Below are 72089 nucleotides of genomic sequence, written 5' to 3' on the forward strand. Positions count from 1 at the left end.
TCTCCCACACTGTTAAAATTATTAGAGCCCTCTAGACATGAAATGACACCCTTTAGTCAAAAGTTTAAACTGTGCTCCATGACAAGACTGAGATGGCGGTTCTTTCTCACAATTAGAATGCAAACATATCTTCTCTTCAAATGAGCAGAGAATGTCAGAGAGAGCGCTCGCTAAGAAAAGCAAACAATCAAAAAATCAATACGTGCTTTTAAGTATGCAGAAGCACCACGATAAAGCGGCATTTTGTAGAAGAGCGTCCGTATCTTCTAGGCAAACAGCCTCTGTGTAAACAGCCCCTCTGCTCACACCCCCCCTCCGTCAAGCAGAGAGAGTGAGAGAGATAGAGAGAAGCAAACAATCAAGCACCACGCGGGAAGCATATCTTATATCATTGAGGAGTTTTAGTTAATATGTAATACATGCTCTGATTGGGTAGCTTCTAAGCCATCCAATAGCGTCCCTTGTATGAAATCAACTGGGCAAACAAACTGAGGAAGCATGTACCATAAATTAAAAGACCCATTGTCCACAGAAAGCCGCGAACCAGCGAAAAATCTGTGATATATATTTAGATGTGCTTACATTTAAAATCGCGATGGAGTGAAGCCGCGAAAGTCGAAGCGCGATATAGCGAGGGATTACTGTATACATATGATTGGCGGATGACTTAGAAGCTACCCAATCAGAGCATGTATTACATATTAACTAAAACTCCTCAATGCTATAAGATATGATTCCCGCGCGGTGCTTGATTGTTTGCTTGTCTCTGCCTCTATCTCACCCTCTCTGACATTCTCTGCGCCTGACGGAGGGGGGTGTGAGCAGAGGTGCTGTTTGCACAAAAGCTGTTTGCCTAGTGGATGCGGACGCACCTCTAAGAAACGCCGCTTTATCGTGGTGCTTCCAAAAGCACACTTATTGATTTTTTGATTGTTTGCTTTAATCTCGCTCTCTCTCTCTCTCTGACGTTCTCTGCGCCTGACGGAGGAGATGTGAGCACAGGGGCTGTTTGCACAGAGGCTGTTTGCTTAGAAGATACTGACACTCCTCTAAAAAATGCCGCTTTATTGCAGGGCTTTGGAATACTTAAAAGCACACGTATTGATTTTTTGATTGTTTGCTTTTCTCTGCGAGCGCTCTCTCTCTCTCTCTCTCTCTCTGACATTCTCTGCTCCTGAAGAGAAGAAGATATATTTACATTTCTTTAATATTGAGAAAGAACTTTCATCTCTGTCTTGTCATGGAGCACAGTTTAAACTTTTGACTAAAGGGTGTTATTTCATGTCTAGAGGGCTCTAATAACATTTACAGTGTGGGAGAGTTTATAAGGGCTTAAAATGTATAAAAATAACTATACAAACATATGGTTTCTACTTCGCTGATTTTCATCTATCGCGGGGGGTTCTGGAACGCAACCCCCGCGATCGAGGAGGGATTACTGTATATACATATATAAATACATATATTGTGGACTAGGACCCGGACACAGGCAGACGGATATCGTTGTTGCATCCAACACACTTTTATTTACAACTATATTTACAATTTTTGTGCACTCAGAAACCCCAGTGCCTCCAGCACCGATTCCCCCAATGTCCAGGCCTCACAGTCTTTGTGCCTCTCTCTCCTGGCCGCCTCCAGTCCTCACTCTAGCTCCGTCCTCTTCCACCCGACATCCGCCGATGACTGGAGGGAGGCGGCCCCTTAAATAGGAACCCGGATGGGCTCCAGCTGCTTCCTGGCATTCCTCTGTAGCCACGCCCCAGTGTGGCAGAAGTGCCGGCTGCGCACCCGGAAGACGTCCGTGTGTCCCCTGTCATCTTCCCCCCAGCACTTCCTGATGTGGCGGAAGTGCTAGGCTCCCGGGATATTCAGGCACTGGGGCGCCACCTAGCGGTGGCCACGGGTCCCTACAGGGCTGGGCTTCCAAGCCCTTTACCCGAGGCCCCCAACATAACCAGAACGAACGCCCCCTCGCGGTCTGGAGGAGGCACAAGCCCTCCTCCGGTCCTCCTGGGCGTCCCGGCCGGGCTCCAGCCCAAGCCGGGGACCACAATATATATACATATATTGCTGGGGGTGCCAGAATCCATCAAGGAAGAAAAATGAAAAACATTATTTGTACAAAATCTTAATTTATTTATCCATTCCTAAGTAATTAAATGGGCAGGCTATTTCGTATCAGTGCAATACGCTGTTTGTTAAAACATATGACTCCCGCTCTTACATGCAAGTCTGCGTAGATATTATGAACTATCGTATCTGTTCAAGTTCTATTTAAATTTTAAATAGAAGGAATTTTTATCTATCAAATCTAAAGAGTAAATTCGCCTTACATTCCAACCAAAGATATTTGTGTCGACTAAATAGAACTTGAAGATATATTTTTTCGAATGTGATCGCGCAATTCAGATCGAGTTGACGCGCACCGACGCATCGAGCCCGTGTCCTATTGTGGTTTCGCCTGCGTGCCTCAATAAGTCACCCTCCCCTCGCTCTTACTTTTTTACCGTTCATCTAATGAATACACTGAGTATGGCTTTACCAAAACAATCATTGATGGCAAATAAAGTATCCATTATTCATAAAGCTTCAATTGGTGATCTGTCTTTCTGCGTTAACAGCATATTTTTTCATACGTCTCAAACCAAGGGGATGCGAGGGTAAAATGAATTGGGAAGCGCGCGTACATACTCAGTGCACCCCCACATCGAACCTCGGACGTCAGTGCTAGAGGCGAAGCCTCTACCATTACGCCACGGCATGTGGTTTGTCTATTTGAGAGTATGTAGATCGGAGTATATATATACTGTGGTCCCCGGCCGGGCTAGAGGAGGGCTTGTGCCTCCTCCAGACCGCGAGGGGGCATCCGTCCTGGTTATGCTGGGGGCCAGGCGGCGCCCAGGTGCCTGAGGAACCCTGGAGCCCAGCACTTCCGCCACAGGGGGCACCCGGACGGCTTCCGTGTGCGCAGCCGGCACTTCCGCCACACTGGGGTGTGGCTAGGACTGATTGCTGGAAAGCAGCTGGAGCCCATCCGGGCCCATAAAAGGGGCCGCCTCCCTCCAGTCAAGGCGGAAGTCGGGTGGAAGATGGACGGAGCTGGAGAGTGGACTGGAGGCGGCCAGAAAGGCATTGTTTGACTGTAAGGCCTGGACTTTGGGGAATCGGTGCTGGAGGCACTGGGGATTGGAGTGCATGGTAAATTTGTATATAGTGTAAATAAACAGTGTGTTGGGTGAACTATGTTGTCCGTCTGTCTGTGTCCGGGCCAGAGTCTACAATACATATATATATATACCCGCGCTTCGCAGCGGAGAAGTAGTGTTTTAAAAAAGTTATGAAAAAGAAAAGGGAATGTTTAAAAATAACGTAACATGATTGTCAATATATTGTCAAATTGTTTTGTGAGTGTTATGAGTGTTGCTGTCATCAAGGATTTGATTATCATTATTTCTTTCAATCAGGTTCGTATTTGTAGGATGTGTTGTGTTCAAGTTACATTCCGTGTTTGTCAATCGTTATAAAGATAACAGGTTTCATTCATCGATTTGTTTCTTACTGCATCAATAAACAGCTCTTCTTCTTCTTTATCTGAGATGTGACACACTGCATGCACGGGTTTTTTTTAGCGGGACATTGACTTTTTCCACCGTGTGCTTTGTTTCCGCAGTAGCTGCACTTATGAATATGCTTGTATATATCACACGCTTCATATTTTTTTGCTGCCTTCTCAATTGTGTAATTCGGTTTTTGTTCAGCACTCTTTGGAACTGTTGCTTTTTGTCTGTGCACTACGTCATTTCACGTGAGCCGTTCGGTGTACATGCATCGAAGGTTCCCAGCTGTGCTGGTGCCATCTCGTGCGATGTCCACGGCTGTATTTAATGTTAGCTAAGACCCGGCACTTAAAAGTTTCTCTCGCAGTTTCGCCGAGTTTGTGCCAAACACCACCCTGACCATCTCATCTTCCTCTGTATAAGCACAGTCCTTCACCCGTGAATATTTAGCGGCAGTGTTTCTATTGGATTGCCGCTGACGGACGGCCTTATATGGGCAGGCACTAAATTACGTGGGAGGCATAACTCCGCCTCCCACGGTCATCAAGCAGAAGTCTATTATAGTATATGGACGAAAAAATAGGTTCCAGTTATGACTATTACGAGTAGAATTTCAAAATGAAACCTGCCCAATTTTTGTAAGTAAGCTATAAGGAATGAGCCTACCAAATTTCAGCCTTCTACCTACACGGGAAGTTGGAGAATTAGTAGTGAGTGAGTGAGTGAGTGAGTGAGTGAGTGAGTGAGTGAGTGAGTGAGGGCTTTGCCTTTTATTAGTATAGATAAGTACAAAGTAGAATAAAACTTGTGCACTTCTTTTGCCATTCTGCCACTCAACATATATTTCACTCTCTATATAACAAATGCAAAATAACAACACAGACTGTAACAGATGAAGAGTAGGCTCCATTTAGTAAAAAAATATTGACTTGAGTGTGTACATCTGTTATTACATTCCATGGCAGAACATAACTGCTGAATAAACAGAATTGAAAAAGTAAAAGCAGAAAAAAAAGTAGAATATAGGTGGATAAAGTTGGGTGGGGTGTATGGTGAGATTTGTCATAATTTCACTCACGGTGCAGACTGCGAATAGATAAGCAAGCAGAAAAAGCAAAAAAAAAAAAAAAGAAAACAGTACCAAGAATTAGTAATAAAATGTATTTTTCCAGTTTACTTTTGTTCTCACAACATCACATAATTCTGGACATTACTCTTCTAGATCAAAGAGGGCATTGCCTAATTCTGAGGCCACTGTGGCATTACCTGGAGCGGTGTGGAGGTTTGGAAGACTGTGTAGTTGATGTGGTTTACCATATTGTACTATTCCACTAATTACCATAATGCTTTATTTCAACCAGCAATTAATGGGAAATTCTTACCTCCTTTACTCGAGTCTTAAACTCAAAATGGGATAAGGTTTTGATTATTGGCAACAACAGTTAACAAACTCAAACATAATCCCTTTGAAAGGAAAAACTCACATGTCATAATTTCTTGGTATGACTGACAGAGAATCTGTTTAAAAGTCATAACCAAAGACAAATAGGTCAGAAATATTCCACTATCACACTATAGTATCTGGAATTAATTTATGGAATTTGTGGTTATTTAACATGGTGATTTTTGAAAAGCTGCTACATTGAATAAGGATCCCAAGTCAAGGTAGTTTTCTTTAGTGCCACCACTGTGAACCTGTCACCGATTGAAATTTTTTCCACCTTTGAAGAAGAGCTGTTTATGCTTAATTTGTTGCACTTTCTTCAGTTCAAAACAGCCTTTGCATGCAGTGACGTTTTGCTGATTTCATTGACACAAACACAAGGTTTCCTATCAGTTGTGTTTAATTTTACATAGTTTTTTGATCATTCTGTGAGGGGGGGGGCTATATATATGTTTTTTAAAGTTGCACCTCCCAGCTATACCCAAAAGTATCGTCACTTTTAGCGAACACATTTGCCCACCAAGACATTAAGTCTGTGAAGTCTTCTTGCTGATCTGCCATCAACTCAGGCTCAGCTATAGAGGAGCTGGAGAAGGCAGGGGTTGCCTCTAAAGTGTCTAAAGTGGCACATACTACTGCTAGATGAACCACCTCCTCACTTTCCTGTGCCAGGATGATATCACAAGCCCCTTGCACATCTGCTTCCTTGATAGCATACAGCTTGGCAATCTTTTAATGGCGTTGTATCCAAACATCATAAAGATGGGGATTAAACAGCTGCAGGGGATCCCGTGGGTCCCACATTAACACGGCCCATGTTACTATCTCACTCTGGGGTGGAATACAGTGGAACCTTGGTTTGCGAGCATAATTCGTTCCGGAAACGTGCTTGCAGTCCAAAGCACTCGTATATCAAAGTGAATTTCCCCATAAGAAATAATGGAAACTCAGATGATTCTTTCCACAACCCAAAACTATTTATATAAAAATGATTAATACAAAATATAAAGTAAAAATACATAAAACAAATTAACCTGCACTTTACGTTTGAAAAGAATCATGGCTGGTGTGAGTGAGTTTCTAAACTCCTGTGGGATTCCACCCAACAGGACGACATGCAGAAGAGCGTCCCAAAGCAATCGCAGTCTCCCAGCGCTATAGCAGTTTGCCGTAAAAGCGAATCTGAAAAGATTGTGAACATGCTACAAGCGCCTGCTGTCGATGGGTGATACAAGGAACATTATAAATGCATAGGGCATAGTACTACTTTGCAACAAATCTACCTGACTACTGTGTCTGTGTATAGGAGAGGGGCAGATTCTGCTACAATAAATAACCGTGCTTTTGCGGTTTCAAGCTGAGTAAAGCTGGTGTTGTTAAAGTACTGAGACTGCTAAGATAGTATTTTTACAGGAAACCCACTTACTAAGCAAGGATCAGTTCCGGTTGCAAAAAGACTGGACTGGTCAAATGTTCCATTCTAGTTTTACGAAGAAAACTAGAAGTGTGGGAATTCTCATACATAGAACAGTACCATTTGTAGCATCAGATGTAGTATTGGATCATGAAGGGAGATATGTAATGGTCATGGGAGACTTATTTAACTGTAAAATGATTTTGATAAATGTTTATGCACCTAATATTGATGATAAGGAATTTATACAAAATTTATTTGCATCCATTCCCAATCTGAACACTCATAAAGTTATAATGGCTGGGGACTTTAATTGTGTTTTAAATCCACTTTTAGATAGGACTTCCTCCACAGGGGGAACGGCAACTAACACTGCAAAGATAATTACAAAGTTTATAACTGATCACAACTTATCAGATCCCTGGAGGTTTTTAAACCCAAATTCAAGAACATATTCTTTCTACTCACCAGTACATCATTGCTACTCAAGGATTGATTACTTCTTTATAGATAATAACTTCTTGCCTAAGATTAAATCTTGTAAATACGATGCTATTGTTATTTCAGACCATGCACCTATGATCTTGGAGCTGAAATTACTAAGCCCCATACACTCACCCCAGATGGCCTCAACCCGCTTCTATTAGCTGGCGAGAATTGTACTGAATTTATATCCAAACAAATCAAATTCTTTCTAGAGACAAATACATCCCCCGAGATCTCTGCAGGAATACTCTGGGAAACTCTTAAGGCCTTCTTAAGAGGACAGATTATCTCATATCTTTCCCACAGAAATAAATCCGAAGCAAAGAAAGTAGCAGAGATAAAAAGCGAAATTACTAAAATAGATGAAGAACATGCCAGACTACCAAGCGAGACTCTACATAGAGGAGGCAGGCTCTACATTCAGAATTAAACCTCTTGACAACTAAAGAAACTGAACAACTAATTTACAAATCCAGACATCATTATTATGAACATGGAGAAAGCTAATAAGCTTTTAGCTCAACAAATTCACAAGCAAGAAGTGCATAGCGCAATCTCGGTAATCACTAACACAACGGAGATAAAATCATCGAACACAAAAATATAATGCACACTTTCAGAGACTACTATAAATCCCTATATACTACTGAGTTTAAAGAAGACAATATACAATCTAATGCATTTCTGGATACATTACAGATACCACAAATTGACGCTTTTAGTGTGGAGGAACTTGATAAACCTCTGTCATTTTCAGAATTACTAGATGCTCTAAAGTCACTCCAAGGTGGAAAAGCAGCAGGCCCTGATGGCTACCCTGCAGAGTTTTACAAGAAATTCTCCGCTCAGCTAGCTCCCTCCTATTAGCAACATTTACAGAAGCCAGAGATAACCAATCTCTTCCACAAACTTTTTGCCAAGCACTAATCACTGTCTTTCCAAAACAAAATAAGGACTTATTACAATGTGCATCATACAGACCAATTTCACTTCTGAATAACGACGTTAAAATACTCTCTAAAATCATAGCTAGAAGGATGGAGAAAGTGCTCCCTCGTAATATCACAAGACCAAACTGGATTTATTAGGGGCCGACACTTATCTTCAAATCTTCGACGCCTGTTTAATGTAATATACTCACCAACTAAATCAAACACCCCAGAAATATTATTATCATTGGATGCAGAAAAAGCATTCGACATGATTGAATGGAAATACCTTTTACTATTTGGAGAAGTTTGGGTTTGGCCCAACATTTGTGCATGGATTAAATTACTGTATACTAACCCAGAAGCTTCAGTTTGCATCAATAACATTTGCTCAGACTACTTTAAACTAGAGCGTGGCACAAGACAAGGATGCCCTTGTCACCGCTGCTGTTTGCAATTGCCATTGATCCACTGGCAATACATTGTCGAAATACTGATCAGATAAAGGGGATTAGCAGAGAAGGACTGGAACAGAAAATCTCATTATATGCAGATGACATGGTACTGTATATATCGGACCCAGAAAATTCTGTGCCTGCAGTCTTAGCAGCACTCACAGAATTTCAAAAGATCTCTGGTCTCAGAATTAATCTGAATAAAAGTGTACTCTTTCCAGTGAATTCTCAAGCATATAATATTAGATTAGATACCCATTTAAATACCTAGGGTAAACATCACAAGTAAACATAAAGCTCTTTATCAACAAAATTTCGCGTCTGCATGGAAAAAATTAAACAAGACTTGCATAGATGGTCAACCCTTCATCTCACACTAGCTGGAAGAATTAACACTGTTAAGATGAATATTCTTCCTAAGCTCCTTTTTATTTCAAAACATCCCAATATACATTAATAAATCATTCTTTAAGCAATTAGATTCAACAATAACCTCATTTATTTGGAATTCAAAACATCCACGCATCAAAAGAGCGACCCTACAAAGACAAAAGGCAGAAGTTCACTGGCTCTACCTAACTTCCAGTTTTATTACTGGGCAAATATACAGGCGATAAGAACCTGGACACAAATAGAAGAACATACACAGGCATGGACCACAATAGAAGTAAAATCCTGCAGTACTTCTTTGTATTCCTTGCTCTGTGCTCCAATAAACACACGTTATCGGCAATACACTAATAACCCAATTGTGCTCCACTCACTTAGAATCTGGAACCAATGTAGAAAGCATTTTAAGACGGAGAAGCTTCTATCTGTGGCACCTGCAAGAGAACCACCTCTTTCAACCTTCACAAACATATGCAGTTTTAATATCTGGAAAAATTTGGAATTAACTTGCTTAGAGATCTTTATATAGACAACGTCTTTGCATCCTATGAACAATTACATTCCAAATTTAACATTCCAGCTACACATTTCTTTCACTATCTTCAAATCAGGAACTTTGTTAAACAGAACCTTCCAGATTTTCCTCATCTTGCACCCTCATCCACGCTGGAAAAATATTGCTCAATTTCAAGGATTAGACTCCATCTCTACAATATATAAAATCATTTTACAATCCCTTCCTTTCAAAGATCCAAGAGGACACTGGGAAAAGATCTCTCAATTAATATATCAGAAAAGGAGTGGAAGGTAGCAATGCAGAGAATTCACTTGAGCTCCATATGCGTAAAGCATACAATTATACAACTCAAAATTATATATCGATCACATCTGTCTCGACTAAAACTCTCCAAAATGTTTCCAGGGCATGATCCAACCTGCGAACGTTGCAACCAAGCCCCAGCCTCACTGGGTCACATGTTCTGGGCCTGCACCAAATTAACATTATTCTGGACAAAAATTTTTAATTACCTCTCAGACAGCCTTGGACTCACAATCCCTCCTAACCCATTAACAGCTGTGTTTGGGGTTCTTCCAGAGGGCTTAAAGTGGAGAAGACAAACAAATTGTGATTGCATTCACTACACTGTTGGCACGCAGACTTATTCTGATAAACTGGAAGAACCCAAACTCTCCTCTTTTAAGTCAGTGGGAAACCGATGTGTTATATTATTTGAAATTGGAAAAAATCAAATACTCAGTTAGGGGATCTGTACAGACTTTTTTCAAAACATGGCAGGATCTAATCAGTAATATTTTAAAATAAGTTTATAAAGCACAGAGAATTTACTAATTTAGGTATGTTTACAAGCCTTAAATTTTACACCGTTTGGCTTGCTCTGTCTCTCAGGGTGGGGATCGATCTGTTCTTAACTAATTCTTCTTTTTGTAAAAACTTGTTTGCTTTGTATGGATTGTAATAAAATTAATAAAAAATAAAAATATAAAGTACTGAGACTCAGTTTCGTGTTTTGGGGCGCAAGACGGGGACTTGCACATCACAGCACACAGCACATACACACACACACACACACACACACACACACACACACACACACACACACACACACACACAGTCACAATGCTGTAGTAAACAGTATACACGTGTACAGATGTTGACTATATGAGTGAGGCACGCCGACTCAGACGATTGCCCATGAGAGAGAGAGACACAAACACACGTGTGCGTGCCCGAGAAAGAGACACACACACATGCGTGAGAGAAACACACACGCACACATTCGTGCGCGAGGAGAGAAGAACCATCAGCTCAGTTGTGATCACATGACGCTCAGCAGACAAAGCGTATCCATACTATTCATATTGCAAGACCTCGCTCGTTTATCAAGTCAAAATTTATTAAAAATTTTAGCTTGTCTTGCAAAACACTCGTAAACCAAGTTACTTGCAAACCGAGGTTCCACGGTATGGGTCTTTGACAGAGTGGTACCCCAAAATCCATCTTCATTAACATGGGCAATCATCTGACTTCCTTGGAGTGACTCCAGCGTTGACAAGGACTGTCCTTCTGCCAACCAACGATACCCAGCACTGTGAAATAACTTTCATGCCAATAATTAAAAGCACAATTGAAACATTCTGGCTTGGTAAGCACAATACCTCATCCAGGAACCCATACACCAGCCACCTCAAAATCCAACACAGCATAACCAATGTAGGGGATAACGGCAAAATGAGCATCTTGCAAAATTGTCTTCCATGCCTCTAGAACCGGTATTTAACAGTCCTTTACATTCCTGCCCCTCAATATAAACAGTCACCATTGGGCACTCCTTCACAAAAACTCTTCTGGTCCTTTCTCCCAAATCCCCAGCTGGGTCCACTGCCTGGTTCTCGGTTGAGGAGTTTAGGCGTTTAAAGATGACTGGGGAATAGAAGGCCCCCAGCACCATCCTGCCACATGTCCTGGCCGGTTACATTGATAACAAATAGGCCGCCTTCCTTCATCCCATTGGTACTGCGAAGCCAGGGGTCTACCTTGGTGTGTTTCAGCTGGTACATTCAAACTAGGTCGAGACTCTGCTACTCCCGGGGAACCCAACTGTCAAACAAATTGTTATAATTCTTGCAGAACTTCCTGTGTCAGCTCACATACCTGATTGGCCACCTCCCCCAAAATTTCTTTCTTCAGCTCCTCCTTCCAACCAGCACTAGGGGCAACCACAGGACACACCTTCTCCCAAACAGTCGCACAGTTTGATTCATACCTATCAAAGCAGTGTTCTTCTTCCAATAGCCACACTTCTTGTTGAAGGTCTGCAAATAATCCTTCTGTACGATGGCAAGAGAAGGTCTTCAGAGCTCGCACTAAGGGGACATCTTCCATTACCAACAGCATCTTTTCCTTCAATAACTCTTCAAAGAGAGTCCGTTCTGGGTCTAGCCTCTGGAACCTACAGTACAACTTCCTCAACCGCAAGACATACAAAGTAAAAGGTTCCCCAGACCTCTGTCTACAACCATAAAACTGTTGTCAATACTGGTAGTGAGAGATCAATGAAATACAGAAAATCCAAAAATTCAAACACATCATTTACCTTCGCTCTTACCTTCTTCTAGTACCCCAATTTCCATTTTAGCCTCTCCACCTAATGCTCCCAACAAAATCTGTACCCGTCTTACTTCAGATATTTCTTGGGTTTCTAGAAGCCCTTGGATCTGTTCTTTCCACTCTACATACTGTAACTAGTCTCATTTCCCAACCCTTTAAACGTGGGGATCCAAGGAGCCACTGAGAAAACAGGCATGATGATGATCATCATCATCATCTAAAAACAGGTTCACAGGTAGCAAAAACACCACTTAAATAAAAATATAAATTAAAAACGTAGTGTTTACCTGTATCCAGCCAACTTGCACCAAAGGTTAGGGATGTGAGGGGGGGCTATATATACTCAGCAAAAAAGAAACGTCCCTTTTTCAGGACTGTGTATTTCAACAATAATGTTTTAAAAATCCAAATAACTTTACAGATCTTCATTGTAAAGGGTTTAAACAATGTTTTCCATGCATGTTCAATTAACCATAATCAATTAATTAACATGCACCTGTGGAATGGTCGTTAAGACCTTAACAGCTTACAGAAAGTAGGCATTTAATGTCACAGTTCTAAAAACGCAGGACACTAAAGAGACATGTCTACTGACTGTGAAAAATACCCAAAGAAAGATGCCCAAGGACTGTGAGGCCTGAACATTGGGGGAACGGTGCAAGAGGCACTGGGGAGTGCACTGTAAATATTGTAAAATAAACGTGTGTGTGGTGAACTTAAGATGTCCGTCTGTCTGTGTCCGGGTTCAAGTCCACAATATATATATATATATATATATATATATATATATATATATATATATATATTATATATATTTACCCAGCAGGGGGGCCTGGATGCCTAACTCCTCTGAATTCCACCCCACTCAATGCCACAAAAAATAACTGACCTACTACACCACGTAGTTAAAGGAGGTAACTGGGACCAAAGTTAAGGTAATTTTCAGACCTGTGGCGTACAGAGGGAGGGGCCGAGGGGGCGATGGCCCCAGGCCTCCATATCTGGGTGTCATCAAATCCAAAGAGTGTTGCTCTCTAGGAAAGTCATGTTTTGAAAATAGTCATTTATCCAGACAATTGTTGCAGAAAAGTGTTTTTTCTGAAATAGAGTTTACCTCACTTATTTCATCTCTCGTCTTCTTTTTCTAGCTAGTCCAGTAAGGTAAGTCGGAGAAATAAGTAGTCTGTGTAGCCGGAGCAAATCTGGTTTATATTATAATTCTCGCATGTACAGGAGTTCGGTTGGGTTTTTGACCTTTCAGTTCTTCCATGTCACAACAGTGTCTGACCAACCTGGCTTTAATCAGCATTGAAAAAGAATTCCTCACAAATAATGTAAAAATGAAGCAGTACAATTGTTTTCAGAGAGGAGATCTAATTTGGGGAAACAAACTTAAATGTATATTTAATTTGAATAAAATCTTTATTTCTTATTTAATATGCCTTTCTTTATCATATTCATATGCCTTCTTTACCATTCACCTTGACAGCACCTTACCTTAGGGGCCATACAATCAAGGAGTTTGCCCTGGGCATCTTCTAGCCTCTGCACAACACTGCTCCAGACTGCTACTAAACACATGTTCTTTTCTATCTACAGGGATGAGAACCACAACATCGAAGAAGCAAAAAAATTAAAAATTTAATAACTTGATTTTAAAAAGAGAAACATCTTCCGGGCCTCGACTATGTTGAAACCCAGGCAACATGAAGTCAATTGGGAACACAAGCTAGTCGGTTCCCCAATCTCTTATCTCTCTTGCTGCGTCTCTCTCTCCTTCACTCTAGTCTTATCATCCTTCCTGGATTCTGCCAAATCAAGGTGAAGCACCCACTGCACATATCCTGTGTAAAGCAATCTCCTCCAGTTGTCCATACTCCTTTGGAAAGGTCAAAAGCAGCACTTGCTGTCAGGGTACCGCACACAACATCCTCAAGTTCAACCTAGTGTTCCGTGCCACACAAACCCTTCTTGCCAACCCTTAAAAAGTAGAAGTCCCGCCTCCCAATTGGTCCTAATTTGGCATACATGACACAGGCTACATTTTCCAAAGTGACGGTGATGAACATCACTTCAGGGAGAATATAAAACCCACAAAAAAAAAAACAAAAAAAAACAATAGTGATAAAATCTCAAAACACAGTTAAGTAATAAGAACAATTCCAGTAACAAAATAAATGCCGCACAAATCCTTAAAATTTCCACAGGGTCACAATTCCAACTTCTCAGTTTCAATTGATTGTTGTGTTGCTAGTCTTGTGTCTTGACACACATAAGTTTGAAAGAGAAATAATTAAACAGAGGCAACATGAAGCTGTCAGATGTACCTAATTTTACTTAAAATAGCTACACAATATGTGTGGAGAAGAGACTATTAGAAAAGTGATAAAAGGTTTGCTGCTGAGATATTAAAATGCAATACTCATATCCCAGTGAAATATTTTTTCTCTGAATGGTGTCAATTGATATTCTTTATACACTGAATTTCGTGAGAATATTTAATATCTGTGAAAACCAGATTATGCTCTTTATGGCTCATAAAATAGTCAGTCTTTGGAGGATAGTGGTATAATTTATCTATATCTGAATTTTAATCTTTGCATCTAATGTTTAAACACATCCTCATACAACCACTTTTCTCCTATATTGTATCTTTATAAAGTGTGTGATCATACTTCATTCAGGTATTAACTGCTGGAAATGGAAGAGGTGGCCTGCTATTTTTTTGGAGGGGAAAACACATGAGAAAGAATATTAATCCTTTCTTGAAAAATCCAAGCATGATCAATTTTCAGTTTTTGTATGTATGGAAGCTGAGAATCATACAATAGCAGAGGTTCATGAAGATCACAAGGGTAATCAGTAACACTAATACACTTAGACAGTTGTCTCATACCAGTTCCAAAGGACTGTCTCCAAATTAGTCTTTTTAAAAACATATTTTGTGCAGATGAAGTACAAATCAGCAAAACTAAATGAAGTTATGCAGAACTTGCAAATAACATATTAATACAAAATCCCAAATTATACCTCTGACAAAAATTGCAAAGTCTACTTCCAAAAATGTCTTGGAAGCAGTAAGTGGACTTCAATATGTGACCAATAGCCTGCAAACAGAACACTATACTTTAGATACTATAAAAATGCAACTATTGCACATTTACTCTTATGCAATAGGAACTTAACAAATGTTTCTTTTCATAAAAGCTTCAGTAAAATGGTTATGCATCTCTACATTGTTGTCTACTAAAACAACGTCACTTTGGAACATTAAGGAGTGTCTTTAGTGAGACATGTCTCTCTAAATATTGTATAATGCCTGTGAATCCTTTATATTTATAACTAATTTACCAGCAAATAAAAGGCTCTTAATATGCTACTTTACTAATGTTTTGTACATGTAACTAAGATCCAAAGACGCATTTATTAAGGTTTTTTTACATGAATGTAAATTATGGATTTTTTCAGTAGTGTTACCTGTATCCCATACTTGCTCAGAGTGACACTATCAGAATAGCACTGTTTGCCTGTTCTTCTTGTGGATAACTAGATAATATCAATAGTTCATTGTAGTACTCTTGTATTAGAAATTTGTTACATTTAAGTAAAAAGGTGTACTTCCATCTCAGGACACAATGATGCACTTACAACAGGCTCAACTGAAGATGCCAGCTAACTTGATCTGCATGTCTGTAGGGTGGGCAGGACACCAGAGTAACCACAGAAAATAAAATTGGAAAACTCCACACAGGCATTACTTGGGTGAAAATAAAATGCTAAAGTTATAAACACTGTACCACTATGTTGCCAAAGGTAAATGATTTACATTTAAATCAAAGGAGAGCACCATAAAGGGACTCTCTATCCTTGAATATTTCCAATGAAGTCAAACAATTAATCCAAATAACAGAAAAGAAAACAAAAATTCTTAGCTTCATCAGTACAAGATGGTTGCTTTATAGAGCATTTGGGTGACTCCCCACGTATCTCCATTTAATTTTAAGTTTCAGACATCTATGCTGCCACTGGCATAACTGCTTACAGAACTCAGTTGTTTTTAGATGTCATTCTCTTATAATTTACATGCACAGTTTTATTCATTTTATTTTTTTGTTTTTGTATATTATGTCAGAATCTTAAGTACTAAAATATATGTGCTTCTCACTATTATCTGAGGAAATAGCTATTATCACTGAACCTTGCTTATGGAGAAAGAGAGCTTCTACATGCTTTGGTCCCACCAGGGAACATGATTATACTTCCTTGACCAGGCTGGCCTTGAACATCAAGGTACAAAGAAAGGGAGAGAATTTAGTTAGATATCAGTAAAGACATTATTTTCTTTAGACTCCTTGAAAATTGCACAGTGGGAACAATGCCAACATCTGGTTGTATCAAACACAATTTGCTCCCTGTGCTTATTTGTTGCTGCTGGCCCTGTGAAGGAGTGTTCATTCAATAAATTGTAGCCAATCAGAATGCATGCCACTATCCTTATGAGCTGCTCTGCTCTGCTGCAGAGTGTGCCTGACTCTGCCTCCATTGCTCATCCTCTCATGATGCTTTGGCAGCTACCTTAAAAATGGGTGCTTAATTTCTCCAGGATTTTTGTGCATCTGTAGAAATCATTTGATACTTTATATTCTTTGGTTAGATAAACTATGCGAACTGTGCTATCACAGTTTGTCTATGCTTTGTTATTAGATCTTAACTGGCAGTAACATCTACTGTAAGTCAATACTAAGAGACTGCTGAATGACTTACATTTATTTATTACTCTACAGGATGTAGTCATTAATGTTTTACTGTTATTGTGAAATACAGTTTGCACTGTTTTATATACAGAATATATTACAAGCTGTGTTTACTTGTTCATTAAGGGTAGGTGCAAGTTGGTATTTCAATGTTCTAGACACTTAGCAAAATGGAAATCATTTATTTGTTGCCTCCCACTAAGGAGGATTTTATTGCTTCCTCCCTAGAGCTTCACCACTAGTTTCCTCAGATAATCTTTTGCATGTCTTTCTCTTTTTCACTGGATAAATAATTTAATGGCACTGTTTATAACAAGGGATTACTAACCATTGTCAACTCCTGCATATTCACATTCACTAGTCACCAGTTTGGGTTTTCTGTCTAACCAAGCTCCTGTCCAATTTCCATCATTACTACTAATGCCTCTGGCCTTCTATCATTCAGTTTGAAATCTGAACATAAGACTTGATTACATCTTGGTCTCTATGAGTACCCTGTAAGACAGTCATGTACAAAATATTACATGGAATCTGCATTTTTAAATTCTGCTCTCTACATTTTTTTTATCCTTTTTTCAGTAAAAATAGCAAATATGCTTTTATCAAAATAAATGCAAATTGCAGAAGATACATTTACAGGCTAAGGGACAACCCTAGTGTATTATTACACAAATTGATGTATACACACAGTAATTGAAAGCCATATATGAAATACAGAATATATGTATGGTAAAAGCCTTGATGAGAAATTAAATTCAGTTAAATGCTTATATTTCTATTTTCTTTTGCATAAAAGCAAATTAAATACCAGAAAAAAGAAAAAGCAGGAAGTAAAGCAAATTTTGATTTAACACTTTACCATATAATGCTTCTTTCAACCACAGCAATTTATGTGTTAGAAGATGTAAACCCTGGCTATGTTGTACATTTTGAAAACACATCATCGTAATTTCTTAAATGCTATACTTTCTAATGCTATGTTCATGTCAAGTCTGGGAAGGATGTACCAACATGCATGACAGAAAGTTTATGTGGATTATAGCAAATCTTTGATATTTAGAACTTTCAGGATATGATTTAAAGTGGACAACACAACATTCGTTAGTTGGAACATCTAGCTGGAACCGCTGTCAGACATCCACATAACCCCCATAAGACAAGTGTGATTTATTGAACCAAAGGGCCCTAACTAGACTTTCACAACACCAACCACAAAAATATTTTTAATTTCTGAGGAAGCAAAAAAATATTTTGTGCACTTTTAGGCTAAGCGAAACAATATAAAATGATGTGTTGTGTTGAGTGACGTTACAGGCAAAATATGGGCAAGTGCAATAAAACCTGTATCATTTAACTAGTAAAAAAGAAGAGATCCATCAAGATAAGAAAAATAAAGTAACTAAGCACTGCTCAGAGCAAGAAAATGGCACAACAAGCCATTGCGAAACTACACCTAAGATAACATGTATACTGAAAGCCAGTGAATGTTAGAAAAAGTGAAGTAGAAATGCTCCCTTTATTAGCCGATGCAGACTGAAAAGAAAAATTAATAGAGCCAAACCACATGGCCATATGAACAAACAAGAAGCAACACACTCATCCACGTGAAATCTCCACAATACCCTAATTTGTTATTTAAACACATTATTTTAGCTAAAATAACTCTAAACAGATTAAGTTAAAAAGAAAGCATTCTAAATATGAAAGTAAATGTAGTCTAAAGTGTCTACAAAGAGACAAGTGTAGACCTAGTATAAATCATCCTACAGTCAAGCAGTTCTTGCTAAACACAGCTGAATGAAAGAGAAGGCATCTCCAAAAACAAGAAAATGTGAAGTAGTAATGGGATTTTTTGAAGGAAGGATTGAAGAAAGGAGGGACTCAACATTAGACCATAAGGCTGCCAACAATGGGGCATTCCATAAACATACAGTATGTAAAAATAATAACAGTGTGTGGGCTTATGCCTATAATAAATTGTTTTGGGGGAGGGGATAAAATATGGTCTATTTGCAAATATGAATGAAATACACTTAACATTTGGGATTCATTTTGAGGATTGCCACAAAATTCAGAATTTAAAAATCTCAGAATAGTGGCACTTTATTTTAAGTCCTAGCCAAGTCTTGTAGGTTAAGACATTCACAGCTGTTTTCTCCAGTCTGCTACTTTTGTGCCTCTGTTCAGCGTGTAGGTCCACTCTGTGACAAGGGTGTCTCCCTTACATAGTAACTCTCATGATGAGTTTCTTCTTTTCCTCTCAAAAGCGAGCTTTTATTCTTTAGTTCTATGGTCATGTGACTGGAAGCAGTATGGGCAGTACTTGGTTTTGTTGCCCTTTTTGGCCAATTCTTGGACCCTTGGGTTCCAGTGTCCATCTTTGGTGTGATTTCTTGAAGGTGGCTTCTAGTCTTCCTGATGCCCCATTTTTAGGCACCTGGGGCCTCATGTATAAACGGTGCATACGCACAGAAACATTGCGTAAGAACTTTTCCACGTTCAAATCGCGATGTTTAAAACCTACACTTGCCGTAAATCCACGGACTTTTCCACGGTACCTCATACCTTGTCGTACGCAAGTTCTCCGCTCGGTTTTGCAGACTGGCGGCACCCAGCGTCAAAGCAGTGCTACTGTTCCTGTGTGGTTACACCTTATTTTCCTGACGCGGCTTTATAAATACACCGAAACTAACCGCATATTGTTTATTAGTGTAATGCATCTGATTGTAATTAACTTGTAACAATATAATGGTAGAAGGAACAGCCCTTCTTCTTCTTCTTCTTCCTAGGAGTTGCCACAGCGGATCATCTTTTTCAATATTTCTCTCACTGCACCACTCAGAGTATTTATATCACTGTATCTGAGTGTGAATCACAGCAGCAGCTGATCGGAAAGGGAATTATCAGTATACAGCTTCAAGGACACACTGTCTCAGCCACTGCAAAATGTTTTAAAGCCTTTCCTGTACGGACCTCGCGGTTCAGAAACAATATCATTTATAAGGTGAAATTCAGCAAAATATGTTTATTAAATTATACAGATAAAACTTTAACTTCATTTAAATAATCTATATTCTTCACTGGGAGTGTCGTTAAGGATAGAATAATTAAACATGTACTACGAAGATATTTCAATGTTCTTTAAACGTTTTGAAGAATCGGCGCTAAGCTTACAGATCGCTTAACATCTATTACAGAGCTGATTGTATTGCGATCAGTTACTTGGGGAAAGAAAAGCACTGCCTGCAGTGACGGCTACGCCAATATATATTGAATATAAAACAGAAAGAGAAAATAACAACAACACAGCGACAAATTTCGGCAAAAGTTAAATGCTTGTGTCATGAGCACAAGGCGGCTATGCAGTGTCCGCAACGGACGTAGCCATCCACTGTGAATAAGCTACCTTACTGACGGCGGCTGAGGGAGCCACCGATTCTTCCTCTGCCCAGTGCCACCACAAGCCTAGAGCCGCCCCTGATTGTACTGCTGCAATAAATTATTTCATCGAAGTGAAACACATGTTTAATAACGAGCTTTAACTCCCATCATCATGAAAATGATATCACGTATACATCTCAGTATTTTATTTATTCAGAGAACTGTAATATTACGAATGTAATTGACTCTGTGTCCAGTTGGAGGAAGAGAGCACGTTTAAAAAGCAAGTAGTGATTCACACACATAGAGCGCATAGAAGATCAAATACAAAACAAAGCATTTAACGTGCTATACTTTAATTACGATGTGATTTGAGAAACTGGTTAATTAAACGATTTTAAGATGAAGTTTATGATGTTCTACTTTAATGAAAAAATAAACTACGTGATTAAAGTAGAAATGTCGAGATTGAAGTTGACATTTTGTGCTTTTTCCTCACTGTGTGCCTTTTTCTCTGTACCCTAATAAGCTTTCATATGACACTCAGACAGTGGGCTTACAACTCAGCTTTTCACGGCGACTTTGATATGTGACTTCTTTTTTATTTCCGGGGATTTGTGAATGTGAGCTTTCAATTTTCTCCAACACGCTATGTCACTCGATCAACTTCCTTTTGTTGATTATACCACAGTTTATTTGAACAAATAGTATGTTTTTCATTTGCCTCCACTTGGTATTCGCTGAAATTCTTATATTTTCCTCCGTGCTTTTCCCATTGTCTTTTCACAGAAGGCTGTGCTTAAGGGCGATTTATATTGATTTGCATATTCAAATAGGCGTAATTCTGGGAGGATTTGGGGCATTGCATAATGCGCGTGCACGAGCGTTAGTTTTCACGCTGATCGGGATTTATGTAGCGGAAGAACGTGGAAGTTGGAGTATGCACAGATTCCTGCATCTGGATTTTTCTGTGCGTAAACACATTTCGGCTTTTGTGCTTACGCCATGTTATAGTGCGAGTTCTACACACGGCGTTATACATGAGGCCCCAGGAGTTCTTTGCCCACCTTCCTGGGCTTCCACTATAGTTCAGATTCAGATATTACAAGGAGAGGAAGGAAGAATGAATCATAACTCTACTAAGAGCAAATTAAATGATATTTCTATTGGTTTAAATGGAACACTGAAGACAGATAGTAAGATTCTTCAAATTCAATCCAGTTTGACTAATTTCAACTAAACATAATATTGCAATATATCAAATGCAGTTCACTAGTAAAAATGGAAGTAATATGCCTTTGAACAGCATGTTACTTTAGTATAAAATTAAACAACACATTTAAGTACAGGAAGAAAATCTAGCAGTTATACATCTATCCATCCATTTATTTTCTAAACTGGATAAATCCAAGCATTGGATTGCAAAGCCTGTCCTGGCAGCTTTCAGCTCAAGGTTAGAACCAAAACAGCATAAGTCTAGGACAAGGCATGGTCATATGCACTTGTATAGGTCCAATTTATCATAGCTAATCTGATATTAGGAGGACATCAAACTCAAAAAATAATGATCAGGCCTAGAGCTTTAAAGTACAGTAGCAGTGTTAATTGTTTCATCATTGTGTCATTCTGTAACATATATAACATAAATATACATATATATATATAACATATATAACTTGAATAAGTCATCAAGTGTATTCTGAAAAAGGTAGAAATGTTTAAAATCCTTTCTTAATTCCAATAAAACTATACATTAAATGTGTGTCACACCGTGAAACACCTCTGTAAACTACAAATACTAGGCTTGGATAAGTTAAGAAAATATCACTCCTGTTTAGATCTAAAGAATTCAAATTGCAGAAGAATTCAATTATAAAATATGAGTATATTGCCATAGAGAAATACAGTGTAGCAGATTCACCAGTCACAGACTGAACAAAGCCATCAAGTGATTTCACTGCTGTTACTTTCTTTTCATTTAACTGGGGAGGTTGTTGAATTCATGTTTTCTTATAATTATTACTTTATTTAAAACCCCCAAATCATGGGAATACTACAACATAAAGTGTAATATAACACAAAACTATTGATGTTTTATACTGCTTACTACAAACAAACTATGCAGGAAAGAGAATTTTATATTAAAAATGTATTATAGTATTTGTATAACTCTGATTCTGACATTTTTGGAAGGTAGATGTAATCATGCTTTTACCAGACAAATTGCTTAAATCTTAAAACCTTTTGAAATGGAACAATATTAACTGCATTAAAAAAAGTCCAGCAGTATCTGAAGCAAGGGGCATAGGTTAAGCCTATTAAATATTTAAAATACTTTAATATTTCATATGGTGTATATTGCTGTTTTGTAAAGCCTGATCGTGAGTTTGTTTAATGATTGTAAAAAATCATTTTTAAGCAAGCAACATGATTATGGTACATCTTATTATTTTCACAATTTTATATTAATCATTTTATCTGAGTGGCTTATAAAATTTAAATATGCTTTTTTTTCTCTTTAGCATATTCTTGTTCCATATAAAATAGCTTTATATAGTGGTTAAATTATATGTAACTGACCGCATTTATAATGTCTCTAATATTTCTAGAGAAAGAAGAATGAAATATTTTATGATGAGCATAAATCACAGAATGAATGGGTTTCTTTATACACTACACTGGAAACAATAAAATGCATTTAGCTTTAAAAATTTAAAATATGTTATTTATTTTTAGGAACAAACAAGCTATTTAAAATATAAAATTAATGCTAATGTGCAGTAAAATCTAATGTAACTAAAATTTCTAATTTAACTAAAGATTCCTTTTTGCTGGATATTTTTAAGTGTGTGTGTGAATGCCTCTACTGGTCCTACTGGACATATCATCACTGATATTCCTGGAATCATTAGGTGTTTTGGGTCTTTCAACATCATACACCCTCACTCAGGTTACTCAGCCATGGCTGATCTGACCCAAGCTTGTTTCCAGTTGGATAATAGCCAATATTCCCAATACTTTCCTCTCTTGAGCTATAGTCATTGAAAGGCTCGCCCTCCAGCTTTCGTGGTCTTCCAAATGGGTCTCCGTTTGTCACCTACTCCTTACTATGCCCTGGTTGCCCGTAACTGGCATTTATTCCTAGAACCCAGGACATAGTCATGAAACCAAGATGGACTAGGCAATGAGGAGATATAGCAACAAGAGATAAGTGCAAACAGTACACATAGTGTTTTTATTCAGTCACAGTGTTCCACAACAGTTTATTTATGGGGAATAATGAAATATTTGTAACCTAATTTGGTAGCCACACTATTGTAGATTAACTGTTATTCTTCCTTGCATCCCTATTATAAACATTATTTTCTATTTGTAATGTGTTACGTAAAACTAGAAAGGTTCGACAAGATCATGGCCACCACAAAGAAGCCAGCACCCAGTGGCGACCTTTCTGAAAACAGATAGTCATAAGGCAGACAGACATGACTTTAAAAATTAGAGTAGGAAGATATGGGATACTAGGAGATGACAGACCTAGAGCAAAAGGTCTTGGGACTCCTGAAGTAACTCTGACAGCAGCTTTGACATCATTTACTTTTAAACACTTTCTAAGAGCCATTTTCCTAGTTCTGTAAGATTCATGAATATTTTACTAGATGACAATGCATAATCTATGGGAAGTTCCTAAAACCCCCATAAATAGAATTGTATTGGTTTATTCCTGCCATTTCTAACAGCTTTGAGTAAACAATATTTTTCAGTTAGTGACAGCCTTGCCATGAGTAAGGTATGGAAGGCATAAGGTTTTAAACTGTGCCAACCAGCCTATGGGCCTTTTGAGTGTGAAGTAACTCGTAAAACAGCACTTATTTAAGTGTTGAACCGTATGCTTAAAGCATAAAGAAGAAGAAATTAAGAACCTTTAAGTATAGAAAGAAGAAGCTAAGAATCTATAAGTATATAATGTGTACTATGCCCGGCAGTTTATCCTGACCAAGACCCCCAAGCCGCCAGATGGAGCCCTCGCTGCAATGTGGAGATGCCCCGAATTCCAGCAGGGCATCATGAACTTTGGAGTTGTAATACACAGTCCTGCTGCATAAAGTCAGGGCCGCCAGGGGATGCTGCAGGGAAGCACAGAGACATTTGGTTTTCCTACAGCCCGGAAGTACTTGCAGGTCACAAGGATGGAAGGAATAAAGTGCTTCCGGGCTGACGAAGAAGTTTTGATTTGACCCGGAAGTCCTAGGAAGTCACATGGACTGCAGGTTAAGGAGCACTTCTGGGTAGTGAACTATAAAAGGATTGTGGGAGCTCCCAGACGGCGAGCTGAGCTGAGTGGTAGGAGGGCAACGCATCTGGAAGTGGAGGATTGGTTATTAGTGTTGTAACGGTCAACTGAAATATGTGTATGTATCTGTAAGTTTGTACCTTTTCCCTTACTTGTTGTTGTGGTACGCCTTTATGTTTAGGGTTGGCCTTTATACAGAGGGAGGGGAGTACCTGGCTTGGAGGGCCAACAGACTGTACGGGGAGGAGCTATCCAAATGTAAATAGGTGGCGGGAAAAAGAGGAGAGAAGGAGGCCATAACAGAAAAAGGCACGAGGGAAAGGATTAACACCTCTTGGATATCGTCAGGTGAACCCGGGTTCATTCCAAGCAAATGATTTTTTCTTTCGGGAGGAAGGAATACGGGAGAGGACTTGACGGGCCAGCACAAGGAACTGTTAATCAGAACGTTTCCCGGAACAAGAGATATGGTCGGCGTCTCATTCACCACTACAGACTGAGATCAACGCTCCGTACAGATAAGATTTAAAAGACTATAAATCCATTGGTTTTTTTTGGTGTTTCCATTGGCTCATGTCTTTATTAGTAATGTATGTTTTTATGTGTTATCGTGCCGGTTCTGAGAGCGGTACAGATTATTATACACACTGCCTATTTGAGAGGCAGCAAAAAGAAAAAAAAATAATCCGGGGCGCGAGTGACCAACACTACTTTTCTACTTCCCCACTTCAATTATAGAAACACACCAGTGAAAGCAGGATCAAGCAAAAAATGATTATTGGCAGACAATATATAGGATCACTGTAACAACAACAAAACCTTATATACATAAAATTGCGCTGCAGCGCTTCCCTTCCCCACACAAATCATAACACCAACACATAAAAACATACATTACTAATAAAGACATGAGCCAATGGAAACACCAAAAACCAATGGATTTATAGTCTTTTAAATCTTATCTGTACGGAGCGTTGATCTCAGTCTGTAGTGGTGAATGAGACGCCGACCATATCTCTTGTTCCAGGAAACGTTCTGATTAACAGTTCCTTGTGCTGGCCCGTCAAGTCCTCTCCCGTATTCCTTCCTCCCAAAGAAAAATCATTTGCTTGGAATGAACCCGGGTTCACCTGACGATATCCAAGAGGTGTTAATCCTTTCCCTCGTGCCTTTTTCTGTTATGGCCTCCTTCTCTCCTCTTTTTCCCGCCACCTATTTACATTCGGATAGCTCCTCCCCGTACAGTCTGTTGGCCCTCCAAGCCAGGTACTCCCCTCCCTCTGTATAAAGGCCAGCCCTAAACATAAAGGCGTACCACAACAACAAGTAAGGGAAAAGGTACAAGCTTACAGGTACATACACATATTTCAGTTGACCGTTACAGAGTCCCCCCTCCAAACTCTCCATTGGGGCATAGTAGGGTTTCATGTTGGTCACATGGAATGTATCTGTTTTCATGTTACTGTCAGTTTGCCATTGGACTTGGTAATTGTTTTAATACTGTGGCTGGACCAAACCATTTTGGCGCTAGCTTGGATGTAAGTCTGATTGATGCTTTTGAGATGTAGTGAGTCCTTAGCCAAACCCGGTCCCCTTCAGAATAACTAACCTTCTTTCGGCGCTTATTGTAAAACCGGGCTTGTTTAGCCTTGGAACACACCAATCTCTCTTTAACCAGAGCCTTCAAATTTTCCAGCTGCAAGACTTTGCAATATTGGGATGAATCAGGAGTTGGGGGGTTGACAAGCCGCTCTAGGGGACCTAATATCTGTCTTCCGAGAGCCAAACAAGCAGGCGATTCACCAGTACTCTCATGCCACACGGAATTGAGGGTCATTCTTAACTCTGGAAGCCTCTGATCCCAGTCCTGGTGGCGGGTACCGACTTAGGAGACTATCATAGTTTTCAGGGTTCGATTCACTCGCTCCGTGAGGTTGGACTGTGGATGGTATGCTGTGGTTTTCTTATGGGTTACCCCCCAATCCTTCATGAAACTTTCCATCTCAGAGCTGGTAAATTGTGGACCTCTGTCGGAAATGATGATCTTTGGAACCCCCCAGCGGGTAAACATTTCATTCTTTAGAGTGGAGCACAGCCGTTCATTGGTTGAGTTTGGCAAAGCAAAAAGCTCCACCCATTTGGAGAAATAATCTACCACCACTACCAGGACGGTCCTCTTGTTCCTACTTGGCGGCAGTGGTCCCATAATGTCAATTCCCCACATCTCTCCCGGTTCAGTGAGATTTGTTGATTGTATTTGTCCTGCAGGAAGCCCCAGTGGGTTTTTGTACTGCTGGCATACGGTGCAGGTTCTCACATGTCTCCACACGTCCTTCCTCACGGTGGGCCACCAGGCTACCTCCAATACCTTTTTTAGAGTCTTCAATCTGCCAAGGTGACCGCCGAAAGGGCTGTCATGAAAATAAGCCAAGAACTCAGGAAGAAGGGCCTCAGGGATGACTAGTTGGTATTTCTCACCCCCAAGTTTTGATGGCACACAGCGATACAATATCCCTTGGAGCTCTTGGAAATGAATGTGTCCCGTTCGTGACTCAGCATTTTCCCGTACTTCCCGACAAACCAGACTGTGATCCTGGGCTCGGGCTATATCTGAGATGTCAAGTGGAAGGTCCCAACCCCGAGTCGAAATCAGGGCTATTGAAGATACCTCCTGAGGCTCTGGAATCCTGGACAGCGCATCCGGAACCACGTTTCCACAACCCTTTCGATAAAAAACCTTAAAAGAAAACTGCTGGAGACGAAGAACCCACCTGGTGAGTCGTGAGGACATCTTCGAGCAATTAAATGCCCAGGCCAGAGCACGGTGGTCTGTATACACCTCGAATAATGACCCCTCAAGATAATGACGCCACTTTTCCACTGCCCATACGACTGCGAGACACTCCTTCTCAGACGCTGAATAGTTGAGTTCAGGGCCACGGAGAGACCTTGATGCATAGGCAATAACTCGTTCTTCTCCCTCTTTGATCTGAGTTAATACGGCCCCAAGCCCCACATTGCTCGCGTCGGTCTGGACTTGGAAGGTGAGCAGTGGAATAGGTTGTGCCAAAACTGGAGATTTCATCAGATGTTTCTTCAGTTGCTCAAATGCCTTTTGGCACTCCGGAGTTCATTGCCATGAGGTTCCCTTCCTCAGCAGGCGATGTAATGGGTCTGCAGTGTCAGCTAATTTGGGTATGAACTTGTGAAACCAACCCACCATTCCCAAAAACCGCTGAAATGATTTAATGTCTGAAGGAGGTGGGTAGTCCACAAGGGCCATGATTTTCTCTGGATCCACACCAATACCTTTTGCTGATACCACATGACCGAGGAAGGTAAGTTGCGGTTGTCCAAGGTGACATTTACTGATGTTTAAGGTCAGTCGAGCCTGCTGAAGCCAATGGAAGATCTCATTTAGGTCCCGAAGGTGTTGCTCTATTGATGGAGAGAAGACAATGATATCATCAATATAGACAAAACAGTTTTTCCCATTCAGCCCCCTCAGCACTTGTTCCATTAGGCGTTGAAAAGATGCCCCCGCATTCTTCAAGCCGAAAGGCATTACTCGGAATTGGAATAAGCCATCAGGAGTGATCACTGCAGTTTTGGCCACACTCTCTTCTCCCATGCATACCTGCCAATATCCTGATTGTAAATCCAGAGTGCTAAAAACCACTGCGCTTTGTAAGGATTCTAAAATTTCATGCACCAGGGGCATAGGATAGGCGTCGCTGGTAGTTTTGTCATTTAGCCCACGGTTGTCCACACAAAAGCGAAAGGTTCCATTGGTCTTACACACCAACACCACTGGAGATGCCCCGGCTGAGGTAGAGGGTTCAAGAATACCTTCCAGCAGCATACGATCAACCCACTCTTTGATAACCTTTCTCTTCATAGGAGAGACCCTGTAAGCTCTCTGACGGACAGGGACTTCATCAACTGTGTATATATGATGGTGAATAACCTCCGTCCGCCCAAGTTTGTCCGTCCATACCATGGGCCATCTCCTCAGAATAGGTTGCACCTCGCAGGGCTGAGAACAAATGCTGTCCTCCACAGGGCTGATATCTTTAACTGGTACTGCAAAATAGTAATTTACTTTTGGCCAGTGTAATTCATCACGCCCTTTTACCTCAAAACTGAACACCCCCCCTCCAGGCATTACATATTCATGAGTCCTTGGGTGCAAAATGATGTCGGCTGCCACGATGGAATCCAGCCCTTGGAGTAGTGGCATAGACAGGAATGCATCCTCCAAGACATAAACCTCAACTTCCCAAGATATATTTTGCAATCTAAACTGCATCAGAACCTTGCCAATATCCCCAAATGCTCGCCCATCTGCCAAGAAGAACTTTACTGTGCCACCCCCCTTAAGCAGCTCTCCGGGCAACTTTATTTTTTCCCACAAGCTGCGAGGTGCTCCCTGTATCAATGACAGCATCCCCTATAATGTCTCGCACTCTCACCGGTACCACTAGTAAAGGCAACTGTGCGCTTAACATGGTGAGCTCAGCCCCCACTGACCAGTCCTTGTCCTTCGGATATTTGCCCTTGTGTGCATCTCTGCTAGAAGTGTCTCTAGGAGGATCTTTTTTGCCCCTCATAGCAGCCCAATCCTTCTCGATCAAGGATCCGATTTTAACCATGGGCTGTACTGAACTCACCGTGCCCCTAAGTGCTACAGCAAGCCGCGTGTTACAAGCACCAAGAATGCATCTAACCATGTGTTCTTCTGGCATATTGGGGTTCCATTTTAGACAGAGTGCACGATATTCGTAAACAAAGTCTCTAATGGGTTGCGATGGACCCTGCCGAGCAGCCAGGAGCTGTTCTTCGACTTCAGTTTGGTAGTCAGCCGGCAAGAAGGCTTCCAAAAAAGCCGTACGGAAAGATGCCCAGTCCTTAATATTATTCTTTTCCGCCTGCCACCAATGGCGCCCTGGTCCCTGTAGAGACGTACTCAAGAAGCCCATCAATTCAGCTAGCGTTAATGGGTGAAGTTCTAAAAACGCGTCTGCTTGCTCAATGAATTGAAGCACCTCTGCCGATTTACAGGAAGCTTCCAGTTTTGGAAATTCCAGCCGTACAGCAGCTGCAGCAGTAGAGGAGTAGGACGGCCGCGCTTAAACCAATAACGTCGATCGGCGCGGAGTTTGAAAGTACGTAGTAATACTCCTTCTCATCGCGTCCTGTATTTCTACCTCCCATTGCTGATCGCGCCCCAGTAGGCAGTCTACTAGGTTTTGTTCCAGACTTCTTAGACGTACATGCACCCACTCCCGCAAATCGGCAACCGCCGAATCCACGTATCCATGCAGAGCTTCTTCCCGAGCTACCGCCCCTTCAGTCATTTCATCTAGCCAGACTTGAAGCTCATCCAGCTGCACCTGCACCTCTGCCCATGAGGCTGCAAGTTCAGTGCGTCATCCATAGATTCCGGACCCTGGCTCTTGGGCGTCGAAATATATAAAGTATCTAGCAGGCTCGTTGCCTCCTCCACCTCTTCTTGTGCTCTGACCGTAACGTGGCGACCTAGCAATTCACCTCGCTCCGGCGTTACACAAGAGTTAGCAAACCGCTGCTCAATGCTCTCAGTCGACATTTCTGACGGTACTTGTGAGTGGCTAAAAGAAATACAGTGGATGAAAATTAGTCAACCGGCTCCCCGTACGGGCCACCAATAATCTGTACCGCTCTCAGAACCGGCACGATTATAATACACACTGCCCTATTTGAGAGGCAGCAAAAAGAAAAAAAATAATCCGGGGCGCGAGTGACCAACACTACTTTTCTACTTCCCCACTTCAATTATAGAAGCACACCAGTGAAAGCAGGATCAAGCAAAAAATGATTATTGGCAGACAATATATAGGATCACTGTAACAACAACAAAACCTTATATACATAAAATCGCGCTGCAGCGCTTCCCTTCCTCACACAAATCATAACATCAACACATAAAAACATACATTACTAATAAAGACATGAGCCAATGGAAACACCAAAAAAAACCAATGGATTTATAGTCTTTTAAATCTTATCTGTACGGAGCGTTGATCTCAGTCTGTAGTGGTGAATGAGACGCCGACCATATCTCTTGTTCCGGGAAACGTTCTGATTAACAGTTCCTTGTGCTGGCCCATCAAGTCCTCTCCTGTATTCCTTCCTCCCGAAAGAAAAAATCATTTGCTTGGAATAAACCCGGGTTCACCTGACGATATCCAAGAGGTGTTAATCCTTTCCCTAGTGCCTTTTTCTGTTATGGCCTCCTTCTCTCCTCTTTTTCCCGTCATCTATTTACATTCGGATAGCTCCTCCCCGTACAGTCTGTTGGCCCTCCAAGCCAGGTACTCCCCTCCCTCTGTATAAAGGCCAACCCTAAACATAAAGGCGTACCACAACAACAAGTAAGGGAAAAGGTACAAACTTACAGGTACATACACATATTTCAGTTGACCGTTACAGAGTATTATTTATTGAGAATAGTGGAGTGGTGGTGCTTTGTGCACTTTATTATTATAATAAATAATAATTATTGGATTTTTACCTGGTGTTTGGCCTGGTACCTGAGGGTTCAAGGGTGCGGGAGCGCCCCCTACTGCCTAGGACTGAAAGCTTGAAATTGCCTTGGATTATAAAAGAAAGCAAACCCGTGTGCCCCACGCCTGAAATCGGACAGCACTGACAACTTGAAAAGACTTTTAATCTTTGTCTTTGATTGGAGTAGGTCATATTTGAGAGTTGCTAGTACTCTTCGAGAAACTGTATACATCTCAAAGGAGTTTAAGTAGTGCATCTTGTGGGATCGTCATGGCATCTGAATCCAGGAGCCAGAAGAAATTTCTTACCCTCTTACCCCCAATGAAAGTATCAGTGGTGTGAGCGGAAGTCACGACGATTATGATGCTTCAATGGAGGAACATCTTCAAGACTACAGAAAGCCGTCCAACTTAGCAACAACTAAACTTCAATCAGAAATGGATTACAAATACAAACAATTATCTAGTATAATGAAGACCGTAACAGAGTTACAAAAAAATAAATTTAACTGTGAATATATAAAATCAACCATCAAGAATTCGTTCTCGAGAATGGAATATAATAAGTTAAGCAACAAACTTTTATCTATACAGAGCAATAAAGATACACGGAAAATTTTACAAAAGGACCTTGATGCTAAAATGGAAACTTTTCATACATTTTCGGGAAATATATTGAATTGGATATTAGAAGTACCTCAAAATAAAAGCCTTGATCAACAACCCAACTTTTCAGCTAACCAATTTAGGGATTAGAGAACGACAAATGACATTCCTGACGTTTCTCCAGAACACAGTATGTCTCAGATTTCTATTCAAAGTAAATGTCATGTAAGCTCAATGGCTACTTCAGTTAAAAACTCGCAAATCTCCGCAAATTCTAAATCTAGTTCAGCTGCCACTTCAGTTAGTGCCCTCAAATCTCAAAAGGCAGCACACACCTAAAACAAATCATTTGGAGATGGAGGCAGCCATAGCAGAATCTGATGTAAAATTGAGAGCGTTTAAAGGGTGCAATCGTAGCCCAAATAGACCGGATGCTGAAAACGTGCCTCTGAAACCAGATGTAAGAGATGCAAAACAACATGATACAAATTGTTATAACTTTCCGAATATGAATGAAAGCAAAAATAATCCCCAGCAATCGCTTTATCAGCAACAAAATAAAGCGCCAGCACTTTTTCAACAACAGCATTATGGACAATGTTATGATCAACTGAAAGAACAACAAAACAAGGCACAAGCACCTAATGTACCCCATATAAAAGTGCCAATATTTGATGGCAATCCATTGACTTACAGTATATGAACTTTATATGGGCATTTGATTGAATCATCGATCAGGTGGTGAGTAATCCTGGTGACAAATTAGAGTATTTAGTACAATTTACCAAGGGCGAACCTAGAAACATTGCACAGAACTGCGCATATTTGCCACCAGAAGAGGGGTACAGAAATGCTAGAGAAATGTTAGAGACATTTTATGGAAACCACATTCAAATAGGAGATGCCTACATGAAGAAAACCAGGAAGTGACCACAATTAAAATCAGGAGATGCAGATAGCTTAAAGGCATACACACTACTCCTTGGTAATTGTAAAAGTGTTATGTCGGGTTTAAAGAATGGAAACAAATTCAAAAACAATTTAAATATCCGTATTATGTCATCAAAGCTTCCCCAAGAGCTACGAGAGCTCTGTCAAAATAAAGCAGCAAAGATCAAAAGTAAAGAAAGAAGAAGACTAGGGGCCTCATGTATAAACGGTGCGTACGCACAGAAATGTTGCGTAATAACTTTTCCACGTTCAAATCGCGATCTATAAAAATTTTTCAAATTTTGCTGCTTCTGTTAAAAAGGGAAATAAAACGGAGACGACTGAACATATACACGGTAAGCACTGTCTTTTCTGTGATAAAAAGCATGATCTTAATGACTGCAACTGTGGTATATTGTGAATTAAGGTTTTAAATAAAGTTGTTGTAAACCAGATAACCAATGAATAAATAATGTGGAGTGGTTAATAACAGAGAGTAATGGAGACGGGCGTCTTTTGTAAAGTTCTGTTTTGTGTGTGCTAATAAACCAAATGCCTTAACCATCTGCCTTGCACTGAATCATTTACGGAAGCTTCCATAGCAAATAAACAATATTACATGGTGTCAGAAGTGGAGAGAGTTCGTCCTGTAGAAAACTTTGCGAACTCTTCAAGCCGAACCACAGCGAGAGCTGCCAGTTGCGAGATAAAGAGACCTGGAGGACTTACGACAGCCAACAACGCTCATTTGCTTTTAAGTCCGCACCAGTGAAATGGACCAGTTTAAGCCTCAGCCGCCGCTAGTCCTAACCGGCAATGTTTCTAAAAATTGACGTAGATGGGAACAGAAATATAGGCTGTACATGACCGCAGTGGAAATAAACAAGAAGGCTAAAGAAGTGCAAATCGCAATTTTGTTGCATACATTAGGAGATGAAGTGCTGGAAGTTTACAATACACTTGAAATAGCCAAGGCAGATCGAGAAACGATTACAGTAGATGCAATTTTGGAATCTTTAAAAAACTATTGCACACCCAAGAAAAAATTGGTATTTGAAAGACATCAGTTCTGGACTTACGATATGCAAGAGCCTCTGCAAATAGACCGGTTTGTTAACGAACTCCGACAACGGAGCAAAAATTGTGAATTTGGCCCTACAGAGAATGATATGATAAGGGATAAAATTGTCTTCAGTGTTAAAGACAAGCATGTGAAAGAAAAACTTCTCAGAGAGCCTGGTCTGACATTAGAAAAAGACATTGACATTTGCAGAGCTTCAGAGATAGCCAGAGAGCAAATTAACATAATGACAAAAGTGAAATTAGAAAATGAAGTGCACATTCTCACCCTGGCACACAAAGCACAGACACAACTGTTCAGAATGTGGTAAGGAATCAGCATAGAGACAAAAATGATAAACTGGTTTCTTACAAAAGAGATAAAGGTGATACAAAATCATGCAACAGGTGTGGGAAAGAACATCGTCCCAAAACATGTCCAGCATATGGCCTGAAGTGCAGAAACTGTGGCTAAATAAACCATTATGCTAAAATGTGCAGGTTTAAAGCAGAACAGTCTCCTTAGACTGTGGATGTGCTGTTTGTTGGAATCTTACAGTGGTCCCAGTGGAATGTGCTACAGACAGCTGAAAATGGAGCTTGGCATGAGATCTTGTCAGTTCAAGGGGTTCCAGTAAAATTTAAACTGGACACTGGTACAGATGCCAATGTGATGTCAGTAATACAAGTTCGAAGACTCCCAGGGGAAATATGTCTTGAACCTACCAAAACAAAGCTGATTGCATATGGTGGAGCCTGGATCAATCCTGCTGGGTGTACATACCTGAGATGCAGTACTGCTGGCATAGAAGCTGAATTAAAGTTCTTCATCACTAAACAGCCTTTTGCATCAATCTTAGGGAGAGAAGCATGTGAACAATTGAACCTAGTCAAACGAGTTGACAAGGTACAAGTGCACTCACCAGCAACCATACAAGAGTTAGTAAGCATGTATCCTGATGTATTTCAAAGTCTGGGTGAATTCCCCAGTGAACATCATATTCATATTGATCCATAGGTGACACCAATTATACATGGCTGTTGGAAAATTCCATTCGCTATTATGGACAAACTGAAAGAAACACTATGTCATCTAGAACAGCAAAATGTTATCACATCAGTAGCAGAACCAACAAAATGGGTTAGCAGTCTGGTGATTACAGAAAAGAAAAATGACAAACTCCGAATATGTCTAGATCCACGTGAGTTGAACAAGGCTTTCAAAAGGCAACATTACTCCATACCAACTCCCAATGAAGTCCACAGCAAACTGGCTGGAAAAAAATATTCACCATTCTGGATGAAAAGGATGGATATTAGCAAATCAAGTTGGATAGAGAGTCATCAATGCTCTGCACTTTCAACACTCCATGGGGATGGTACAGATTGAAACGTCTCCCATTTGGAATCAAATCTGCAAGTGAGGTCTTTCAACAGAAGAACAGCGAAACATTTGGAGACATACCTGGTGTGCACATCATAGCAGATGACATGATTATTGCAGCTATAGATGAAAAGGAACATGCAGAGATTCTTCACGAGGTGATGAAGAGAGCAAGACAGAGAAGTATTAAATTCAATAAAGAGAATATACAATATAAAGTCGGAAAAGTTAAATATATGGGTCACATAATGACAAGAGAGGGAGTACAGCCAGATAATGACAAAGTTAAAGCAATTATCAATATGCCAAACCCAGAAGATAAGAAGGCTTTGCAGCGCCTACTGGGCATTATTAAATATCTGGCACAATACATTCCCAATGAAGCAGCAATAACAGCACCCCTGAGACATATGTTGAGGAAAGACGCACAATGGCTGTGGAGTCCTGAATATGATACAGCACTGATAATCTCAAGAAATCACTGATGGAGGCACCAGTACTAAAATTCTTTGATCCAAAGCAAGCAATAGTTTTTCAGGCTGATGCTTCAAAAGATGGACTTGGTGCATGTCTTTTGCAAGAGGGACAACCTATTTCATATACATCCAGAGCGCTGACACCATCAGAATGCAACTATGCACAGATTGAGAAAGAGAAAGAGTTCCCTTAGGACAGACACCAGCACGTCTGCAAAGGATGCTTCTTCAATTGCAACGTTATAATCTTCAAATAAAGTATACACCAGGCAAGGATTGTATAAGGAAAATTTTTTATTAGCATAAGAGAATAGCAAATTAGCATATAGAGCCATAGAAAGTAATTAAAAGCTTCTAAAACATTAGATTAGGCATAAATTAGAATATAAAAGCAAAATACGATAGGTCTAGCAAATGGTTAACTAAAAAATCAGTTATATTGCATTATTTTATAGGCTTACAGCAAATTTTCCAAAGTAATGAAAAGAATATCTAAAAGATGCAGCGAAACCAGTTTTGGACAGGATAAGAGTGGAGGACACATGTGATTCAAGGCTAGGAAGAGATAACTTACAAAAAAAGGCCTCTGTATACAGCTGAGTTGCTGAATCAGCAGTAAGGCAACAAAAGGCCTTTTGCTACAAGCAAGGTCACACTGTAATGCATCTTAGCAAATGCAGGCATTAGCAAAAATATTACAAGAATATATTAGCAATTAACTTTAGTGTAGAAATTAAGACAAATCAAGCATGGTAAGCAATGATCAAATGAAAGCACATACTATACTTCTTTTTAATTAAAGCTTAAGCTTCAGGTCACTATAGTAAAAAGTTTGGAAAGCCTAAGAGAAAAAAACCCATATATGGAGTAGTAGCCTTGGCCAGTTAGAAAAAATGGGAACAGAATAGAAAGAGAACACATTCCACTAGCAGACCAGTCTAAGGAGATGATAAGGGTTCCCACGGAAACTCAAGATTTGGTCGGATGGGAGTAAGAGGGAGTCAGCGGAGGTAAGCAAACCAGCTCATTAGAGCAAGGTCAGAAAAGATAGGAAATTACATCAGGAAAGTCCAAAGATGGAAAGAGGAAGCTATCCACCCAGTCTTAGACCAATCAGAATAAGCCAAACAGACACCATGAGGAACAATGGACAGTTGAACCAGGTGCAGAGTCAGCTAATTGAATGAGCCAAAATGATAATAAATTGTTATAAAAGCTTCAATGGCTGAAATGATCATCGCTCAATCTAATTTGGCCGTATTGGGTTGAGTCCTTGTTATTTTTTGTGTTGATTTATTGCAATAAATCCTTAAAACTTTGTCTGTCTATCTTGAGTCCTAATAGCCTTTATTTTTAGGTAAAAAGCCTTCTGATGATGAATTTTTTGCCACGACAGGATATGCTCATAGCTGATGCCATATCCCGAGCATATGATGTAGAAGAAGCTATTGAGGAACGCATGTGTGAAGATGAGAACGTTGTTTATGCCATGGAAGCAACTGAAGCTATTGGGGAGGAGCTATATACACAGCTACAAAGTGCAAACATAGAGGATGAAATATTCCAAAAACTGAGTACTATCCATAAGAATGGGTGGCCAATACACAGAAAACAGGTAGATGCAGCACTGCAAGTGTACTGACCAATCAAAGACAGTATCAAGTTCAGTAATCGCGTCTTTATGCTTGGTGACAGAATTATCATCCCTACCAGAATGAGGTTGATGGTGCTTGAAAAGTTACACATCGCTCTTCAAGGTATTCAGCGAACCAAAAAACAAGCACGTAAGTACATGTACTGGCCTGGCATGTCCACAGATATAGAACAAATGATAGGAAAATGCAGTACTTGTCAACAACATTTCCAAGAAATCAACGAGAACCTCTAAAAAGTCGTGACTTACCTGAATTACCATGGTACAAAGTTGGTGTAGACATATTTGAGCTACAAGGTCAGTCATTTCTTCTCACAGTGGACTATTTTTCTAAATACCCAGAAGTACAGCAGATTAGGGACAAATCGGCACAAACAGTGATTGCAAAACTGAAAGCTGTGTTTTCAAGACATGGAATTCCTAAAGAAGTGATTAGTGACCACGTTCCTTTTGCAAGTGCTGAGGTACGGCTCTTTGCCAAAAACTGGGATATAACATGGAAGTTCTCCAGCCCTGGATATCCCCAGTCAAATGGTATGGTGGAGAGAACAATAAAGACGATCAAATTGATCCTTAAGAAGGCTCTCCAGACAAACACGGATGCACATTTTGCATTACTCAGTCTGAGAAATACACCAATTACAGGATTAGGTTTCTCACCAGCAGAGTTATTGATGGGCCATGTTCTCATAGAAGCACCCTCCCTGTAACAAGTCCCATGCTGAAACCCAGATACACAAAGAAAATGAAGCAGAGACTAACACAGCAGCAACAAAAACAGAAAACTTATTATGATCAACACACAAAGTCACTTTCTGTCCTTGGTCCAGGAGCAAAAGTCAATGTAGAAACCCCGCAAGGCTGGAAACCAGCAATAGTGATACAAAAACGTCAAGAACCAAGGTCATATGACATTGTGACTTCAACAGGCCAGCAGTATAGACGCAACAGACAACATCTTAGGCCACGCAATGGTGTGGTGACACTTTTATAGTTGATGAGGATGAAGAAGTGCCAACACAAGAAAATGCAAGTATACCACCTCCAGAAAGCCACCAAGAGGAAAACCAAATGGACAGGTAAGTTCAAGAAAGATCCACTAGAAGTGGCAGGGTTGTAAAAATACCTGAAAGAATTAAAGATTTTGTAATGGGCAACAGTCAAATGTAAGATCTAGCAGGAGGCCAAGTACTCAAGACCTCGAAGTCTCAGGACTACATAAGCACACAGTACTCAGCAGTGAACTGATAATATGAAAACAAAAATTTTGTGTGCATGTGTACATAGTTGGTTAGTTTCAAATGCAAAACAGTAAGAAAGAAAAGGAAAACTGATTTTTGTTTTTTTTTTGGTAAAAGCGGGATGTGGTATATTGTGAATTAATGTTTTAAATAAAGTTGCTATAAACTAGATAACCAATGAATAAATAATGGGGAATGATATTAATAACAGAGAGTAATGGAGAAGGGCGTCTTTTGTAAAGTTCTGTTTTGTGTGCACTAATAAACTAAACGCCTTTTCTGAGTTAACCAGCTGCCTTGCATTGAATCATTTACGAAAGCTTCCATAGCGAATAAAGAATATTACAGCATCGCAATCCAAAATTTAACTTATGTAAGTAAAATCGACTTTTTAAAATTCAAGGGCTTATGCTTTAAATGCCTAAGCAAAAATTGTGAAGAAAAGATTAAATGCAACATATGCTCTCATTTTCACCCTGTTATCTTACATATAAATAAAGAAAAGAACTCTGATGATAAAGCTAAATCTCTTAAAGAAGACAGCGCTAAATCGAAACAGAAAGGAACTTCTTCTACAAATGCACCTGGGCCAGAAAGGGAGTCTTAGCTGTGGTTCCAGTTAAGGTTAAGGCGAAAGGGAACGAAAAATTTATTGAAACAAATGCTCTAATAGACTCATGTAGCTCAGCCACATTTTGTACAGAGAGCTTACGAGAGCAATTTAAGCTTTCAGGAAGAAAGTCGGACCTATATCTCGACACCATAGAAAATCCAGAAAAGCCATTAAAATTTGAAGTCTTATCTGGCATACAAGTCTGTGGGCTAGAAGAAACACATTTTATGATTTACCAGAGGTGCATACAGCAAAATATTATACCTGGATATAAAGATAAAATTCCTTCTCAATAAGATATTATGAAATGGCCTTACCATAAAGATGTGCATCTAACCCAAATAAACGCAGAAGTAAGTTTAATAATAGGCACAGACTCTCGTAAAGTCATGGAGCCATGGGAAATCATACATAGCAAAAAAGACGGACCTTTTGCAATGAGAACAATTCTAGGATGGATTGTTAATTGCTTTACAAAGGAGTCAGACAATGAAAGATTAAAAAGATGTTTAGTCAATTATGTGACAATAAAGGAGGTTGAGCAAATGTTATTCCAGCAATACAATACAGACTTTCCAGAACACAAATGTGAGGAAAAGGAAGAAATATCATAGGAAGACATTAAATTCATGTGCATAGCCTCATATACTGCAAAGCTAACGGATGGACACTATTGTATTAATCGGTCTTTTAAAGATGAAACCCTTAAAGTGCCAAACAACCGTTGTGTTGCAAAACAACGCGCTATTGTACTTAAAAGGAAACTTACAAAGTATCCAACATTCCATGAGGATTACAAAACATTCATGAAAGACATTTTAGACAAAGGATATGCTATTAAGGTACCGACTGAACAGTGGACCCTTGAAAAAGAGAGAGTGTGGTACATACCTCATCATGGAGTATATCATCCAAAGAAAAACAAAATAGGAGTGGTTTTTGACTGTACAACCACTTATCAAGGTTTCTCTCTAAATAAACAGTTACTGAAATTAACTAATACACTCATTGGAGTTCTTACAAGATTCAGAGAGGAACCAATTGTTCTCATGGCAGATATTAAATCAATGTTCTATCAAGTGAAAGTACCAGAACTCCTCCTTGAACCGTCACCTTATCGTGGTGGAGGGGTTTGCGTGTCCCAATGATCCTAGGAGCTATGTTGTCCGGGGCCTTATGCCCCTGGTAGGGCCACCCAAGGCAAACTGGTCCTAGGTGAGGGATGAGACAAAGAGTGGTTCAACAAACCTCCGATGAAGAGCAAAAACTTTGGACGACGTTTTCCCTTGCCCGGACGCGGGTCACCGGGGCCCCCCTCTGGAGCCAGGCCTGGAGGTGGGGCTCGATGGCGAGCGCCTGGTGGCCGGGCCTGCACCCATGGGGCTCGGCCGGGCACAGCCCGAAGAGGTAACGTGGGTCCTCCTCCCATGGGCTCACCACCTATGGGAGGGGCCAAGGAGGTTGGGTGCAGTGTGAGTTGGGTGGTGGCGGGCGGGACCTTGGCGGTCTGATCCTCGGCTACAGAAGCTGGCTCTTGGGACGTGGAATGTCACCTCTCTGAAGGGAAGGAGCCTGAGCTAGTGCGCGAGGTCGAGAGGTTCCGGCTAGATATAGTCGGACTCACCTCGACGCACAGCTTGGACTCTGGAACCAATCTCCTTGAGAGGGGCTGGACTCTCTACCACTCTGGAGTTGCCCCCGGTGAGAGACGCCGAGCAGGTGTGGGCATGCTTATTGCCCCCCGGCTTGGAGCCTGTGCATTGGGGTTTACCCCGGTGGACGAGAGGGTGGCCTCCCTCCGCCTTCGGGTGGGGGGAAGGGTCCTGACTGTTGTTTGTGCATATGTGCCGAACAGCAGTTTGGAGTATCCACCCTTTTTGGAGTCTCTGGAGGGGTTGCTAGAGGGCATACCTTCTGGGGATTCCCTCGTTTTGCTGGGAGACTTCAATGCTCACGTGGGCAATGACAGTGAGACCTGGAAGGGCGTGATTGGGAGGAATGGCCCCCCCGATCTGAACCCGAGCGGTGTTTTGTTATTGGACTTCTGTGCTCGTCATGGATTGTCCATAACAAACACCATGTTCAAGCATAAGGGTGTTCATATGTGCACTTGGCACCGGAGCTGTCAACTGATCACCACCTGGTGGTGAGTTGGCTTCAATGGTGGGGGAAGATGCCGGTCAGACCTGGTAGGCCCAAACGTGTTGTGAGGGTCTGCTGGGAACGGCTGGCAGAGTCCCCTGTCAGAAGTAGCTTCAACTCCCACCTCCGGCAGAACTTCAACCATGTCCCGAGGGAGGTGGGGGACATTGAGTCCGAATGGGCCATGTTCCGTGCCTCTATTGTTGAGGCAGCTGACCGGAGCTGTGGCCGCAAGGTGGTCGGTGCCTGTCGTGGCGGCAATCCCCAAACCTGTTGGTGGACACCGGCGGTGAGGGATGCCGTCAAGCTGAAGAAGGGTGTCTGGGCTTTCCCTTAAAGATAGGGTGAGAAGCTCAGTCATCCGGGAGGGGCTCAGAGTAGAGCCGCTGCTCCTCCGCATCGAGAGGAGTCAGATGAGGTGGCTCAGACATCTGATCAGGATGCCTCCTGGACGCCTCCCTGGTGAGGTGTTCCGGGCACGTCCAACCGGGAGGAGGCCCCGGGGAAGACCCAGGACACGCTGGAGGGACTATGTCTCCCAGCTGGCCTGGGAACGCCTTGGGATTCTCCCGGAAGAGCTGGAAGAAGTGGCCGGGGAGAGGGAAGTCTGGGCCTCTCTGCTTAAGCTGCTGCCCCCGCGACCCGACCTCGGATAAGCGGAAGAGGATGGATGGATGGATGGAAGTACCAGAAAATGACATGGATCTCCTTCGTTTTCTGTGGTGGCCTGAAAGTAATCTAAACAACGAACTTGAGGAATATAAAATGACGGTGCATCTTTTTGGTGCTACTTCGTCACCTAATTGTGCCTCTTATGCCTTAAGAAGAACAGCAGAGGATGCAAGAGGCACAGCTCTAGAGGAAGCAGTTAACACTGTGTTAAATAATTTCTGTGTTGATGACTGTTTAAAATCAGTTGCTACAGAAGAACAAGCCATAAAATTGGCCAAAGATCTTCAAGCCCTGTGCTTAAAGGGAGGATTTTATCTTACGAAATTGATAAGTAAAAATAGAGCAGTCTTGCTGTCCATCCCTGAAGAAGACAGGGCAGGACAGATCAAAAAGGCTTCAGGTAAAGCAGCAAGATAAGCCTGCTACAAGACGTGGTATTCTGTCAGTGGTCAGTTCAATATATGACCAACTTGGATTTTTAGCGCCAGTCTTACTGCCTGCCAAGCTTATTTTAAGAGAACTGTGTAAAGAGAAATATGCTTGGGTTCAAGAAGTGGAAGTTAAGTATGTCCGGCAATGGAAAAAATGAATGGACGATTTACATGGTTCTTGTGGATTACAATGTAGACAGGTGCTTTAAACCACCTGGATTTGGTCAAATAATGACCGCACAAATGCATCATTTTGGAGATGTCTCAGAAAATGGGTATTGCACCGTTTCCTACCTCCTTGTGATTAACAAAGAAAATAAGAGACATTGTTCATTTCTAATGGAGAAATCAAGGGTAGCACCACTGAAACCTATCACAATACCAAGGTTAGAACTTACAGCAGCAGTGGTAGCAGTCAAAATGGACAAAATGTTAAAACAAGAACTACAGATTCCCCTTACACTAATAGCACACATTACAATAACAAAATGTGATCAAAATCAGATCAAGTAAGCTTTGGAAAATTAATCAGTTCCTATGAATAAAATCCAAAACTTTTTCTAAAATGCCCCGAACAATCAATTATTCTAATATCGGCAATGTCTGCACTGGTGTATTAAATGCTGAATAGAAAAAACAAAGACGAGGAATCTAATTAAAGTCAGGGAAATCAGTACATTTTTTGATAAGTAAATTGACAGAATATCCTTCTATATAAAAGCAGTCGGGATTGTCCTTCCGTCCCATGAGTGCTACACAGGCGCGGAGTTTCACACACGCCCTGTCCATTTTGCAATGCACGATGGGATTTGTAGTTTCGTTTTTCCAGGTAAAAGATGATTTTCTACTGCAGACTTTGCGATATCTTCTTCTTCTTTCTTATCTCACTATATAAAAGCAGTCGGGATTGTCCTTCCGTCCCGTGAGTGGAAAGCGTAGCGGTATTCCGCTTATCACAGACTTACTACTTGCAGCTTGCGGTATGAAGCGACATGATGTGAGCAGAGTTCTGGTGCTCCCATCGTTCCCTTGCTTTTGTGCGCGATGCGCTGGAAAAATAGACAAAATTATGTCTCTGGAAATAATGTTGATGGAGTAAAAATGCTTCACCGCTTAGTAAATATCAGGGGGGTTCAAAAGGGCGACCTCAATATAGAAAAAAAGTTTAAATTTCATCACAAAAATAACAGAAACTACGAGTATTAAAGTAATACCGCTCAAATGCAATATAACCAAATTAGATTTAATTAATGAGTTTGCATAAAATATCAAATTGATCTACATATTGAATTGCCTTAAGAAGTGGTCAACTTAAAAGTCGGTCGCCTTAAAAGGCGGGTAAGCCTAGTAGAGTGATAAACCATGACTGACTTTGAGTGATACTGTAACAGAAAATTAATTTGATACACATTAATTAACTAACTTTTGTGTACCTTCAGTACTAAGAAATTTCCTTAATATCTGTATGTTTTAAATGTGAAGTTGTGAAGGGTCAAAGTCACCTTGTAAGGTTCATCGCCTTGAATTGCCATGTTGTCCAGAAGTCTAAATATATTTAGAAAAAGAATAGGGCCCAGAAACACTGGAAGTATCTTTAAGTGCTTTTACTTCTGGTGAGAATAATGGAGAGTTTGGAATATGGGTGACACCTTCACAAATAAGGTGTAATACTAGAAGAGAGATATCGGAAGTACTGTATTGGCTCCCGACAGAACAGAACAGCAGCCACTGTCTGTTCTTTTAAAGGCTGGGAAACATTCTAATCCATATTGACTGCCAAAATTTACATATTAACGGAGGATACAACTGGAAGAATAGAGGTTTCCTGGTTGGGGAGTAGTTGTGGAACTGCAGTTGTGTTTTGTTCAAGTACTTCCTTACAGTTTCTAGATGGAAGTTCTCATAGTGTGAGTAAAATGATCATCAGGATGAAGATCAATTGAAGCAGGTGAGAATATAAGATGTGTAAATATGAAAACTCAAAGAGTTAATAGATAGATAGATACTTTATTAATCCCAAGGGGAAATTCAAACATTGACTGCAAACAAGCTAGGTGTTGTCGTTTTAAGAGACTAATTCACCCACGAGTATAAAATTGCCCAGAAAAGTTCTGGAGCTGGGTGTGCAGGGAGATTATCAAGGGCGAACTCCAGTGCTGGACTTTGGGTCAGCAAGGAACTAAAATTCTATCTGACTCAGATAAGAATTTTGTCTTTTATGTGCAATGTTTGACTTATTTGCATTGTCTTATTTTTAATGTTTTTTTCTTAATCTATATATATAAAAGCCAAATACCACTGACTCTCTTATCACAAAATCTCCAGAACTATGAGGACTTGGGACTTGAAATTTTGAACGTAGGTTACCCTTGGCCCATAGGTGCTTACTAAGAAAAGGTTTTAAAAATTTTGTGGTCCAAGTGCATTCTGTCTGTATGTCTGTCCGCTTTTCACGAGAGAATTACTTAACGGATTTAGATCTGGTTGTTTCCTATAATTTGCTAGAACTATCCAGTTGATTTTGCGACTTTTATCATTACACTAAGTATCACAGTTCGCTTGCGGTACCAATGTATTTATGCACATCCAAGACAGTGGCTGTGGGCAGAGAGCAGGGGGGCAGCGCCTTCTTCATTCACTCGCCAGCCTCTGTTCGAGTTGCTCTATGTCTCGCCACGTGTTGGAGTGCACCTTGCCTCTGCTTAGCTACTGATACCTGTTTGTTCAACAGACATTATCACCTACAGATTGTTAAGGAGTAACGTTTGACATTTTTAAGAGAGAGAGATCAGAGCTCCATGTGTTTTAGAGGGTAGCTGCTAACTGCCAGAGATATCACGGCCATTTGCTTTTCTCTCCACATGGAGAACGCTCTCTCGTGAGAGCTGAACACGATCAGATATAGTGCCAACATCTGTTGATTTTTAAAGTTTGGCATGTTTCATTACTATGTGGGCACAGCCATGGGGTACAGCTAGTATTTTATATTTTAAAATGTTGTGACATTCATGATATCTGTTTTTTTAATTAAAAAATTATTTGTCTGTTAGATAAACTGGTGTTTGTTATGCATTTCTTTTGCTCATTTCACTATTTTTATTGACTTGCCTTCTGTGTTGTTGCTGCACAGTCCAGGAGGACCAGAGGAGGGCTTGTGCCTCCTCCAGACCACGAGGGGGCGTCCGTCCTGGTTATGTTGGGGGCCTTGGGTACAGGGCTTGGAAGCCCAGCCCTGTAGGGACCCGTGGCCACCGGCAGGCGGCGCCCCGGTGCCGGAATATCCCATGTGGTACCCGGCCGGGGCTGGAGTCCGGCCGGTGCACCCAGGAGGACCGGAGGGAGGCTTGTGTCTCCTCCAGACCACGAGGGGGCGTCCGCCCTGGTTATGTTGGGGGCCTCGGGTAAAGGGCTTGGAAGCCCAGCCCTGTAGGGACCCGTGGCCACCGCCAGGCGGCGCCCGGTGCCTGTAGAAGTTTGGAGCCCAGCACTTCCACCACACCATTAAGTGCTGGGGGGAAGAAGACAGTGGACACCCGAAGGGCTTCCGAGTGCGCAGCCGGCACTTCCGCCACACTGGGGTGTGGCTAGGACTGATTGCCGGGAAGCAACTGGAGCCCATCCGGGTTCCCAGGTGAAAGGCATTGGACTTGTGAGGCCTGGACAGTTGGGGGAACGGTGCAAGAGGCACTGGGGATGCACGTGAGCATTATTTGTAAAATAATTATAAATAAAGAAGTGTGTGGTGGAACCAACGATGTCTGTCTGCCTGTGTCCGGGTTCAAGTTCACAACAGTTAGTATAATGTGTATAAATTTTGTTTCGCACAGTGGCAAATGGCCGGCTATTCATCCCGCCAAAACCCCCAGGCCGCCAGATGGAGCCCTTCCTACAGCATGGAGGTATCCCGAATTGCAGCAGGGCATCATGGACAATGGAGTTTTACATCACAGCCCTGCTGGATACCATATGGGCCTCCAGGGGTCGCTGCAGGGAGGAACAACAGTTATTTTCCCTACAACCCGGAAGTGCATCCTAGTCACATGGACAGAGATAATGATGTGCTTCCAGGTTGAAGAAGGGAAGGTTTTATCTGACCCGGAAGTGTTACCAGTCACATGGACAGAGAGAGAAACACTTCTGGGTCATGGCCTATAAAGGACTATGGGAAATCCCAGACAGACGAGCTGAGCTGGGAGGAAGGGTGGCAACATGTCTGGGAGAGTGGAGGATTTATTGATTAGTAATTGTATTGTGGTTTATGAATATTGTGGAGTGGAGGGTGCTTTGTGCACTGTATTGTCCAAATAAAGTCAATTATTGGACTTTTACCTGGTGTCTGGCGTCTGATCTGAGGGTTCAAGGCGACGACAGTGCCCCCTATCTGTCACAGAACATTTATTCTTACATGATTTCTCTGTTTTTCTTTAGTGTAATGTTTTTTGAGCATGCAGTTCTTCTCTGGAGATAACTTCACCTGTTTTTAAATTCTAATTTTATGCCTTGAAGAATCTCTTATTTTTTATTTTAATTATATTTTTAAATATGTCACTTTCAATAAAAATCATTGTGTGACTCGTTAAAGGCCTGAATATTTTAATTAAATGCCAGACCTGTGCTGCAAGTAGTTTATTTGTCTTGTGGAAGGAAGATTTTTCTTTAATTACTCTGTTTTACTATACACCTCAAACACAAGTGTGACAGGTAGACTGGCAGTTACACATTAGTTCAGTGTAAGAGTGTGTATGTGTATGTGTATATGTGTGTGCATAAGTTGGAACTTGCAATGATCTGGTAGCACATTTAGAGTTGGCTATTGCTTTGGGTCTAGTGCTGCTAGGATAGAAATTGGCTACTCAAGGCCTTGAAAGAGATCAACCAGTTTTTTACACAAAGACATGCAGGTTAGGTGCATTGGTGATCCTAAATTGTCCCTAGTATGTGCTTGTTCTTGCACCCTGCCCGGGATTTATTCCTGCCTTGCGCCCTGTGTTAGCTGGGATTAGCTCCAGCAGACCCCCGTGTTAGGATATAGCGGGTTGGATGATGGATGGATAGTTTGTGTTTCTAGAAAAAAGTTTTACTCAGAATATAATGAAAGCTTTTCAGTGCCACAGTTTTTGCATAGTAGTAATATCCAGCAGACATGCACTAAGTGAATAGGCTGCTTATATCTACTGGGTTATTCTAACTGTACAAAGACAAATGTGTTTCTTCTTGCTGGACTTCATTCTAGATAAAACAGCAGTCCAAAAAGCTGAAGTGCACCCAGTAACCTGACAAAGAACATTTGTTTAGTCTTCTCATTTATTTGAAAAGGTTTATTAAATAATATACATAATTGCCAAGTGTTTTCCATCATTCTGGAATTAAAAAAATACCCTACCAAGTCTGTGTCAGTCTCGGGAATAAGTATTTGAAGGTATGCAAAATGATGGTACAGCATTTACTACTGGTGTCTCATACCTCCAGTGTCTTCAATTCAAATTCTGGTTCAAATACCGGCCTGTGTGTTGTGTGCATGTTAATTCTGTGTCTATTTTGAGTTTTTTTATGCATGTGTGCTTTGTGGGAGTGTGAGTGTGTCCTGGAAAGTGCTTGGTTTAGAAGCTAAGATAGACACTACCTTCCCATAACCTTCTATTTAATTAATTAACTTCAGAAAACAGGTGGGAGGGTCTTTGAGAGCACAGTGCTTCAATTTACTCTGTATAAATGAATTCCTGAGTTTTGGATGATAGTTAAAGATAAAATTTCTGTAAAATATTATATAAAATTTTATTCCTCAGTGAGGCAGTTATCGATCTATCTATCTATTGTGAAAGAAAAATTAACTGCTTGCAAGCTACTTAGGGTTAATAGCTGACAAAGCTGTTTTGCTATAACAGCAGGTTATTCATACAGGTGTACTGTATGTCATAAGACAGGGTGCAGTAAGCTGACTGAGGAAAATTTCCAGTTTCTTAGGAACGTGTTGACACAAGAGAGCTGACCTTTCCTTCTTTAGGGTCTATCTGATCAGTGAAAAAATGAGAAGAGATGGCCCATTAGCGTACTAAAATAAAATGCTTAAGTAAACGATATTATGTTTATTTTTGAATAATAAGGGGAAGGGGGAGGAAGAAAAAATATAAAAAGCCTATATAAAAAAATGTAACTTTGCTCTTCTGCCTTGCAACGTACAATCCACGTACTCATCTGTGACTGAATAAAAATCTAATTGACTGAACTTGTCCTGTCTTCCTTTTACCAATCTATCTATCTATCTATCTATCTATCTACATACAGAATGTTGTAAAGGAATAATTATAAATCAGACAGTGTCATGTCAGATTTCTTGCAACTCTAGAAGAAGTCTACCATCGACTAGATCCTAGCACTTACGGTTCTCAATGAGCACAAACATGAATATCGTCAGAGTTTCTTTGCAGCCTTTGTGGATTTTCATAAAGTGTTCAGCTCACTTGATCGAGCTACCATGTGGGACATCCTGAGACTTTGTGGAATCCCTCCAAAGTTGCTGGATATCATGACTGGTCTGTACACTGGTACTGTGAGTGCTGTGCAGAGTGGGGGCAAAACCTGTGCGTTTTTCCCAGTTGATGCTGGGTGGTAAAGTAGTAACGTGTGGTCAGCAGCTGCAAAAGGTGGCCGTTTTAATAAATAAATAATTGGCTGGCCAGTTCTCTGTGGGTGTGCATGCTAACGCAGCTGCGTAGTAATTGGGGCGAGATGCACCTGCACGTGATGTTGAGGTCTGTCTCAGTTGCTTCATTAGCTTTCTGTGGTTCATGATTGAGACACTGCTCCTAATGATGTGTAAGAGAGCCGGCATGGGGAAAGAAAAAAATGAGACATTGGAAATGAAAAATAAAACTGTAGAATTATGGAGGCTGAAGAATGATGAGAAAGTAAAGAGGGCCAGAGAGTGTGACAGGGGCCGTGTATAGAGAGAAACAGGGGTATGGGTTTGAATGGTCACTCATGCTGAATGACCAGGTAGCAGGAGCGACCATAGTGCTCTGGAAGTGTTGTCACTGACTTGAGCCAGGAATCAGCAGCGGTGGGATGAGCCGGGGCATTTAGGACTGAAGACTGGAAAGAGAAACACCAAGTGGGAAAGGTGTCTAACTTTTAAAGAACCCATGGACCCAAGCCTGAACAGGATGTTTTAAGAACTTTGAACTTTATGATGAACTATTTATAACTGATAGTTTGATCATTATTTTAAAAGCTCTTATTCTTTTAAAGATCTGTTTTTACAATTGGGGCTTTGGTTTCCATTTTACAGGGCTGGTGTTAGTGCTTTTATTTGTTTGGTTTTAGTGCAGTGTAAGGCCACACCGCAGACCAGTGCCACTAGTTGCACGGGTTTGGTTAAGGCATGGAGCCTTCCTGTGCTTTAAAGGGGGGGTTGTAAAGTGGGGTCCACAGTAGTTTAGCATTTTAAATAAATAATTCTAATTGCGGCACTTGCGTCTTTGTGTGGGGGCATGGTAGTGTGGCAAGAGCGGTTACCGTGTGCAATGCGAGAACAGATTGCTGTGCACTTAATGCACAGGTGCACGATCACCCATGACCCAGATTGACACTGGGAGCTGCTGATCACAACAGCTATGCCACACTCCTCCATATTAAAAGGAAAATTCAACTGCTAGGAGAGGGAAGGAAAAATAAGGAAATGGGAGACCGATGGGAAGAAAAGATGGAGGTTAAAGTAAGGAGAGCAGAAAGGCAAGAACAGCGGAGAGCCAGTAAAAGCAAATGAGAAAGAGAGGGCAGACAGCCAGGAGGAAGTCCCTTGAGGGAGCGTGTGAATGGCGCTTGGGGGTTGATGGCCACTCCAGCTGAGTGACTTGGGAGCTGGAATGGCTGAAGAGCTGCTCGGCTGGAGCGTCTCACCGAAGAGAGGCAACACAGCTGCAGGGGAGTGAGAGGCTCAGAGAGGCGTCCTGTGGGTGGTGTCATGGAACACAGGGGTCTGAGCCTGGCAACAGGAGAAGGTGGCTTTGGTGTAGTGCCTAGCTGGAGCCATAAATGGCAGCAGAGGCCCAAACCTAGAAGCAGCGGTGTAGGTGGGTTAAACTAAACTGCTGGATAGGTGCCTACTTGGCTGTAAGACCCAAATAGGGATAAGCTGGCTTCAAACTGTAGAAGCAGGCCCAAAAATGGAAAAAATGATTTAAATGATGTAGCGGGGCTACATAGTAGTAATATTGTTGTTTGTGTTCGTACCATGTGCGTCTTGTTTCCATCGTCCCGTTTACTGTTTGGGTGTGTCAGTGATGATGGAAGGAGATCGCAGCCCCAAACCTGGAAAACACCAGTTTTCAATTAATCAATTACATTTGTCACAGGACTATAAAAACAATCAAGAGGAAACAAGGAAAAAGGTAGGAGAGAGAGAAGGAAACTTTCATTATACGACCACAAATCACCTGTACCTGCTGAATTCCACATCGCGCATTTCCATCCAGTTTGTCTTTCATTTCGCCGGACTCACTCCAACATCCTCATAACGGGAGACCCCTGGGGTCGGATCATTATCCACCATCGCCGAGGATACACGGTGAGGCTGTTCCATTTTGTTCCGGAAATTACAAACACTCCATATATCAGTTAACCAGTCATCTGCATTCAGGACAATTGTTACTCGGACTCAAGTTCACGACCATTCATTTCCGTGCTTCATTCATTCTTTTTTGGTATTTGTGTTGTTTGTTATATGTTACAAGGGTAAGGGAGGGGTTGTTATATTCATATAGGGATTTGTCACGGTGTTGCTTTGGTGGAGGGATATTTATAATTTGTTTAGCTTTTCTGTTTCATTTAATACAATTTATCAGCTTAAGTTTACATATCTGCTTTTCTTTTGTGCTTATTTACACCGTCGATTGTGGGGGAAAGGTTTAATTTGTTAAAGGTACGGCTTGATTAGATTTAACCTCAGCAATTATTCCAGGCCACAGGTCTTGGAGGTGTAGCTGCCGGCCGGGTAAGGGGTCGGCCGTTACATAAGTGGTGCCCTCTCCGAGGAATCTTTAAAAAAAAACCATTGCCATCTGCCTTTATATATATATATAAAAAAAAAAAATCTTCCCCTCAGAATAACATCATGTCTGTAGTGCGTGCCGAGCTGGACAACACCATTGCTTCACTGCGGTGTGAGGAAGGAGTAGCCGGGGCTCGCCACGTCACGGTCAGAGCATGTTCAGCGGTGCAGGAGGTGGTAGATTCTTTACAGTCGCTGTACCTTGAAAATCACCATGGACCTGAAGAGGATGGCCAGGAAGATGTTTCGCCTCCATGCGAAGATCTGGCGCAGCAACTTGCTCGTGTAAATGAGAGGGTCTGTGAGGTAGCCGAAAGCACATTAGAACACGAAGAAGCCTTACAGACCCGCATCAGCAGCTCTCAGGAGGAGATGAAAGAATATGTTAATGAACAACTTAAACTCCTGGGACAAGAGATCGTGCTGTGCCTGCAGAGGCGGGATCGACGCTGGCGAGAATCTCTTCAGGGGGAAGTCAGGAGGAGTCTCCAGACGTACCGTCAGTCACCTATCCACTCGACACCTCGGGGGTCGCAAGGTGCTATATACGTTACCCGTCCTCCCACCCCTGGGGTACGCCTGGCCTTCCCCAAGCTGGGGGCTCAATATTCTACAGATGATGTCCTCAACTTTGTGGAAGAAGGTGAGGCGTATTTGGCTTTTGGGAGTGATAGGGGCCTCCCTTTCTGGGCCAGTGCACAGCTGGTGGCTGACCGTGAAGAAAAACATCACGGACTGGGGATCCTTTCGACAAGCTTTCCTCGCAGCTTTTCTTCCTGAGGATTATGAGACCAAACTTGAAGACAAGCTGTGATTCATGGTGCAACTTTCAACACATTCCATCTGGGACTTTGCCTATGAATATAGGGCTTTATGTTTAAAGTGGCGGCCGGCCATGTCCGAAGAAGAGGTAGTCCGCCGCATCCTTAATGCCTGTAACCCGCGGCTAGCTGGGTGTCTCAGGGGGGTTGTGGGGTCGGTTGAAGATCTGGTTAGGGTTAGCTCACAGGTGGAGCAGGACTGGGATAACTCCAAGTCGTACTGGAGTAAAATACAGTCCAGTGCAAAAGAATCCCAGTCCTTAAGACCCCAGCGAGGCAAGCCTGGCCGGTCGGAGCACGATCTCACGATTATGCAGGTCAGTGCATCCCTCCTGGTCGTCCCAGTGTCGCTGCGGGGGTGGCTGGTGGATGCGGTGGTGGACACCGGAATCCATCATACCCTCATCAGACATAGTATTTGGAGGAAGATTTGCCGACCGTCAGATAAAATGACACCAGCCCCATCTGTCCGATTCTTGTTGGCGAATGGAAGTGAACACAAGGCTTTGGGCAGAGTCCCCCTGAGGTACAGCGTACTGTCCACCACCTGGGAAATGGAAACCTACATTCTGGATGACCAGCACCTGTCCGTCCCATTACTCCTTGGGCTGGATTCTTTAACAGCAATGAAGATGACTATTCATCTCTGTCCCAGGGGGTATACGGTGCCAGGGGAAGGGGTATGCAATTTTGTACATAAACCTAGGGAAAACTTAAGTCTGAAGCCAATCAACTTTTACGCAGCAGTGAGGAGGGAAAATCAAAACTCGGCGGCTGCCCCAGTGGAGGAACAACCCAAAGAGGTCAGGCCAGTCCTGAAGAAGTGGTCGGGGGTATGAACAGAGAAATTAGGAGTCGCATGGGGAGTTACCCACGTGATTCATACCTCCGATGAAGTCCCTGTGAGACACCGGGCGTATCGGATTTCTCCACTGAAGAAGGATATTATTAAACAACATCTAGACAAAATGCTTGCTGAGGGAATAATTGAACCAACATTCTCCTCCTGGGCGTCCCCTGTAGTCCTAGTAAAGAAAACAGATGACACCTTTCGTTTCTGCGTGGACTACGGGGGTGTGAACGCTAAGACAAACCTGGACGCATATCCCATGCCCCTGGTTCATGAAATACTCGAGTCACTGCATGGAGCAGCTGTTTTTAGTACATTGGACCTCCGCAGTGGCTATTGGCAGGTGCCGATGGATGAGGGGAGTAAAAAGAAGACGGCCGTAATCACCCCTGAGGGCTTGTTTCAATTTAAAACCATGCCATTTGGCCTAAAGAACGCTGGTGCCACTTTTCAACGGCTCATGGAACAAGTGCTGAGGGGGTTAATCGGGAAAATCTGCTTTGTGTACATTGACGATGTTATTATTTACTCCCCTTCAATTGAACAGCATCTCCAGGACTTGGATACCATCTTTCATCATCTCCAGGAAGCACACCTCACCCTGAACACAGAAAAGTGTACCTTCATTCAGCCCCAAATCCATTTCCTCGGACATATCGTGTCTGCAGAGGGGGTTGCTGTAGACCCAGAAAAGATTTCGGCCATCCGAGACTACCCCACACCCACAGACTTAAAATCTTTACAGCGTTTCTTGGGATTGGCGGGGTGGTACCATAAATACATCCCTCGGATGGCTGACATAGCGGCTCCCTTAAACCAATTAAGAAAGAAGGATGTCCCGTGGGAATGGACCAAAGAATGCCAGGACGCCGTCGAGCAACTGAAAGAACATCTACAAAAGCCACCCTTCCTGGCCCAGCCTGATCCACGGCTCCCTTTTCAAATACATACGGACGCCAACAACCTGGGGCTCGGGGCCGTGCTCATCCAAAAAAAGAACCAGGAAGAGCGCATCATTGCATATGCTTTGTGAGCGCTGCACGGCGCCGAGCTCAATTACTCAACAGCAGAAAAGGAGTGCCTGGCGGTAGTGTGGGCCGTGGAAAAATGGAAACATTTTCTAGAAGGGGTTGATTTTGAAGTGTACACAGACCATCATGCTCTGACCTGGGTGTTTAATCACCCAAAGACATCTTCCCGACTGACTAGGTGGGTGCTGCGCCTCCAGAATTTCACCTTCAAGGTGATGTACCGGAAGGGCTGTAGCAACATCGCGCCTGACGCCTGTCTAGGGCATCAGAGTCCTCGGGGATGGTGTGCTTGGCAGAAGCGAAGAAGGTATTTCCATCACTACTATTGCAGTTGGACCAGGAGAGACTTTGGGGGTCAATCTGATGGGGCCATTCCCGATGACCAGCTCACAGAAGACTGTCCTGATGGTGGTAGTGGATTATTTCTCTAAGTGGGTGGAGCTATTTGCACTGTCAGATGCCCGTGCCAGCAAGGTGAGCTCCACCCTGAAGAATGAGATATTCACCTGCTGGGGGGTCCCGAAGAACATCATCTCGGATAGGGGTCCCCAGTTCACGAGTTCAGTCCTTGATGATCTCTATACAGCCTGGGGAGTGAAGAAAAATCTTACTACAGCATACCATCCCCAGGCCAACATGACTGAACGAGTGAACCGGACCCTGAAGCACATGATTGCCTCCTATGTGGGTGAACGCCATCAGGACTGGGATAAATGGCTCCCTGAACTCCAGTTTGCCCTGAACACCGCAGTGCACGAGGCCACAGGTGAAACGCCTGCTTTGGTAGCACTAGGCAGACAGCTGAAGGGCCCTTTCGACCGACTCTTACCCGGAGCCCCTAGTTCACAAATCACCCTTCACAATAACACTTTAAAATTCGAAGAATTTCGGCAGAGAATCCAACAGAGGTTGGTGGAAGCAACGTCCAGACATGCCCGGTTATATAATGCCCGGCGGAAGGAAGCGCACTTCAAGCTGGGAGACTTGGTCTGGACTAGAGCCCACCACCTCTCGGATGCCAGCAAGCGGTTCTCCGCCAAGCTTGCGCCTAAATGGTTAGGTCCAGCAGTAATTGTGAGACAAACCGGTCCAGTTCATTTCCAAATTCAAAGGGGTATCGGCACTAACTCCAAGATTGACACTATTCATGTAGCCAATATCAAGCCGTACTTTGGCCCTCCCTTGTCCAAGGTTGGGGGAGGGGAATGTAACGGGGCTACATAGTAGTAATAGTGTTGTTTGTGTTCGTACCATGAGCGTCTTGTTTCCATCGTCCCGTTTACTGTTTGGGTGTGTCAGTGAATGCCGTCCCCGTAAAGGGGGATGGATGATGGAAGGAGATCGCAGCCCCAAACCTGGAAAACACCGGTTTTCAATTAATCAATTACATTTGTCACAGGACTATAAAAACAAACAAGAGGAAACACGGAAAAAGGGAGGAGAGAGAGAATGAGACTTTCATTATACGACCACGAACCACCTATACCTGCTGTATTCCACATCCCGCATTTCCATCCAGTTTGTCTTTCATTCCGCCGGACTCACTCCAACACCCTCATCACGAGAGACCCCGAGTCGGATCATTATCCACCATCGCCAAGGATACACGGTGAGGCTGTTCCATTTTGTTCCGGGAATTACAAACACTCCATATATCAGTTAACCAGTCATCTGCATTCAGGACAATTGTTACTCAAACTCAAGTTCACGACCGTTCATTTCCGTGCTTCATTCATTCTTTTTTGATATTTGTGTTGTTTGCTATATGTTACAAGGGCAAAGGAAGGGTTGTTATATTCATGTAGGGATTTGTCACGGTGTTGCTTTGGTGGAGGGATATTTATAATTTGTTTAGCTTTTCTGTTTCATTTAATACAATTTATCAGCTTAAGTTTACATATCTGCTTTTCTTTTGTACTTATTTACACCGTTGATTGTGGGGGAAAGGTTTAATTTGTTAAAGGTACGGCTTGATTAGATTTAACCTCAGCAATTAATCCAGGCCACAGGTCTTGGAGGTGTAGCTGCCGGACGGGTAAGGGGTCAGCCGTTACAAGCAAATGTCCAAAAAGGGGGGAGAAGAAAAAAATTGTGGCCCAAATACAAATCAATGTTGTTAATAGTTTTTATTGCAGATAATTCAAAAAGAGTGTCAAACAAAGATTGGAGAAAATACAGACCAGAAACATTTCCTTATAACTACAGCCAGGAGTCAAAACTAGATAATCCTAATCCAGAGAAATGCATTAGCCAAAACATAACAACAATTGCAATGCTATAGCAGCCATGTCTGCTCCTTCTTCTTAAATAGCAGTGGGGGCAGTTCTGCAGCTGAAGCATCAGATGAACCTACCTGTCCCAACTGAACATACAGACTACAAGAAATATAACTTGAAAGATACCCCAAAACAAATATGATTAAATAAATGCAAAATTATCAAAAAACACAAAAAATATAAATTAAATCATGCAAAATATAAAAAAAAATAAATACGAAATAATTTTTTTTTTGCAAAACAATTTGTAATATGTAATTTTTTTGTTGTCTTGTAGCCTCTTTAGTGTTACTTTACTTCCTGAAAAATAAAGCAAAAATAGTGATTTTTTTCAACCAGAAAAAATGTTATGTATAAGAGAAACATATAAATACCAAAACATCAATATAAATACAGTAGGAAACATGTTTAGTGTCCAAGGCTGTACTGATGCAGATTTAATACAAGTCCTTCATGTAGGGCCTGTACCTGTAGAGGTATGATTTTTTGTGCATTTTTCTTATAATATATTTTCTGTTGCTTGAGCATGACATGGTTGAATGTCAGTGCCTGATCCGGATGATGGACATGTCCATTGTGTTCATGTAGTCTTCCACAGCTCAAGGCTTAGTGACTTCAAATTTTTACCAGATATGAATGACAGTTGCTGCATTGTGAACAGTGCTTAAAGGGAAAATATCTACCTTGTCTCTCCACTTGATTGCAATTATTTTTCTTTTTGTCATACACCTACCTGCACTATAGTGAACCTTTATGTGGCCAAATTCACCAGGTGTATTACAGCAGTTTGGTCGCAAAGTGCTGTATGAATCCGTTTCACTATCCATGTCAGCATCTGATGACCAATACATGTTGTCATTACTATCGCTTGATTCAAGTAATGATTCAGTTTTAGTTTCTTCTAAACTGGATTTATAGCTTCTTTTGCACATCATTAAGTTTTGGTCTGCCCCACTCCTGAATTTTAATGACTTATCTTACAATAAAAAAACACATAGAAATATTCATGTTTACTATCAGTAAGATGTTATTGTATCCACTAGATGGAAGCAAAATACTGTCCCGAGCGGTATTTGGGGTTACTGTTCTACTTTGGATTAAAACAGCTAAATCCTGAGATAAATTTGGGTTAACCATATTTACATAGAATTTTGAGCCTGAGAGTTTATCAGGGTAAACACGAATGATGTTAATAAACTCTTTAAAAGTAACATTATCATTAAATTGACAGAAAATGCACATAACAGAAATGTAAATGGCAGACAATTATAAGGTAAGGCATTCAAAAGGAGATGAATGATGGTAATCAAAAGGAGGTATGTTCTAAATCTGAAAGTCAGAAAATTAAAGGATGAAGTAAGCTGCACACAATAAAAATAGAAGTATGAAGATGGCAATTTGTTTTTTTGTTATTCAATGTATTTGTTGATATTGGTAATCATCATCACATGTGGGCACTTTCTGTAAAATCTTCCATATTAAGTCACGTTATTAGGCATGTCTCATGGATAGTAATCTGCAATAACAATTTCGCTGTGCTATCACTTACCTGTATAAATTTCCTGTAGACAGCCTCCTATATCTCAGTAATAAGCATTTAATATTTATAAAAAGCTAACAATTGTATTTGAAAAAGCTGTTCAAGTAAATTGTAGAGAGTGATTTTAATTATAAGTTAAACGTTGGTTTTGTTTTTACTAATTATAAAAAGGTGTTATTGTTTCTTTTTGTCCAGCGCTCTTGCTCACTTTTTTTCTTCAATGCAGAATGATCTAAAAATTATTTCACAAATTACTAAGTAGTATGGTAGACAGTAGGACTTTAGGGACCTTCAGTTCAGTACTTGATATTACTTAAAATTAGATGATATTAGATTAATAGAATTGACAAACTTGTTGGATGGAATAGCCTGTTCTCATCAAATTGTTGTAATGCTCAAACTGGCTAAAAGGAGAATTTAATTTAATTTATTTATTGATTCTGAGCACAATAAGACTGGATCTACAGTGTATATGGATAGCTGATTGCTGACTTTGCTGCAGGATTTTCATTGTTTTTCTTTATTGGTTACAGTTTCTTTTTTTTCTTCAAAACTATAACATTGACACTGTAATTACTAAAAATAAGTATTGTGAGAAGGCAGTTTATGTTATGTTATGTTAATTTGATGTTGTTGAGCGAACAGTTGTTTTGGTGTAATATAAGGCCATGTTCATATCCATCCATTATCCAACCTGCTATATCTTAACACAGGGTCACAGGGGTCTGCTGGAGCCAATCCCAGCCAACACAGGGCACAAGGCAGGATAAAAATCCTGGGCAGGACCTCAGCCCACCACAGGACACATGCACCCACATACCAAGCACAATTTAGGATTGCCAATGCACCTAACCTGCATGTCTTTGGACTGTGGGAGAAAACCGGAGCACCTGAAGGAAACCTACGCAGACACAGGGAGAACATGCAAACTCCACGCAGGGAGAACCTGGGAATTGTCATTATTCAATCTCTGAAACCCAGAAACAGGAAGATGTGACTGATCTCCTTCACCACATCACTAGTATTAGAGTACCAAGTCCAACAATGCAGCTCAGGATCCAGCAGTCCACATCCCCTGACATTTTGCAAAATCAAGGAACATGGAGCTACTTTCACCACAGTCACCAAACCCATGGGGACCAGCACAATCTTTATAGCCAGCCCTGTCATTGCCAGTGGTCACATTGAAATCACTCATGACCGGATGGCAGTAAAGAGCTGATTGAGGGTCTTTCACCACCATCATCATGAGGTATACATGCACCACAGAAGACTTTAAAATAACAAACAGCAGTGAAAAACTAGTGCTGCCTGTAATATTAAACATCTAGCATTATCACATTGCATGGAATTGGATTGCCACATCTTGATTTTTGCTTTTACTTTGGCATATAAGATTGTTTAATATTAGCATATTCAGCATTATGTTATTAAACTGAATTAACTGGCTGCTACTGGAGCATTTCTGATAACTCTTCTGCTGGAAACTAAATGCATTAGTTACATAATTGGGTAAACGAGAGGAAGCTAAAGCATTTCATCTTAAAAATGATATTAAGAGCTCCAAGAAGATAGCTCTTGGAAATCTAAGTTGACTTACAAGCCAGTTATCATCTGTAAATATGCGCTCTCTTCTATTGAATTGAATTGAATTCCTTTATTTTCACTGTATGGTACAATTAGATTCAATATGCAACTCCTCCATAAACTAATTTTCCTATAAAATGATTACAAAAAATAATAATAATACAAAGACAAGGACAATTATACAATATGAAAGCTATAAGAACGCTAGGGGAACGCATGAAGTTCTTTTTATTCTTTTCCTTCTTCACAGTGCCTTTCAAGAAACACAGCTACAATAAAAACATATTAATAAACAATAAATCAATACAATTCTCTCCTCCAGACCTCCCAGCAAGCTCTGTCTTCTACCTCCCAACTCCAGCTCTCTTGCTGGTCTCCAACAGTCCTTTATATAGTGCCCAACCCGGAAGTGCTGGAAAGTCACATGGAAGGAAGAACAGAAGCACTTCAGATGGAGAATCTTAATTCTTTAATCAGCACTGAAGTACTTTGGGGCTTCTGTCCTCATGACTTTCTAGTATTTCTGGGCTGCAAGGGAAGCATGACTCCCAAGGTCCTTTTGCAGCTCCCCCTGGTGGCACCCACTGTACCCAACAGGGCTGAGAAACTGGTCTCCAAGTCCCATGATGGGAATCCGGGGTACCGTGGCACTCCAGGGGAGCTGCCATCTAGCGTTTTGGGGGAGGCAATGTCCTGGTAAAGCTGCCTTCCCCCATCCTTCTATCTCAGAGGCGTCCCAGCTGAGATGAGTTGCCGGCTGTCCGCCACAAAGCATAAGCACAATATTCATGTACATATAGTGCAGATAAGCCAAATTGTTCATAAAGTGGCTCAGGCTGTGCAATATTACTGGTGTAGTGCAAGTTTACAGTGAAGTAATTGTATTCTAAATACAAACAGTTCTACCTACACTTGATGGACTGATTGAGTACATTTCTGAGTCTCAAGGTTCATGCAGGAAAGGCTCTAAAGCGTTTCCCGAATGAGAGAAGTTCCAAAAGACTGTGCGCATGGCTGAGGTACCATGTGCTCTAAGTGTTCTTCAGGGTATCCCGATAATTCTCTGCACTCTTTAGACAACCCGCTGTAGAGCTTTCTGATCAGCTGCTATAGCTGTGATTCCACATTCAGATACAGTGGGTTAAAATGCTCTGAGTGGTGCACTGAGAGTAACAACGCTAAAGCAGCTATGGTATTTGGAACAGTTTGGCCATTCCATGGACCATTATATTATTACAGGTTGACTACAATCAGATGCCTTGAATTTATAAACGATATGCGGTTAATTTAAGTGTATTTAATAAAGCCGCGTGTGGGATGTGAATGTAAAAAACAAAGGGAAACCACACAGGAACAGTAGCACTGCTTTGACAATGGGTGCCACCAGTTTGTAAAACCAAGACGAAAATTTGCATTGACAATCTGACAAAATCCTACTGAGTTTAACAAATAAAACATCTGCTAAAAGTGTCAGTTCCCACATCAATGTGTACATTAAATGCCCCGATCAACACTACACATTCAAAATTTATAGCCAAATCAGATGAAATTCAGTCATTAACAATGAATATAGCCATGGCGGTCTGTAGGCTAGCACTGCAATTGTGCTGGAATTGGTTTTAATATTTAAAATGAGTGCCTCAAAAGATATGAATTCGCCTAAATTTTTAGAAGCAGTTTGCATTTTCTTACAATGAGTAATTCCAAGGTTATGCTTCAGCTAGGGGAATAGTGTCAGAGTTACTAAGCCAGGTTTCAGTGATTTTGTACTTAAATTATTTGCCAAAGCAGCTTTACATTGAAGAGAGTGAATGTTTAATAAGCTGCGTTTAAAACTGCATAAATGTTTTTGAACTGGTGATACATTTTTTGTTCTTATATGAATCTGTGTATACACTTTATTTTTTGGTTATCAAGTAATCTAAAGTTTGCATCAAGACTAAATTTATAACATGCTCCACAACAGGGATTATGGGTAATAGCTACAGGATGGCAAAAGGGGGTATAAACAATAGCCTGTGATTTAAGATCACAAGACTGTAGCCTGATTGGTGCTCTGATCAGTCAGCCAGGCAGTTTTGCTGCCATATTTTGGGATAAAAAAAGATCCCATCCAGTTAGAATGAAGACCATCTCTCTTGAAATATTCAGGTCTTTCCCAAATACCATCTCAGTTGCTCACAAACACTATGCTTTTATTTGCACACCAGCTTTCTAGCCAGCAGTTAAGGAAACACAATCTGCTATACATCACATACCCTCTGTATAATCTTGGTAAGGGGTCAGACACAATTAAATTCCAATATATTCTTCTTGCTGTGGTGCATTGAAAGATTAAGTTCCCCTTTTATACCTCAGATTGCTGTAAATAAATATTGTTGGTGCACAGAGCAATAAGGTAGATAATTTAATATCATCCAGAAGGTCCAATTTATCCTTAATGTCAGATATCTTTGTCCCTGGGAGGCATTTAAAATTAATTGTTGATTTAACAATGTTTGGAATGCTAACATTACACACTATGGAATTGCCAATTAAGAGCACTTTACTGTTCTCAAGCTCCACAGGACAGTGCTAAGAATCTGTTCTGGGTCCAAATTGGTAACCTGGGTGCTAAGGGACTAAATTTTAGCTTTTTAGACCCCTGATCACACTGTTACCCACTTACTCTGCAGCTGAATTAGTGCTGCTGATTTTGACCAAACATTGACTACAGTAGGATCTGGAGAGACTGAAGCCAAATCAGAAGTAGTCGAATTGTCTATACAAACCAAGTCTATCCTATCATTCTTATTGTATTCCTTCAAATTGTGTATTTTCCAAACCAATTATAAATTAATGAAGTATTTTTGGCTGGTGAAACTGTCTGTATTGTCGACCAGAAAACCTGAACTTTACTTGCTGCAGGACACACAACATATAAACATGCCCTTGATGGGCAGAGTACAGATGCAACTTAATTTCCACCTCGAGTTCATCTTTAACCCTTTCTGCACTATTGAAGGCTAAAATAGCAGAATACAACAACATAGTCCATATTGAGAGGCAGTGTTACTTCTCTGAAATTATGAATAACAATGCTGGTAATACAACAGTTTTATTCATTACTATTGATCGTTTGCTAAACCCAGGTCACTCAATGGAATGCCTCCAAAAACCTTCCAGTGAAACTTGTGAGGTTTTTGCTATATTTTTAAATCACAAAATAAATGATATTAGAAATAATATAGCACATCCCCTATACTGATCCTATTAAATTTCAGTATTCCATTTTAAGTTGTAATAAGAATATAAGTTTAATGTCACCGTACTCTATACAAAAATTATTTTATAAATCCACTAAAATGTACAGGCCAGGCCAAAGTTAGCACACAGGAGCTCTCAGCATTTAAAATTGCTGGGCCAAGCATAGGACAAGACAGACAAAGACAGCTGGAGGTATGTATAGTCAGTCTAAAGACAGGTGTATACTATTTTGTCCTCTGTTAAAAGTCAGCAAAAAATATTCTTTTCTTGTTTGGAAATGGACTATTTGCCGATGTGGGGGCCTGCATGTGGAGGAACCAGTACAAAAGGCATGGACAGCAGCCAAATACTTTGAAGCCGATGGACGGATGGGTGATAACGTCATCCGTCCTGAAAATCCTTTCAGTTCAGTGATGAAGATGACAATCTATACACAAATCATCATTAAAGGAATCCAAGCTATTTTCTCTTATGTGATTTTTACCGCTGTATCACTATGGGAGGGATATCACCTCTTTTACATTATATCTATATAGTTTCGGGTTACTTAAAATGCCGCAATTACAAAAGAACTTATTCCAACTAGGGAGCTATCACCCCCTCAAGGAACATAAGTGAATTAAATTCTATCATCAAGATAGATTTATTCAATTTATATAGAATAATCTGAGACCTTTCAACTGTATCCTTGACCCAATACCAACAAGTTTTTTCAAAGAAGTATCCAGCATGCTAATTGATAGTGTTCTTGATATATTAAATTCATCATTAAATATCGGGGTGTTCCGAGACTGTCTTAAGACTGCTGCTGTTAAACCTCTGCTCAAGAAAAATAATCTTGACTCCTCTGTTTTTGAAAACTTTAGACCTATTTCTAACCTGCCTTTCTTAAGTAAAATCCTACAAAAAGGCAGTCATTACACAGCTAAATTATCACTTGAATCAATTCTTTTCTTGACAAGTTTCAGTCAGGTTTTAGATCAAATCACAGTACAGAAGCTGCACTCGTTAAAGTAGTAAATGACTTGTGGGTAAGGTCAGACAGAGAGCGTTTATCTGTTCTCTTCCTCCTAGTTCTAAGTGCCACATTTGATACTATTGATCACAATATTTTTATAAATTGCCTTAGTCAGTGGGTGGGTCTCTCTGGTAATGTCTTAAATTGGTTTGAGTCTTACTTAAGAGACAGAAAATTCTTTGTTAGTTGTGGTAATTATACTTCAAAGACACATGATATTCTGTATGTTGTTCCACAAGTATCTATCCTGGGTCCACTGCTCTTTTTGATCTACGTACATGCTTCCATTTTGTCAGATTGTCTCGATGCATAACATGAACTACCACAGCTATGCTGTATTTATCAATAGTGCCTGATGACCCTAACTGTCTTGGTTCACTGACTCAATGTCTTACTTGTGTTTCAGAGTGGATGAGTAGTAATTTTCTCAAACTAAATAAGGGGGAAACAGAAATCTTAGTAATTGGCAAAAATGAAAATAATGAGGATATTTGAAATAAACTTGATCCTTTAGGCTTAAAAGTCAAGACAAAGGTAAAGATTTTAGGGGTAATTATTATTATTATAAATTATTAAATTTTAAATCACATATTAATCAGATCACTAGGATAGCATTTCTTCACTTAAGAAATAAAGCAAAAATTAGATCCCTTATAACTTTGCAAGATGCTGAAAAATTAGTTCAAGCTTTTGTTTTTAGTCAACTAGATTATTGTAACAAAAACTTCTCAGGACTATGCAAAAAATACATTAATTGATTGCAACTAGCGCAGAACACAGCTGCCAGAATCATAACTAGGAATTGAAAATCCGTGCACATCTCTCCAGTTTTGATGTCAGTATACTGGTTTCCTGTATAATTTAGAATTGACTTTAAAATACTGCTTATGGTTTACAACACCTTAAATAATCTTGCTCCATCCTATATTTCGGAATGCCTCCCATTTTACACTCCAAATCGTACCATTAGATCTTTAAATGAGTATCTGTTTATAATTTCAAGAGGCAAACTTAAAAGAAGTGGTGAGGCAGTCTTCTGCTGTTATGCACCTCAATTCTGGAATAGCTTACCAATAGAAATTCGGCAGGCTAATACGGTGAAGCATTTTTAAAAACTGCTAAAAACCCATTATTTTAATATGGCTTTCTTATAGCTTAATTTTAGTGTAACCCTCATATTCTGTATATACATTTAATTATAATTTTTATCATGGCTTCGCAATCTAACACCTACTTTCTCTGCTGTTCTTTTTCCGATATTCTGTGGTGGCGATCTGTGCCACCCCCACCTGATCAAGGCACCACGTAGTCCCTACATTGATGGATTGATGGACCATCATCATCTCATTTTTCCACATGAAGCCTGAAACCCATGAGGACTAATTTAGATCATTTACAGTGGTGTGAAAAACTATTTGCCCCCTTCCTGATTTCTTATTCTTTTGCATGTTTGTCACACAAAATGTTTCTGATCATCAAACACATTTAACTATTAGTCAAATATAACACAAGTAAACACAAAATGCAGTTTTTAAATGATGGTTTTTATTATTTAGGGAGAAAAAAAAATCCAAACCTACATGGCCCTGTGTGAAAAAGTAATTGCCCCCTGAACCTAATAACTGGTTGGGCCACCCTTAGCAGCAATAACTGCAATCAAGCATTTGCGATAACTTGCAATGAGTCTGTTACAGCGCTCTGGAGGAATTTTGGCCCACTCATCTTCGCATAATTGTTGTAATTCAGCTTTATTTGAGGGTTTTCTAGCATGAACCGCCTTTTTAAGGTCATGCCATAGCATCTCAATTGGATTCAGGTCAGGACTTTGACTAGGCCACTCCAAAGTCTTCATTTTGTTTTTCTTCAGCCATTCAGAGGTGGATTTGCTGGTGTGTTTTGGGTCATTGTCCTGTTGCAGCACCCAAGATCGCTTCAGCTTGAGTTGACGAACAGATGGCCGGACATTCTCCTTCAGGATTTTTTGGTAGACAGTAGAATTCATGGTTCTATCTATTACAGCAAGCCTTCCAGGTCCTGAAGCAGCAAAACAACCCCAGACCATCACACTACCACCACCATATTTTACTGTTGGTATGATGTTCTTTTTCTGAAATGCTGTGTTCCTTTTACGCCAGATGTAATGGGACATTTGCCTTCCAAAAAGTTCAACTTTTGTCTCATCAGTCCACTAGGTATTTTCCCAAAAGTCTTGGCAATCATTGAGATGTTTCTTAGCAAAACTGAGACGAGCCCTAATGTTCTTTTTGCCTAACAGTGGTTTGTGTCTTGGAAATCTGCCATGCAGGCCGTTTTTGCCCAGTCTCTTTCTTATGGTGGAGTCGTGAACACTGACCTTAATTGAGGCAACAGTTCTTTAGACATTGTCCTGGGGTAATTTTGGTCGGCCGGCCACTCCTGGGAAGGTTCACCACTGTTCCATGTTTTTGCCATTTGTGGATAATGGCTCTCATTGTGGTTCGCTGGAGTCCCAAAGCTTTAGAAATGGCTTTATAACCTTTACCAGACTGATAGATCTCAATTACTTCTGTTCTCATTTGTTCCTGAATTTCTTTGGATCTTGGCATGATGTCTAGCTTTTGAGGTGCTTTTGGTCTACTTCTCTGTGTCAGGCAGCTCCTATTTAAGTGATTTCTTGATTGAAACAGGTGTGGCAGTAATCAGGCCTGGGGGTGGCTACGGGAATTGAACTCAGGTGTGATACACCACAGTTAGGTTATTTTTTAACAAGGGGCAATTACTTTTCACACAGGGCCATGTAGGTTTGGATTTTTTCTCCCTAAATAATAAAACCATCATTTAAAAACTGCATTTTGTGTTTACTTGTGTTATATTTGACTAATGGTTAAATGTGTTTGATGATCAGAAACATTTTGTGTGACAAACATGCAAAAGAATAAGAAATCAGGAAAGGGGCAAATAGTTTTTCACACTACTGTATGTTAGGTAGAATGCCCAAGGAGGTTTTTTTTTTGTTTGTTTGTTTTTTCTGTCCTCCTAGCCATTGGACCTTAGTTTATTCTTCATTACTTAATATTGCCTAATTTTATTTTTATATTTTTCTTTTTTCTTTCTTTATCTTGTAAAGCACTTTGATCAATACCATTTGTCTGAAAGCGTGCTATATAAATGAATTTTTTTGTTGTTGCAGTAGCTTTGGTGCTTTCTGCATTCAGCTGAATTGTTTGGTGACCATCGGTTTTAAGTTTCACCACCAGCTGATTAACTGACTTTACACTATTGGTTACTACTCCTCATTGGATATTGGGTTTTACTCCAGTTGAACTTTACTGGCAGATTTGCTTAGTTTTATCTTTTGTGGCACTTGTAAAATGCTAGGTGCGCATGTGAGATGCTGTACTTGTGCTCTCTGTGCTTCTACTTGTTGCTGCTCCTCAAACACTCAAGTACATTTTAACATTAACATTAAACATTCTAAGATTGGCTCTTATGGAAAATGTTTGTTGTTATTGATCATTAGTGGTTATTAGGTGTAGATTGATTGGCACAAATTGCAAGTTTATCCATTTGGAATGAAATCTACAACACAACAAAGTTTTCAGATAGTGTATAAAGTATATGTTTTAGTATTTGTGTACTTTAAGAACCTATTAAATATATACTCAGTGTAGGTATTGTATAGTTTTTCTGAGTTGTTTCATATTTTAATTAGATTTTAAAATGTAAACAGCAGTCTGAATTTATACATGTAAGTGCTCCATTTAAGAATTAAAGAAATTGTAATATAGCAGTGTGTGAATTTTCAAGAAGTTTCCATAATTTTCCTGCTAGATGCAATATGTGAAATGTAAAAATAAGTCAAAAGGAAAAAGATGCATATAAAAATGTTTATTACATATTTGCAACTTCATATACAAAAATTCTGCTGTGGGCTGTTTGTTTGTGGGTTTGTTTCCTGTCTTGCGCCTTGTGTTGGCTGGGATTGGCTCTAGCAGACCCCCGTGACCCTGTAGTTAAGATATAGTGGGTTGGATACTGGATGGATGGATATACAAAAAATTTGTGGTTTCAAATTTATAAATTTATCTAAATTAATCTTTATTAAATAATTAGTCTTTCATACAGTGCCACAGAACTTGGGCATTTTGTAGTCAGCTCATATAATAGTAAACATCCTCTGGTTTTTAAGAAAACAGGCTGCTTACAGAAATATTTGGGTGATAGTAACCATTAATTCTATCATGAGTTGAAAAATATATTAAAAAAAATTATCAACATCATTCTTTTCGTTAGCAGAACAATATATAATCAGAGCAAAATTTTATAACAACAATATCAGTATAATTTTATGGTAGGCTACATTTTTTAAATTTATACTGCATAACCAGCTTAGGCCACATACTGTAAACCTCTCAAGTTTGAAATCATAAGCATTTATGTTAAGGGATTGATTTTTCAGTCTATTGTTCATTATAAAAGCAGAATGTAATTAGCTTTTTCTAATCCATGGCAAAATTCGTACTTCTAACATTATACTGGAATGTTATTCACATTAAAGAAATGCTTTTGCCACATTTATTCATTTAATTTCTTTCTCAACTTTAATTTCAGTGCTTATTCTAAAGATGGGTACACTAGGTAAATACGCATCTAAAGAGCTAAATACAAATGAGTGCAATTATGGATGTGTGACTGAATAAACAACCCATACTGGGCTGGTTTCAGATTACCTATATAAAAATAACATTGGAAGTCCAAGGAAGAATTATAAATACGTGTTATTTATAGTTTAGAAATATGAATATTATAGTCACATTTTATGACAAATGTCATACATTAGTTTATTTCCAATTGTATGGTATTATGTTTTAGAAACATTGGAAAAGAAAAACAAGGAAAGGATACACAAACTATTACAAAAGCAAATAGGGGCCAACCTCTCCAGTGTATATCTCTCTCTCAAATAAATATTGTGGTTCCCCTTAATTTTTTGCAGTATTTCCATTAACATTTTTATAATTGAGAAATTGAAATTGAGAGTTTGTGAACACTTTGGATGAGAGGCACTTGAATTTTGATCTGATCTTAAACAAAAGGAATGCTCAATTTGCATTATCATAAATTTATAGAATCAGAAAAGCAAATGTAAGTCATTAGATTTAGTAACCTGTGAAGCCTTATTTAGTAGCAATTACCTTAACCAAAGACTTCCTGATATGCTGTACAGACCTATATAACATCTAGCAAGCATTTTTGTCTGTCCATCTTTACAGAACTGTTTCAATTAATTTATTTTCTGGGAGATCTTTTTAAAGGTCATTTTTAATACACAGAATATACCCTGCTTATGTCACTCTTTATTTACTCCCACATTTACCGTAGATCCCTGAATATAAGCCGACTCGTATATTAGCCGACCCCCTTCTCTACCTACTAAATTACATGTATTTGCCAATGACCGGTATTTAAGCCGACCCCCTTCTCCAAGCAAAATTTTCTAAATTTCCTTAAAAGTGTCTCTTCAGGTATTTATGTTTATCGGCGAGAATTTGAGACTGCCGGCATTTTTGATGGAAACCAGGAAGTGATTGCGGCGAAGTTTGGTAAAATGAAACCTTTGTGTTGAAACTATATACGCAAATACGGTACATCGTCGGGTGGATTTCCGGGACTCGTTATAAATTTGATTAACTTAAATACGCAATATAGTGGAACCTTGACTTAAGAACTTAATTCGTTCGCAAAGGCTATCCCATAATGCGTTCCGAACCTCCCACTGCAACACTTACTTAACCTTTTCATAATAAAAAAGGTTTGTATAATGTGCATAATTTACCAAAATACCAATAATTTTTCTAATGTACTAACCAAAAAGTTATAAAAAGTGCCTAGCCTACCAGAAGTAGGCAAGATTAAGCTAGGAGCATGGCGGCGCGCATGTTTGTAGCGGCTCAGGTCTCTCCTTTTCAGTGCACTTTTTTGTTGTTTTTGTACTTTTTTTTGCTTGTTTGTGCACGATCGGTTCGGCGAACAGCCACTACACCCGTCAGAACCTTATAGACAGCGGTGTCCAGAGCCAGACATCTGTTTTGAGTGTTTTTCATTACACGCACAACATCCCAGACAACATAGCGAGACCAGCGGGCTCTCCGTGGATTGTTGTCGGGTCTAGGAGATGACGCAGACAAAAGAGGGAAAAAAAGCAGAAGCGGGGCCGCAGATCCGGCGTTATGCTAAGGCTAAAAAAACAACCATACAAGCCCTATACAGAACTTTTTTTTTGCAACTTCTTTGCATCTTTTCGCACCATTTGTTTATTTGTTTACTAGCAAAATACCCGCGCTTCGCAGCGGAGAAGTAGTGTGTTAAAGAAGCAATGAAAAGAAAAGGAAACATTTTGAAAATAACGTAACCTGATTGTCAATGTAATTGTTTTGTCACTGTTGTGAGTGATGAGTGTTGTTGTCATATATATATATATACTGTATATATTTACACACACACACATAAACATATATATATATATATCTATACATATACACATATATACTGTACATACATATATATCTACATATATACACACACATATATACACACATATACATACATACACACACATATATACACACAAATACATATATATATACATACATACACACACACATATATAAACATATATATACATATACATACATATCTACATATATACACACACAGCTATTTCAGATCAGTGCAATACGCTGTTTGTTAAAACGGTTGACTCCGCCTTACGTGCAATAACAAATCAAATCATTCAGTTGTCTTTGCTCATATGTCATTTTAGAGCTGGACGCCTGGCATCTTTTTTTGGCCACAAGTTCGTTTCTGTTTGGTGTGAGGTTCTGTGTTGTGGAGATTCTCAGGATGGATTGCAGGTGCTCATCAGTGAGGCGACTCCTGTGTGCTGTTTTGTTAGTCTTTATCACTGAGAAGAGCTTCTCACACAGATATGTGCTACCAAACATGCACAAGGTTCGAGCCGCATGTAGACGGACTTTTTGTGTTCTTCAAAGTCACCAAAGCGCCGTGCAAACTCAGTGCGCAATAACTGTAGTAAGCGGTAAGTGTTCGGCAAGGCAGCTGAAGCGCTGCATTATGGGATCTGTAGTTTATTGTGTTACCAGCGCTTCATATATCCGGGCTTTAATAACAATAATACAGTATATAAAATGATCTCGGGCGGATATAATTACACGGGCGGATGTGGCCCGCCCCTTGAGTTTGATACATATGGACTAAATAGAACTTGAAAAGATATATTTTTCAAATGTGATCGCAATTCAGATAGAGTTGACGCAAGACTACAGCCTGCATGCCTCAATGAGTCATCCTCCCTCGCTCTTACTTTTTACCGCTCATCTAATGAATACACTGAGTATGGCTTTACCAAAACAATCATTGATGGCTAATAAAGTATCCATTATTCGAGTATGTAGAGCGGGATATATATATATACATATATATATACCCGCGATCGCAGCGAGAAGTAGTGTGTTAAAAAGGTAGAAAAGAAAAGGGAACATTTTAAAAATAACGTAACATGACTGTCAATATACAGTATTTGTTTTGTGAGTGTTACTGAGTGTTGCTGTCATCAAGGATTTGATTATCATTATTTCTTTCAATCAGGTTCGTATTTGTAGGATGTGTTGTGTTCAAGTTACATTCCGTGTTTGTCAATCGTTGTAAAGATGACAGGTTTCATTCATCGATTCGTTTCTTACTGCATCAATAAACAGCTCGTCTTCTTCTTTATCTGAGACCTGACACACTGCATGCACGTTTTTTTACACTGTCTTCCTTTAGCGGACATTGACTTTTTCCACCGTGTGCTTTGTTTCCGCAGTAGCTGCATTTATGAATATGCTTATCAGACGCTTCATATTTTTGCTGCCTTTTCAATTGTGTAATTCGGTTTTGTTCAGCTCTTTGGAACTGTTGCTTTTATCTGTGCACTGCGCGCCAGTTCACGTGAGCCACTCGGTGTACTTGCATCGAAGGTTCCCAGCTGTGCTGGTGCCATCTCGTGCTATGTCCATAGCTTTATTTAATGTTACCTTAGTCCTGGCACTTAAAACTTTCTCTTGCAGTTTCGCTGAGTTTGTGTCAAACACCACCCTGACCATCTCATCTTCCTCTCCATAAGCACAGTCCTTCGCCCGTGAATATTTACCCGTGGCAGTTTGCTATTGGATTGCCGCTGACGGACGGCCTTATATGGGCAGGCACTAAATTACAAACGCCAGCGGCAGCCTGTCTATGAACTTAATTTAAAGTCTAGGTTTACATCGTGCTTTGTTTCCGAAGTAGCAGAACTCATGAATATGGTTGTATATGTCACTCGCTCGCTTCTTATTGTTTCGCTGCCTTCTCAATTATATAATGCATGTTTTCTTGAGCGCTTTTTTGAGGTCTTTCTGGTTTTCTATGTACTGCGTGATTATGTGGGAGGCGTGATGATGTCACACGAAACTCCGCCCCCACGGCGTTGAAGCTCATCTCCATTACAGTAAATGGAGAAAAACTGCTTCCAGTTATGACCATTACGCGTAGAATTTCGATATAAAACCTGCCCAACTTTTGTAAGGAAGCTGTAAGGAATGAACCTGCCAAATTTCAGCCTTCCACCCACACGGGAAGTTGGAGAATTAGTGATGAGTCAGTGA

This window comes from Polypterus senegalus, chromosome 5 (assembly GCF_016835505.1).
Source record: "Polypterus senegalus isolate Bchr_013 chromosome 5, ASM1683550v1, whole genome shotgun sequence".
In the NCBI taxonomy this organism is placed as follows: domain Eukaryota; kingdom Metazoa; phylum Chordata; class Cladistia; order Polypteriformes; family Polypteridae; genus Polypterus; species Polypterus senegalus.